Here is a 72,089-nt window from a genome sequence, read left to right on the forward strand (position 1 = left end):
TGGTCTTCCCAAGATGATGTTATATGGCGAAGGTGTGTCAATCACCATGAATTCTGTCCTGATCTTCTTAGTGCCAGCTTGTACCTCCAAGTTTGTTGCACCCAGTGGCCACGTCGGTATTCCATTGAAGCCGACCATCGGGCCATTTGACTATTCCAAGTCATTAGGATGAAGGCCCAGCTCTTTGTAACATCTAACGTACATGATGTCGCAAGAGTTGCCTTGATCAATCAGGATGCGTTTTACTTGGCACTCCCCAACCTGGAGGGATACTACCAAGGCATCATTATGGGGATGCTGGACCATCTATAAGTCGGCTTCAGTGAAGGCTATCGTCGGTCCCTGGCATTCTTCAGGCCGAGGTCGTTTATGTCCAACCTGGTTCACGTGCTGCAGGTGTTTTACCTTTTGGGTCTCCCTTCGTATGTCGTTTTCGTTCACCTTTGAGTGAATTATGTTAACCACCCGTGGTCCTCCAGCGGGTGGTTGCTGTGCTGGGGGAGGCAGAGCTGCTGGTGCTTGAGGCAATCTTGCCTGTTCTTCTCTGGTCCTAGCTTCATCAACAAGGTCCCTCAGATGTCCTTGCCTTACCAAGTCTTCTAAGTGTGCTTTTAGGGCTCTGCAGCCCTGAGTTGGGTGCCCTTCTTCATTGTGGTAAGCACAATGCCTACCGACGTTTCTTCCCATGAATTTCCCTGGTGTTCTTGTCGGTCCTCTAAAATATGGTTGGTTTCGTATTTGATCCAAGACTTTGTGGATCGGTACTCGGAATATGGTCGTTCCTGCCTGTTTTGCCTTCAAGTCCGTTTCTTGTTTGGTTGGTCCGTTGTTACCTCGGCTTCGTTTTGGCGAGCCGTTTCCTTTCTCCTGCTTTATTTCTTTATTTCCCGACGTATCCTCTTCGGCTCTGGCATACTTCTTGATTCTTGTCATGAGTTCTTCCATGCTTTTTAGCAATGTCTTTGCCAAAGATTTCCGTACTGGGCAGCTATCTTTCAGGCCGCTCTTGAAGGACACGACTGCCACCTCTTGGTTGCAATCAGGTATTCGATTGAACACCTCGTAGTACCTTTTTGCATAGGCCCTAAGGCCTTCATCCTTGGCGATCTTTAAAGCCATCAATGCATCGACCCTTAAGGGCTGAAGTTTATTTGTCACAAATCTGGCCACAAACATCTCGGCCAGGCCTTCCCAAGACTTTACACTTCCCTTCGGTAGTTTATGGAACCAATATGATGCAATTTTCCCGAAGAATGAGGGGAATACTTTGCAAAGCAACAGCTCGTTCCCACTATATAATGCCATTGAGTTCAGGTATAGTCCAACATGAAAGTTGGGATCTGACTTACCATCATATATTTGGAACCTCGGCATATTGAATCTCTTTGGTGCTTGAAATTTGTCCAGTTCCACTGAGAATGGTGTTTTTGGTTTAACCGGGGAAGTTACCTCGGCTTCAGCATTCTGTTGTTTCCTTTTGAGGCAATCTCTCTAGTTTTCTTTACTCCTCCCTGGAGCTCGGCTATCACTGGACTTCAATCTTTTTGGCACATTACTTTCAGCCTCGTGGTGGGCACATTTTGATCTCTCTTCATGTGTTGTGTCGAAGTAGAGTGCCTGCCCTTGAATATGCCGATGTTCTTTGGGCTCTGGATCCTTCGTCTGATACGTCCTTCGGGACTCCTCTTGTCTTGGCACCTCTTCTCCGACTTCCCTGGAAGGTCGGTGAGAGTGCCTTCTGCTCCTGGTGTGCTGAGGGACTTCGGGGATTGCTCTTCTTCCCCTCTTCTGGGTATTAGTTTTTGGCATCGGCATATCCTGCAGCGGGTATGGTGGCTGCATGATATTGTTTTGCATCATGAAGTTGACGACCGACTGTAGGTCTACCAACTTGTTCGCCAATTCTTTTACTTCCTCATCCCTCTGTAGGTACCTATCCCTCCATACCTGAAGGTTGTCTTCTTGATAGTACTTGCCTTGGTCTGTCCTCTTCGAAGTATCGCCCTCCTGGCCGATGTCTTTTTCACCGTGGCCTTGGTCATGAGTTTCTGCATTGTGGTTGTCTCCTTCAACATCTAGGTCAATTGGTCTGCCACTCCCAGCAGGAGTGTTGCCCCCAATGTTTTCCTTCTGTCCGTTACTGGCCATCTATTCTTCTAAGGTTCCCACAGACGGTGCCAAATTGTGTGGGTGATTTTCTGACCACACTGCCCGCCTAGTAATCAGCTGGAGAGCACCGGCAGAATAGATGGCACCTGGCTGACTTGTAATAGAAAGAGAAGTCTCCGGCGGTGGTTCAACCACCCGGGGGCACTCCGACGATCAAGTTAGTATATCTCTCAAAGATAATCAAGTGCTAAACTCACTATTCAAAGCATAAAACTGCGTACCTTAGACCCACGGGGGTGCCTCTCTTTTATAGCCAACTCAATCCTGATCCCACTAGAAGCCTGACTTCTATGGACTCCCATTCAGTACTTACTTTGAACTCTTCAAGAGATAAAAATAAACTCCCTTAGAGTTTTATCCTTATCTTGGCTAAGTCTCTTCTTTACTCTAGGACTCTTGTCCCTTATCTTTTATCCATTTATCTCGGATTTCGATATCTTCGGAGATAACCTCGGCCTTGCCGAGATAACCTCGGCGTAACAACCAGAACGCGTGGCACCTCGGCTGACACGTCGGCGTCACCTTGCCACGTGTTGGTATTCAGAAAATACATTCCCATACAAGATATAATTAATTTATGTAATTTTCGCACAGATATTAAGGTCTCGTTTGGAAACAGGCTAATTTAGTAACTTTTTAGCTATTTGGTTAAAATATGAGCTAAAAAAAATTAGTATGTTTGGGATAATTTTTTGACTTTTTACGAAAAGATGTGCAAAAAGTAGAGAGAAAAGAGAATTTTTGACTTTTTGGTATGGGTTGTTAGCTTTTTGACTAATTTAGTAATTTTTTGACTTTTTTGCTAAAAATGAGGGTTCCCAAACGAGGCCTAAGACTGGGTTCTCTCTAGTTGCCTGTTGGGCCTTTGTGGGCCTACCATAGAGGCTATGATAAAGTGAATATTGATATCTGATCAACGAAATTTTTTTTATAGGAATGAAATATTCAACGAACTCTATACATTGGTTCAAATCATCAATATGACCTCCATGATGGGTCCACGAAGGCCTAATAGCCCTCTCCTATACAATATAGACAAAAGAGAAGCCTTTTTCCAAAATATTAAACTAAGAGGATTTTGGCTAAGGGCCTTGCTACATCCCCTAAAAATTACCCTCCTAATCCCCCTAATTTCCATATCAAGTAAAAAAAAAAAAAAAAAAAGTTGCCCAAATTGGAAATTAGGGGGATTAGGGGGAGTATTTTTAGGGCTCCAAATCATTTTCTTTTGGCTAAATAGTATTGTTATTCAAGTCAAAAAATTAGATTTATTTTTTAGATTTTAATATTGTGTCACTCTATTAAAATATTAAAATATTTTTTTCTCATTTTTTTTTAATTATCAATCAATTATCTTATCACTAAATTATCAAATCTAAAAAATAAATTTATATATCATTTTTCTTGGTGAGGACTCCAAAATTTAATATTCGACAAACAAACAGGACCATGATTAGTGTGAATTGCTTGACAATACTTCTGTTTTGAACAGGTACTATTAGTCCGTGTGAATGTCCGCGAATTGCGGGTCCTTCGTCGGTTTCTTTGGTTGTTTCCGACAAATGCCCAGGAAAAATAAAAAGGTAAAATTACACATCAGGCTACTTTAAAAAAAAAATTCAAATCAATGAAAATTATATATGTATATTAATAACTAAATTTTTTAATTAATTTGTAAGAACTTCTCTCATATGTAATTTCTCAAATAAAAATAGGATAAATTATATAATAAACTCCTTAAACTATAATTCATTTATATTTTATTCTTTTAAATTTTAAAACTCAACAATTAACCCTCTCAAGTTAATTCATTTTGTTAAGATTATATTAAGAATTTATAGAAAATCAGATCATGTATAAAACACACGACACATTATTAAAATATTAAGATAATAATTTTCGTTATTGATTGTTTTAAGATAATAATAATCTTATCGGTGACTTTATTTATATTTTGAGGCCAGTTGGGAAGCCAAAAAAAAAAATCTTAACTTTTAACTCATTTTGGATCACGTCACTTTTCATATTTTTTACACACAAAAAGATAAAAAAAATCAAAAAAACTAAAAAATCAATTTTTAACCAACTTTCTAAATCACCTTTTTATCTTTCTTATCATAGCAAAGTGTAAACGAGATTATCAAATAAAGATATTTAGGGTTGGTTTGGCAAGGGCTTATTGGGCTTTTTTGGCTCAATGAGCCATAAAAGACAGAATAGGCTCATGAGCCACAACAGACAAAATATCTCATCCAACCCCATAATCATTACACTCTTCTCTCACAAAAAAAGTCAAAAAAGCCAAAAAGCCAAAAGTCTTTCCCAAACTAAACTTTTGAGCCCAGGCTCATATAGTCAAAAAGGCAAAAAAACCAACCCACTTCCCAAACGGAGGCTAAGTGTGTTTGGTTTGAGTTTTTTGAATTAAAAGTTTTTTGAAAATTTAGGGTTCGTTTGGTTTGTATTTCTGAAAAAATTTTGGGAAATTTTCTCTACAAATAATTTTTAAAAGTAATCAAACCAAACAAATTTTCCCAAAAAAATTTCTCAAAACTTGTAAACCAAACAAGTTTTCCAAACAAATCTCTCTCTCACACACATCAAATCAATCACTTTTTCCAAAACTCTCTCTCAAAATAATTTTCCAAAACATCTTTTGAAAAAAAACCAAACCAAACAACTTTTCGTACTTTTTATCTCTCAAACACAAACCAAACATACCCTTAGTTTTTTGGTTTTCGTATTTTTTGTTTTTAGTGAATAATTTTAAAATTTTAAACATTTTGTTACTTTTTTAGATGCACCTTACTTAGATGTATCTAAAAAGTAAAAAATTTATGAAAAAATATTTTAAAATTTTAATAAATACATAAAAATACAAAAAAATGTATTGAATTCTCTTTTTTTTTTTTTTTGTATTTTTGGTATTTAATGAATTTTTAAAAGATTTTTTCACAAATTTTTTACTTTTTATGTATATTTATGTTTGGTATGTCTAAAAAGTAAAAAAAAAATTGTTTAAAATATTAAAAAAATCAGTAAAAATAAAAAAAAAGAAAAACAAGAAAGTAAAATTTTTTAAAAAGTATTTTTGAAAAAACACAACCAAGCAAGCTTATTATCGTCATAAAAATTTGATAAATGTGTTATATATTCTACCCTTGATGTAATTTTTTGTAAAATTTCTAACAAACTTCTAATAAAAATATTAATTATAATAAGTAATATTTTTAAAAAATTAATTACTAAATTTTAAAAAATAAAAAATAATATATAAATAATTTAAAATTTAAAATTTACTATAATTTATCTAATCCGCCAAAAACTGATCATCCCACAAACAAGGACGCAAATGTAGGATCCACCGTGACCCCCACACGAAGAAGCAAAAATAAAGACGAGTCAGCACACTTAAAAGTTCAGCAGCGCGAGGAGATGACCAGCCATCCGTCTCACAAATATTCATAAATAATATTAAAAAAAATTATAAAAATTATAAAAACAAGCTACAATTTTATTTATCTATTAAAATTATTTTAAAGAATTTCAACGTTTAATTTTTGTAACAAAATTAATTTTTAATTTTATCAATTTAAATCTTAAATTTTGGTTTTAAATCTAAACCATAAACCTACTTTTGTTAAATAAAATAAATAAAAAATAATAAGTATTTTATTTATTAAACTCAATATAATAAGTATATATAAAATGTCTAAAATTGTTTAGAAAATAAATAATTCTAGTTTATTTTTCGAATTTTTATAAAAATAATATGTAAAAAAATAGAGAGAATTACGTGATAACTTAGAGTTGCTTTGGAGAAATGGTTAAAAGTTGAATTTTTAATTTTTTAAAAGCTGAAAGATGACTTTTAACCATCTTTCCTTAATTTGATTTTTTTTTTGCTATTTTAGTAAAAAAAATGACTCCCCAAACAATAAATAAAAATTTTAATTTAAGATTTTTATACAATTTTTTAAAATAATTTTTTCTTTTATACTGTTTTAATTTGGAAAACGTGTAGTAATTGGCATTTGGACCGATCTCCTGCAAAAAAACAGGGGGTCGACAACAAACTTTGTATGATTGTACCAAAATGCCCTTCCCCCCTTTCATATGGTGTTATGTTATGGGTTGCTGTTTGGTTTAATTCAAAGACCTGTTACTTGATAAAGGGATGTTTTTGAAAGTTGGTAAAAAGTTGATTTTTTGATTTATTTGGTAAAAAATTATTTTTTGATTTATTTGGCAAAAAATTAAGTTATTTTGGGTTAAAAAACTGGATTTTTTGGCTAAATAAATTAAAAAACTAAAAAGTTGGCTTTTTACTATTGTTGCCAAAATGCTCCAAAGTTGATAGGTTTGGTTTTGAATATTTTTAAAATAATTTTTCAATTTTGAATTTATATATTTTTTATTCTTAGTAAATTATTTTAATATTTTAATTATTTTTTAACTCTTTATATTTACTTAATTCAGATACATTTAAAAAGTACATAATTTGTGAAAAATATTACAAAATTCACTAAAATACAAAAAAAATATAGTTTTATATTTAATACTTACTTCTTATTCTTCCAATAATCATGGCAATGCTCAAACTAAAATTGGGTTTGAATTATCTGTCATGCTGTTTTTTGCAATTATCTTGCGTACTTTTTATGATAAGAACAAGTGACATAATCTAATAATTTAAGTTTAAAATTAACAAATAATATTAATACAATACCAATTACACATTTTAAAACTATGGTTTTCATTTCAACTTCACAATAAGATGGTTGGATTCTTATTAAAAGATCATTACACAAAGATTCATAATAGAAGATCCTAATCCACTAAAATCACCTTCTGATCTCACATATTTGCTTTTTTCAAAAAAGGAAGGGGTAATTACACCCTAGTGGGTGTTAGGGAAAAAAACATATATTCAAAAAAATTTACAATTTTAATTATTAAGACATATTGAGTTTTTCAAGTTTTTTTTTTTAAATATTCTAAAAAAAAATAATTTAGAAGATTGACTCACTTTTCAAACTATTCGAAAAACTAACATGCTTTTTAAAATTACATTTTGAAAATACAATTTTAAATTGAAATTACATTTTCAATATGCAATTTTATTTTAAAATCGCATGTTAAAAATGTAATTTATGATGACATGAACTTCACTTTTTGAAGTTGTATTTTCAACATTCAATTTCAAGATGAAATTGCATGTTGAAAATATAATTTCAATTTTAAAATCATATTTTCAAAATGCGATTTCAAAAAACAGGTTAGTTTTTCAAATAGTTTGAAAAGTGGGTCAATTTTCTAAATTATTTTTTGTTTTAGAATATTAAAAAAAAAATTCTGAGTTTTTCACTAGTTTGTAATATTAATTTTTTTAAGAAAAATGCTTGGGACCTCTAATTAGAGGTACCACTGCCACATCAGTGCTGTGTCTTGAATTTTTTTTTTTTTTCTTTTCCACCTCATTAAAGGTGTGTTAGAGCCTCTAAATTAGAGGTCTCTAGCATTGCCCATATTTTATTTATTAAATACATCTAAATTAAATGTATCTAAAAAATAAATAAATAATTCATTAAAAACAAAAACATACGAATTGATTGAGAATTCAAAATTTGATTTTTTGAAAATTTCAAAACCCAACAGAGTGTTTGGAATTATGTGTGAATTATACTTTTGTAATTTAAAACTATTTAATGGGTATTTTTACTTAAGGTGGAATTCTATAATTTTACAAGAATTGTGTAATGAATGACTCTCATATCAAACTAGATTTTTTGTTTTCCGTTTTTCTTTTTCGAGAAAATATCACAGCAGTGTAGTTTTAAAAAGGGCAAATTACAAACACATCCCTCGAGGTTTTGTAAAAATACAGATTCCCCCCTGACGTTTGAGAAATTACATCCCACCCCCTGAGGTTTATATTTTCATAACAAATTGCCCCCTGAGGTTTTTATTTTCATACAGATTCCTCCCTAATTTTTTCTAATTTGTTATGAAAATTTGACTCTCAGGGGGCAATTTGTAATTTCTCAAACCTCAGGGGGGAATTTGTATTTTCACCAAACCTCGAGGGGGTGTTTGTAATTTGCCCTTTTAAAAAAGAAAAATGCTTGGAGCACTAATTAGTGCTCCCACTAATTAGGTGGCAGTGGGTCCCGTCATTAATGATGTGATGTTTTGGTATTGGAGTTGTATTTTTTTTTTTTTTTACTTTTTTAATGCATTAGTGCTATTAGTGGTGATGTTTTTAATGGGATGAATCATTGTTGATAAAATATTTGTGAATTTACAAATAAATAAATAAATAAATAAGAGTGAATAAGTTTTTATAATTTAAAAAAAAAAGTTGAATTTTCATATTCAATGATAAACTAAACTATCAGATGAGATCCTAACACTGTATTTAATTGAGAGATTTAAGAAAGAAATTAAAAAAATATATATATGTAAAATTAATTAAATAAATTATAAATATATTTTATTCACTTTTTATTTATCATTACTATTTTAAATACTTCTTAAATCTTTCAACTATTAAAAAATCCATTACTTACTATTTTAAATACTTCTTAAATCTTTCAACTATTAAAAAATCCAATCACATCTCAAAAACTACAAAAGCCCAAAAAAGAGAAAGGATAGTTTAGTAAATTCAATGACACACCAGTAACCAAAACAATAAAATAAAAAAAAACACGAAATTATTGGTGGTGGGAAAACGAAAAGAAAGCTGCCATGCCAGACAGAGAGAGAGAGAGAGAGAGAGAGAGAATGAGGAGAGAGAAAACAGCAATGAAGAAGATTTCTTCCCCAAAACCCATTCTTCCTCTTCCTCCAAATCCACCTCCAACTCCAAACCCAACAAGTGGAATCATCAAAAACTTTCTCATCAACAACAACTACTATTCCTACTACCATTGTTGTGCCCAAGATCTCATTTTTCCTTCTCATCATCGCCACACTCTAAACAACCCATCTTCAATCGCTCCGATTCTCTCTCAGCATTTTGAGGTACCCATTCCGATCTCTCCTCGCCTTTTATTTGATTCTGTGATGCTCGTATATGCAGAGTATATTTGTTTATATTCCTAGTATTGATTCTTATTATTAGGATATTATTGAGAGTGTTCATCATTATATATATTTCTCTAGCACCCCCTGCGTGAACATGTGGTGGTGTGGCGATCTTGGACGTGGTTTGTATCTCTGGTTTCTGTCTTTTTTGGGCGAAAATGTTTCTGCGCTTTGAAGATGAATTTGGCTTAGGGAATATTTATCTGGGTTCTTTCTATATTCTGTATAATTGTTTTTTTGTTTCTTCTTATTTGGTGTATTTTCTCATTGATTTTGAATATATCCGTAGTATTGATTGTTCATAATATGTTTTTCTAGCTCTGTGTGAGCATGTGGTGATCCTGGAAGAGATATGTTTGGTTTGGTTTTGAAAGATAAAAGGTTGTGTTTGGTAGCGCTTTCTAAATATGATTTGAGAGTCAGAGTTGTATTTTGAGTTTGTGAGTTTTGGAATTATGATTTGAGTATGGAAAATTTGTTTGGTAAAAGAGTTTTGAATTGAGCGGGAAATTTTTGATGTGACATATGATATTTGATACAAAAACTTATAATTCATAACCAAATTTACAATTCAAAATTCTATTAAAGCACATCAAAAATTTTAAAAAATTTGAAAAATATTTTTTTCGAATATATAAAAATTAACTTATGTCAATTGACCAAAAAAAAAAAATTTTGCACTGTTGCGGTCAACCGACTGGACGACCGGTAAGACGACCGGTTAGGCCAAATTTCAAAAAAAAAAAATTTGAAAAATGCGCCCCACACAGAGTTTTCTGTAGAGTTGTTGAAATGTAATTTGAGAATTCGTTCCAAACATCATATTGGAATATGGGTGTAGAATCATTGTTTGAAAATACAACCAAGCACAGCAAGTTTTTGAAAAGAGTTTTCACAATTTGAAAATTTGTTTGGTTCTATACTTTGAAAATAGTTTTGTACTTTGAGATGATTTGTAGTTTTTTTTTTTTTTAGTTGAATAGATGGGTGAAAAAGTGAAGTGATTGGTTGATGTATAGGATGTGAGAGAATGAGAGGGGAGAGAGAAAAAAAATAGCTGATTGATGTGTAGAATGTGAGAGAAGGGAGAAATAGAAAAAGTGATTGAAAATAGTTTTGAGAAAATTGTAAAGCAAACAAATTTTGGGTTTTGAGCTCTCAAAAACCCATTTGAAAACTTAACCAAACACAACTAGTTTTCTAATTTTTTTTTTGGGCGAAAATATTTCTGGGTTTTGAAGATGAATTTGGTTATTTATGGTTTGGTTTAGGGAATTTCTATCTGGCTTTTTTATTTCTTTCCATATAATAATAATTATTTTATTTTTCTTTTTTTTTTATTTGGTATATTTCTCTATAGTTTTTTTGTATATATACATATCCATAGTACTGATGCTTATTAGGAGATTGTTCATAATCTGTTTCTCTAGGCCTGTGTGTGAACATGTGGTGGTGTGGTGATCTTGGAATTGATATTGATACTTTCCGGGAGAAAATATTTCTGAGTTTTGAAGATGAATTTGGTTATGGTTTGGTTTAAAGAAAAACTATCTGGCTTCCTTATGTAATTTCTGTATAATTGTTATTTTTATTTTTATTTGTTTGTATATTTCCATATTGATTTTGTTGGAATAAGAATATGTGGTTTGCAACCCTTGCCTTCACTCAATTCCGACGAAGTTATGGTCTCAGCTCTGTCCTTAGGAATACCCCATGAATATAGCTCCAAGCGTGCTGCCTTTCCTGGTCTTGGTTTAATGTTAGTAATATACTATTATTAGGAATTTTGTGATATTCTCCTTTCTTTATATGGTCATTGACATTGAGTCCATATCCTCTATTGTGATCATCATCACAAAATTTGTTGAATTAACCATAGAAGGTTGTTGTTTGTCTTGGATTCCTATACTTATCCATTATATATGTACTTTTTGTGTTATTTTCTTTGCTTGTTTTAGTTCATCATAGGAATATATAATTGATGTTTTATAGATTTAGTTTGGTAGCATATATACCTAAAGGTTTATCCTTGTAGCATTGAGGTTGATCATATATCTATATTTTTAATTTATTTATTTTTTATTATAATCATGAAATTAGGTGTTTTTAAGTAAGAAATTGCTTGGTTGATCTTATGCCTCTTGTAATGATTAATTTGTTAAATATTATGCTATCAGGAATATGTTTGGTGGGAGTGATAACAGCAATCCTGTGCTTCCTGTTTTCATGGAGGAAAACCGCTCCCAATATGATGCTACTGCATTGCCTCAGCTGCAGTTATTTGGAGATTGTGAGTGTTCCAAATGACTTGTTCATCTTTTGTACGTTCAGTACTGTTCTCTTTGTGTTTAAATTTGAATTACCAGAGTTTGTGTACCCCTCACTAGGAAGTCACTAGTTTGATTACCTCCTCCTCTCTAATGTACCCTAAAAAAAGAAGGAAAAAACTTTGTTCCATGGGTGATCTTGTTTATTTTTTTATTTCTATTTGTGACCTTCGTGGGTGATCGTGTTTATCCATCCTGTTTACGGTCTATTGAGAGGTCACCCATGAAGAATGCTACCCCATTTAGGTAATTGTCAGGATCAAATGAACACATGACACATACAGTACTCTTCTCTTTTTTTCTCCCCTTCCAAATTCCAATTTTGTTCAATCTGCATTCATTGTATGCTTTTAGTATTACACTTCTTTCCCTTTTCTCCCCTTGTTAACTTATTCAATTAATAATTTATCCATTTTTTTTTAATCCAGATGAATTTTATTGGTTGGTCTCCTATTCTTTATCTAATAAAAATTATTTCTTTTTTGCAATTATGTTGCAGTTCCAGTTGGTTGTAGTGTGGATCCCTTAAACTACATGGCAACAGCAACAAACCGACCTATCAAAAGAGCTCGGAAACCAGAACCTAATTCTAGGCAGCAAAAGCTTCAGATATCTTTAAACAATAATTTCTGTCAAGATGAAGCTGGCCATGCCAGTAGAATTTTGAATCAAAATCCTGTATCAACTGGTCTGAAACTTTCATACGAGGAAGACGAACACAATTCTTCTATTACTTCTGCTAGTGAAGGCATGAAAGCTGCCCTACCTGGTAGCCTTTCCCTCAGCAACAGTCTTAAAATTGAGATTGATAGGCAGGAAAAAGAATTTGATCATTATATCAGACTTCAGGTAAACTGGTTTTATAAATATACCGACAATCTTATTTAATGATCTATCATTCTATTCTAACTCGGAGACTCTTATCTTGAAATAAATTGTAGTATGTCACGCGTGCATATCTTTTCAACAGTGCAAATATACATTTTGAATTGGTTAGAAGTTGATTGATGACAATTGCTATCAAGTGGCTACTAGTTAGACTCATTTGTCATTTCCAACCTAGGTTATCATTTATTGTGTCACGGTTAAACTAGGGTTCTGGTTTACTTTACAACCAAGGAACTGGAAGAAATTTTGAGTCTGTAAATGAATATTGAAAAAAGACAGATGTGATTGGTTTGTGGCAGTTTATGATAGAAAAAAGATGGAGCACAATTATTATTAAAATTGCTTAGATTAATTTGGTGATTGTGCCAGCATTTGGGATCTTTTTTCCTGGTGCTACATGGTTTACACATTAACATTCCGTTTGTTTGGGCAAAAAACAAGTTTTTCCATATTTTTTGGCATTTGGTACAACGGAAAATGGAAGTCAATCGAAAACAGGCCTATTTGGAAGGAAAATGTTTTTCACTTTTAAAAGATGGAAAACATTTTCAAGTTACACGATCTTGAGTAGAATTCAACACCAAAAAACTAGTCAAGAGCACACCCTCTCTCATGTGTAGCGTGCTTACTCGGCAACACATGCCGCTTGCAAGCTAAGGACACACTCCCTACCCAGCTCTGATACCATGTTGTACGATCTTAGGTAAAACTCAACTCCAAAAGGTAGCTGTTGAGGCGAGGGTGCTGTCACACTTATAAACCTCACAGTATTTTATTACTTAGGCAATATGAGACTTCGCTTCACATTCTGTACTAGTCTTGCTAATGCCACCTAACTACCGCCGCCACCATCACCTCCACTACTAGACCTACGAAAGCCACCATAGCCACCACCCTACTACCACTAATGCAACCATTTGTACATAAATTTCAAAGGTGCAAACATAGAAAAACTTTTTTTCCCGGGAAAAAAAAATTGGAATTTTTTTCTGTAAAAAATATTTTTGGCCGAAATAAACAAAACTTAAATCTGGGTCACATGCTCTCTTCACTTATTTCAGAAAGTTTGGTAAAGAATGAGCATCTGTATCGGTGAAATTTTCCATCCAACAAGGAAGTTTTTGGTTTCTGAAAGTTGTATTACTTTATTTATAAAAAAAACTTAGTCCTATTACTTCGTGTCATCAATGTGAACGCTTGTGATATTCAAAGTAACTTGTTAGATTTTTTCAACTTCTCACTGTCTTTGTTGAACAGGAAGCAAGCATAATGAAGGGTATAAGAGAGCTGAAGCAGAGACAGACAGCTCGTTTCCTAAACGCCATAGAGAAAAGAGTTTTCAAAAAGTTACAAGATAAAGAACTCGAAATAGAGAACATGAACCGCAAGAGCAAGGAACTAGCAGAGAGAATAAAGCAGGTTGCCACAGAAGCCCAGGCGTGGCACTGCAGAGCAAAATACAACGAGTCCGTTGTCAATGCTCTCAAGACCAATCTCCAACAGGCCATTGCACATGGTGCTGTCCAAGCCAGGGAAGGCTGCGGGGACAGCGAGGTTGACGACGCTGCCTCTTACACTAACCAGTTTCGTCATGACAATCTTGTTTTTGCAAATCAGCAATTGAATTGCAGAGCTTGCAAGGGTAAACAGGTTTCTGTTTTGTTAATGCCGTGCAGGCATTTGTGTCTTTGCAAGGATTGTGAAGGGTTCATCAATGTTTGCCCAGTGTGCCAGGTGATGAAGACTGCAAGCGTAGAAGTACTCATGTCGTGAGGGGTATATATATGTGTATGTATATGAATGCTTGTGATTTTCATTACCCGTGTGTAGGAGGATCGTATAAGTTAAAATGTCTCGTAGCGGGCAATGAAATTGTTGTCTGTGCTGTAAGAAATTATGAGTTTAATGGAATGGAGTGAGTTTTTTCCCTTTTGTTTTGGGGGACTTGTTATATAATCTCTGGCTTTGTAAACCGAAATCGATAAGTGGTAGAAAAATTCTCTATCTTTGAAGTTTCCCGTGGTATGATGTGAATTGTTAGAAACATGCCGAAGTATATGACTAAGTATTTCAAAAAAGAAACATGTTGGAATATTCAATAAATGTATTTTTTGACTTTTTATAAAAAATGGGTTGGGTTTGAAGTGATGTGGTAGAGAGATGATGCGATTTAAATAAGATAATCTGACTTAAATAGGATAGTGACTTTTTTACTTTTTCAGGACACCCCAAATTAGGCCTAAGTATTTCTTTGGCACACCAAATTATAAGCTATAGCTTATTTTCAGTTTATTTTTTTCTTTTTTAGTGACTTATTATTTTTTTTGATTATGGAAAAATTTACTGTTGATGTTTGTCTAGATGACTTTGAAATTTTAAAAAAATTAAAATTAATTCACTAAAAAAATAAAATTAAACAAAATTTTATCCATTAAGCCTATAATGGTTGATTTGTTTTTCTGTTTTCACTTAGTTTTTTAATTTTTAAAATTCTAATCTAAATGGACTTCAAAAATAAATTATTTTGAATAAATTTTTTTAAAAAATCAACAAAACTAAGTTTAAAATAACTCTATTTATAAGCAATAGCAAAAGGGAAAAAAATAAAAAAATAAAAAAGTTTCCGATTACCATGTGAAATATGAATTGTTACAAGGTGGGTCAAATGAAGAGAAAGGGGCTAGTTAGACTTGTCGAGGAGCCGCACCATTATATTTAAATATAAATTTTTGAGGTAATTATCACTAGCTCTTAATAGTTGGACTTAATTCCCATCAAGTTTTATTAAAAATAAATTTTCGTAAAATTATCGCTAAAAATAATTTTTTGTCACTAAAAATTGACAATTAGTGCCTTTTTTTGTCATGATTTTTATAAATTGTCGCTAATACTTACAATTAGTGATGCTTTTTATGACAAATTTTTTTCATAGGACCTATTAGATAATAAGTTCACTTATTAGGACCTACACGTAAGTACCCCTAAATTTTTTATTTTTAACACAGAAATTTATGTGATATTAAAATGTATTCATTCTAGTAGTGTTTCAAAAACAAATGAATAATATTATATGTACTAATTAATATACACACTAGTGTATTAACAGATGATGTAACATGATTTTGGATATTTATAACTTGTATAATAAATGTGATCAATAATAATATCATAACACTAGTTAGTACATTAATATTTACACTAATTAGTACATGTAGCACGACCGAAAACAAATACCCAATAAAAACAGAATAATATGCAAATATGATATTTAAACAACTGGCTCCATTAAATCAAAATCTTGATACTCACCTACATTCAAATTTTATTTATTTTGAAATAGAGAATTACATTCAATTTCGAGGAATAATAATTAATTAAAACGTTCAAAAAACAATTCACACGAAATTTGGCTACCTACCTTGTCGTTGGGTAAGTGGACTGTGACTAAAAAAATATTAAAAAAATATAATAAGTTAATTAGATAAATTATTATATTCAAATCATAATCATTTTATTTTTTTTTATAAAAAAATAAAAAACTAAAAAATTTCTTTGTAAACTAAACTAATTTAGTCAGCCTAAATTAATAAAAAAATAAAAAATTTAAAAATTAAAATTAAACAATCATATTAAAAACGTTCTTCCCAAACCATTTTTTTCTGTTTGGTCAGATCTCACTCATCTTTGCTGGTTGGTAGAGGAAACGATTTGTCTTTCCTAAAAGCTGAGACAGACCATCGAGTACCAACTCCCAAACTTATTTCAAATTTTATTCAAACATGCTCTTAAAAATAATTTTTATTCAAAATTAGATTTAAAATATCATGTCAACTATCATATGATATAAAAAAGTCTATTATATTAAAATTTAATTATATATTATAAAATATTTATATATCACCTGATTTTGTCAATATATTATTTTTTGTTTAATTTTAAATTTTGAGATAAATATTTTAAAAAAAACATAAAAATATTAACACTATGTTCGGATTGAGTGATTTGGAGAGAAAATAAATAAATTGAAAAATATGTATTTCTCTTACTTATTTAGATAATTTAAGTGGAGAGAAATGGGGAGAAATAGAGAGAAACAGTGGGCAACTCATTTTTCTTCTAATCCTCATTTTTAATCTTCTCAAAAGTGAAGAGATTGAGAGAGAAAAAAAATCAACAGATTCTTATATTTTCATAATACCAATTTTATCCCTGTAAAAATAAAAGAAATAAAATGATTGACAAAATATAAAGGGCAAACTTCACTTTACCCCCTATGGTTTTGGCCATTTGCAAATTACCCTCCTGACGTTCCAATATCACCACATAACCTTCATGTGGTTAATGGAGTAATGTACATAGTTAACACTGTTAATAGCAAACGTAAAAAGACCAATTTGCCCTTGTATATATATATCTAACCTTGCTTACCATTTTCACTTCCAACAGTCGTGCATCTGAGAAGAGGAGAGTGGAGTTGAACAAATTAGGGTTTCAAGCTGAGTTTGCACTCTGCTAATCCAAAATTATTCAATTACACTGAGTTTCAAGCTAATACAATGGCCCAACAAATTTGTGCTTCCAGGAATATATATACAGATTATATATGGGTTAGAAGGAATAACAAAGAAAATATATGTGTGTATATATATGTATATATATGTATGTATGTATATCAGCGTTCCAGGTGCTATGGGTTGTTTCCAGGAGTGCTCGTTTGTTCTGGGTTATGACATTGGCGGTCGGGGTGTCGCCGGTGGTACGACCTGTTCTTGAAATTCTCAGGTAATGGCGTAGTGACTAGTTTATCATTGGCGGTGTTGGTCTCTGGTTTGTGGTCTGTTCATAAGTATCCCGACGATGCTGGGTTTATCTCCAGCGTCGCTGTTACAGTGAGTGTGGGTGTTGTAGTTAGTTCGATGATCTCGTGAGCTACGGGTGGCGACATGTAGATAACGTGTGGGTTTTCTGTTCTACAGTTGTCGTTCATGGCTTCTAACGTGTATTGTCAATGGATTCTTACTGAATAGCGAGTTTCGGCGATAGCCATTTGATCGTGTTCTACGGTGAAGGTGTTGGTTGCCTCACCGGAGTTTGTTTGCCTCTCTCTCTCTAGTCTAGAGAGAGAATGATGTTGTTAACGGGTGTGAGATCTGGGGGCATTTTGGTCTTTTAATTGTGAAAGAACATCATCAATTCATGTCCAATTGCACCACACTTGCATGTACTGCACAACCGGTTAGAATAGATAGAAAAGCTAACTGTACACATTACTCCATCAACTACAGAGGGTTATGTGGTAATATTCGAAGGCATGAAATAATCCGCACATGACTTAAATCATAGAGGGTAAAGTGAAATTTACCCAAATATAAAAAAATTATTTTAATAATATAACATAAAATAATTTCTTTTCTTTTTTCTTATAAAATTTAGGGGAATTGATCAGTAAATCCCATTTTCCCATCTTGTAGATCATATGGTCCTAATTGTTTTTTTGTAAACCGTTTAGTCCTGTTGGGTGTTTGTTTACCAATTTGCCATTGAGTCATTAATTGAGGGTTGGGTTTTGCGCGCGCGTGTGTGTGGGAATAGGGTGTGTTTGTGTTTCACGTCCCAATGAAAAAGGTAGCAGTACTTTCTTAGATGGTGTGTTTTGCAGTCAGCTTGGTGTGGCTCGTGAGGTGTGTATGTTGCGTGTGATGTGAGGGAGTCGTCCAGTCACGTGATATATCACGCCCACCCGTTCTAGTTGGTTGGTGGATCTTGTTTAACCCGACCCATTGAAAAGTTCCTAAATTTTTTTGGTTGATGTATTTGTGGGGAATACAATTCGTTCTATGTGGTGACGTGAATTCCAGAATTTGTTATGGCTATCCCCTTTTGTGATTTGAATTTTGAAATTCGGTGATTGCGGAACCCACGACACAGATTTAGGAAATATTTGACGAATTTATTTTGAGCGTAAGACAAGCTGTAGGGTTGAAAATCGTTAATTCGTGGTGACCAAGAGCCCTAATATATTCCGTGGGAAGAGGTTGTCGCTCTGTGAAGATTCCAGATTAGAGTGAAGTTTCATTGGCGATGGATACAAAAATATTATTCAGATGTCTGATACAGGTAAGTTGGTAAGGGATTAGGTTATTATTTGACTTTTATCACACTATTATTATGTGGTTAGGGTTTTGTTATTTGCGGATCGTGGTATTTGTTATTCCACACAATGAAATATGATATGGATGTATGCATGTCAATGTAATTTGTTACTTCAGGGCTTGTTTCTGAATGTTTTGTGTATTGCGTTGTTTACAAAAAGTTTTGTTTGGTTTTGGAACGTAGGTAATCATGTACGTGTAGGTCCATTCTGGTGTGGGATGTCGGGTGTTTGTGATTGGAGTATGAATTCCTGAATCTGGGCTTGGTGGGTTCGTACACGTTCGTGTTGTGGGTCATGTGGGTGAAGAAGATTGTGAAAAGGATTAATTCGGATGTGGGGTGTTTTAATGTTGACGGAATAGGGCATTGGGTGGGGGGACCGCATGCACCTGTTTGTGGGGATAGCAAACGATTTTGGTTGAGAGAAGGGGTGGGGACGTGGCATATGTATGCTAGTGTAAAATGTAATTCGGTATGTGGCTTTGTTTGGTCCACGTTTTTTTTTAAAGTGTGTGGTGTACGTGGGTGTTATGTGAAAGTGGTTTGAACATTCTCATTTTGGTTTTTTAATTAATGTTGTACAATTACGCGATGATTTTTCAGATTGTTTTGTTGTGAAGTTGTCGTTGTCGTTGAATTATTTATTTTTTGTAATTGGACTGTTGTTGGTTGTGTTAGTATTGTGAGTGGGTTGGGTAATATTTGTTGCTTTGAAAATAAGAAATTTGGCAGGTTGTAGTGAATTTGTATGTGTTGATTATTTTAGTTGTGGAACTGCAGGGGTTAATTCGGGGGGAAGTCGATGGACACGGTCATGTGAGCGTAAAAGGCAAGAGACATTGGGCTTGTCATCGAAAAGAAAAGTTAGAGTGAACATGCCTGGTCGAGTCCTGTTCAAGCAACCTAATATTGTGAGCCGGTCTGGTGTTGCTAGGAAGTCTGTGAAACCACGACTCAATTTCTGGTCTAATGTTGCGGGGATCATTAAAATGGTGTACGTGGTAAACTTGAGGGAAGTGCACCTGGCACACTTGAGGAAGACACCATTTTGGATTATGATTGAAGCTATATCAATCAATCAGCTTGATCACACGAGGTTCTGAAAGGGCGACGATTTGATTATGCGTATCATAAAGTCATACAGCGTACGGGAAGGCAAGTTTGTTCTTGGTGGGCGTGGAGTTGACTTCACGGATGAGGATGTGAAGCTGTTGTTTGGGTTGCAAGGTGGTAATGCATTCCTTGATTTGACGCCACGACCGAAACCTGCGTATGATTTTGTCCAGCGTAGGTGCCCCGGAACAAGCAGGATTACAGCAAAACTTGTGAGGGATTTGCTGACAGAAGCATCGCTGGGGGACACGCCGCGTGATCACGAGGACACGGCAAAGTTCCTTTGTTTGTATGTGTGTGGGAGGCTTTTTTTTGCAACGTCCGGAGAGACCATTAGTTGGACGTTGATACTGTATGTGGACAACTTTGACGCCATGAAATTATATGATTGAAGTGCAACTGTACGTAACATGCTTATGTGTTCGGTGAAGGACTTCCATCGAACACCGAAGAAAGTTACCGAATGCGTAATTGCTTTAACGGTAAATGTAATATTTTTTTTTTGTTTGTAGTTGGGTTTTTTGGTAACCTGAATTTATGTTTTTTGGTAAGACTCTGGGTGGCTGTTATATGAATTTTTTGTTTTCTGGTTATTTGTGGAGCAGGTTTGGTTGTGTGAACACACGAATATTGTGAAAGCCAAATATGGTCACAGGTTTCCCAGATTCCTGAGATGGGACGTTGGTGAGGTGATATCTACTTCGCAAGGTTTGAAACTGTCTGATCCAAATAAGTTTGAGGTAATATTTTGTGATATATTGTGGTTTTTTTTAGGTCGTCCATTGTTGTGTTTATGATGTTATTGTTATGTGTGGTTGTGCTAATGTTGGGTTGTAAATGATGTTGTTTTGGCTAGGTGATCACGGACAAGTTGGTCGTGCAGGCGCACGAAGTTTCAATGTTAGAAGGAAATGGTGTGTTAGGGGATGGTAATGTGGGTTTGGTTGAAGACGAGGCTGTTAAAATGACAGGAGTTGCTGTGAGTGGGTTTGCAAGAGTTAAAGTGAAGGACAAGAACTATGGGAAGTAGTGTGATGGGAGCATATAAAATGAACCGTGGACTGCAGCGTATGTTATGCAAAGTCAGGAACATGGCGATGTATTCGGTGAGGAGTTGGATAGGGGAGATGGTAAGTTTTTACCACCGTATAATAGTCCGATCGGGCAGAATAGGTGCGAACATGTTGGTCCTGGTAGTCCTGATTTTAGAACTTGAGACGGAGGGGACAGCAAAATTATAATGGAGTTGAAGGAAGAAGTTGATAGATTGAAAAAGAAGAATGAAATTCAATCAGTTAATCTTGTGGAAGGTTTCGAGAGCATTTTTAGGGTGAAAGATGAAGAATGCAAGAAACTTGTAGCTGAGAATGCCGAGTTACGGCGGAGTCTTGCAGCCCTTGAGGAGGAAGTTACTGAGCAAGCAGTGCATAGGGTGACGCAACGTTTCTCTAGTGTGAATGTCACGAACACTCATGCTGACGAATTTGTGGTTGGGAATGTGGTTGGTGTTGAAGATGGACAGGACCACTGCCCGACTGTTGAAGGTGGTGTCATGGTGGACGCCTCTCCTGTCGCATCTGCCCCCATGTTGACAACATCGAAATGGACGATGCCATCCAAGCAGATGATAGTGACGTTGTTGTTGTGAGTCCTTTATTGGCGGAAGGTGGCAGTGCTGTGGATGGTATGAACTCTTTCAATCATAAGATCAAAGGTAAAGTGAGGAAAAATCTGAAGTTATCAGGGTTTGAGTACCCAGGGTTGAGGCATAGGGGACGGATAGTGAACAATGAAGTAAGCGTTTCCAAGTCCGGGGGGGGTTGGATGTAGTGTCGATATGTTGCAACGCGAAGGTGCGATTGAATGTTGGTGATGCGAAGAAAATATTTACAGGTTTTGGAATCACGAACCGTAACACAGTATGGAAGATGATGACTGAGAGGGAGAAAAATGTGATAAGCACTGCGTATGATGATACGGTGATAGGTGAGTACCGTGTGTGTTTGTGGGTATCATGTTGACTGTGTGGAATACTCATTACAGTGGTAGTTTTTGGTACTGTAGTATACATTATTCCTGTGGTAATCGTAATTGTAATGTTATCTGTTACCACATGTGTAGGGCCGTAATGTGGATTGGTCGAGTTGATGGTAATGCAGTGTACTTCTCGGATGTTAGATCACTGGTGAGGCAATCAGGTGTGAGGGGGAATGTAAGTGTTACCAATAGTATTATGGGTCCAATTTGTTTACCGAAATATTTGTGTTGTAAATTTGTGTGAATGTGTTAATATTGGTCTTATTTGGTTTATGGCACTGTTTGTGGCAGGTTATTGACGCATTTGCAGAGGTGCTGTCGGATGAGCAAGAAAGGTTAAATATGGAGAAAGATTTTCCGGAGAACTCTTATTTTTTCAGCAGCATATGCTGGGTATGGTTTTATTGGGTGTCGATTGTGTGGCGTTATACATGTAATGGTTTGGATTAATTTTGTAATTTGTTTTGTGTGGGTTTGATGTGTGCAGGACATGATGAAAGGGGACAATGTGGAGACAAGATTCAATTATGTGACGAGCAATGTACATGCTGGTAAGGGTGCACGTTACATGCATTTTCCCCTTTGCCACCTTGGTCATTGGACATTAGTGGTTTATGATACCGAGGACGGAAGCTGGAAACACTACAATTCGATGCAGAGTAGGTCCGGTACCGGTGGTGTGCACTACGGGGAGGCCGCAAAACTAGTGAGTTGATTTCAATCATGTTGAAGTTATTCATTTTGTAATTGTAATGGAATTACATGTTATTTATTCTCATTGGATTCGACGTGATTGCCTAGAAAAACATTGTAACAGACATTCAACGGCAAGCGATGGTGGTAAATGGCTTGGATCAGCTGGTCGGTACGCAGGATTTTGATATAATGGTGGAATTAGTTTCTGAATGCCCACAGCAACGGGCGGAAACGTAAGTGCATCGTATTTTTTGTTTCTCGATCAACTTTTTTGGTGCACAAGATTTTGAGGTGTGTGTTAATGATAGCCCGTTTTTAATGTGTGTTATTACAGCATGGACTGTGCAATTATTGTTTGTGCAATAATAAGACAGTACGTGAATCACGTTGACGTGGGGCGTTCTTTGGAAGGAGGCAACTATAGTGTGTTACGTGCGAACATGGTCAAAAAATTCATAGAAGATCCTGTACGTGGGGTGATGAGCAACATGGGCCGACTGGTGGGGTGATGAAAGTTCAGTTAATATTACGTTACTTTGTACGACAAGTACTTCGAATAGTAGTGCCTAGTTAGCACGTTGCAAATAGTTTTTTTTGTTGGCAATTACAGTACCAACTGTTTATAGTTTATGTCTTGCTTATATGTTTTTGCGTTGGCATTTGGTGATTGGTGTTGGTTGTCTTGGATATTTTGGGATATGCGTAATCGGGAAAATATTGATTATGCTTTTATTAGATTATGCTTCTATTATAATCAAAGAAGAACTATTACGTTACTTCGTTTGACACCAGTTTGAGTTATAGTGCTCAAGTAGCACGTTTGATATAGTTATTTTTTGTTGACAGTTTTAGTACCAAGTGTTAATCGTTTATGTCCTGGTTATATTTTGTTTGCGTTTGCATTTGGTAATTGGTGCGGGTGTGCGAGGTTTGGCTTATGTGGATGTGGTTGGGTTTTCTGGACGCATATGGTGATATGAATGTGTTGTTCAAATGGGATTTGCACTTTAATCACAAGTTGTTGTTAATTTGTTTTTGCTTGAGTTGTACCAAGTTTAATATGTGTAGTGGGGTGCAAATGTTGGTCGGAAGGGGGTTTGTGTGCATTAAGGTGTTGTTTCTTTCTGATGGGGACGTCGTAATGTGAATGTGTAGTTATACCAGTATTGAAATCTCATTTACAAGTTGATGTTCTGTTCGTATTGCTGGCATTCTAGGAAGTGTATTGTTTTGGAGTATGGTGCGAATATGTTAATGATTTGAAAAGGATGTAGTGTTATATCCACACAACAACGTTTGCATGCTGGGGATGGTTTACCATGCCTGTTTTGATACTAACCACGTATGTTGAATGTGTGTAAGGCCGTATGAATTCACAACATAATTAAATGGTTCTTTTGTAGTTGTAAATATTGTACTGCAGAATTCACATGACAACATTGAAATGGTGGGGATGGTATAACCTGCCCATATCGGTACCAACCACCACGGATGTGAAAATGTGTGATGGAATTACCAAGTTAGTGTTGGTAAAAAAAAAAAATTCGAATTAAATGAAGGAAAGCTGTTATTAATAACTGAGTGTGCCAATGATAGTAAATTGGCTATGACATAGTCATGTGGTGTCGCACACAATTATTGTGAAAGAAACAATTGAAACAAAATTCTTTCAGCAATGAAACGACTTGAAAAGTAATAATAAAGTAGTGTATCGCACAGGGCGAGCAACAAAGTTGCTATTATTTTAGTCCTGTAATGGGTGGGTTGAGTGACATGGTTAAATGAGTTCGTTGCATGTCTTCCTGTTATGATTCCCCATGCGCCCACATCTGCCGCATCTGATTTGCTGAACATGTTCCCCCTTTGACAGTATCCTCTTCTTTTTTGGTCAACCAGGTGAACATTTCACGACGGGGGGCTTGATGATGAAATCATTTGGGTTGAAAGATGGTTGCTCAACGGTGGAAATTGGGAAAATGCTTGCTACATAAGTGGAACGATATTCGGAGACGTAGAAGAATGGTTCGACCAATGTGTTCAAAACCCGACCACTTTTATGGACAACAACCATTGCATGTGGGCAAGGAAACCCATTGAGTTGCCACTTGAAACATGAGCAAGTGCAGTGTCCAATGTCAACAGTGACCGATGGGAAAGAGTGCACTTCGTATACATCAGCGTTTGATTGGCTCACTTTCAATGATCTACGTTCATTGAATGCTTTTTCAAGACGGGACTCCATTTTGGGACATATGGTGCCGGTCCACGTTTGGGAAACATCTCTACGTTTCGCCATTTGTCGCATCAATTTAGTCCGGATGCTGTCAACCATTCTTATGATTGGGAGGTTGCGCGCTTCCCGAACCCATGAGTTAAATGATTCTGCAGCATTTGAGCACATCTCATCGTAACGCCACCCCCTGTGGAATAAGTACGACATGTCCGCTAATTAATATGAACATTATGACAATACGTGTTATACATATGCATTTTTGGAGAAACATGTGAAACGTACCTGAAAAATGCATTTGTCCAATATTGTGGATGTGCATTTACTAGGAATTCGGATGCCACAGATCTGCCTGATTTATGGAATTGTTCAACTTTTTGGTTAAAAACGGTAACAGTTGGTGCGTACGCACAATGTCGTAATTTGCTAACCAAACCTGCCGGATGCACACTGTTTGTGTAATGCAACCTGTCCCTCAAGTTCCTCTGCAAATGTTGTAGATAGAATGCATGTTCTGCATTCGGGAATACGGTTGGCATCGCTTCAAGCAATCCGAGGTTTCGATTCGATACAAAAGTTAGAGGTCTGTCCCCATGCACCACCTGCAAGAGATGCTGAAGAAACCAAGACCAATTTGCGGTGTTTTCGGAGTCCACCACCGCATAGGATAAGGGGAACAAACCTGAGAATTTGCAAAATGTTGTAGAACTACTTATGTACTGCATTCAAGGGTTGCGACATAAACATAGGCAGGTTGGGTTATTGCCGTAAAAAAATTTTATGAACGTGGTATGTTTGGTTGTGATGTCAATGGTGTAATGTAATTCTATAAGTTGAACGAACTGACCTTGGTTTTTGTCTTTCGCAGTGGCGGCAAGTAAAAAACCTTTGAAGTGCCCTTTGAGGAACGTGGCGTCCAGGAAAAACAGGGGACGACAATGGTTGAACCAGTCGATACATGTTTTGAATGAAATGAAGTAGCGTGTGAACCGTTGGGTGTGGTCATCGTATTCGATGTTGATGTAGGTCCCGGGGTTGTGTTCCAAAACTGCATTGCTATACCAACGTAACTGGTCGAACGAAATGGAGTGTGCACCGAACAGTTCTCCCATCGCTTTTTCGACACCAAGCCACGCCACACGATAAGTGATATCGAGGGCGTAATCTTGTTTCCAGTCTAATATCACTTCGGTAGGACGGGTGAGTGGCCTGTCCCGTACACGTTCAGATACAATGTCCGCCACAAGATCAAAACCAACAAGTGGGTGTGTGGATATACGCACAGCGACGCCACAAATGTGTTCACTGTTTCATTTTCGTAAGTAGAAAAATCCGTTTGCCTCCAATTTACGTCCGTGCACAGCCCACGTACAAGACTTTGATTCGTTCATAGCACATATAGCCATTACCCGAACGGAGTCGTTCTTAAGAAATTTGATATGGAACCCACATTCGACAGCATATTTCCATAAGACATGGCGAAATTCGGAAGCCCCACCTTCGAAGTGTTGTCCGATGTGATTAAAGCCATTTGCCCATTGAGCGGAAAGGAAGACTTTCTCCTTGTGCGGACAAAATGATTGCAGCAGGTCGCCTTCATCGTCCATTCCCAAATCATTTAGTAATGTACCCCCTGTTCTGGCTTGGGCGTGGCTTGCCATTGGGTCAATGGCAGGAGTGTTGTTATCCCCGCGAGGATGTTGTTCGATGACCACGTCAACTAACTGCAAGTGGAATGAACGTGCAAGGCAAATCATATTCTGCATGTCCACATCATTCTGCAAAGAGAAATTGTTATAGCCGGGGATCTTGTAGAACAGCAGAATATTTCTCGGCAAGAGGTCGGGGAACTTCGAACAAACATAATCGACAAACTCAGCAAGTGTTGTCACGCCCTCAAAATAAACCCATTATATATACATCATTGACATGCATTATTTTAAGTAAACAATTTATTAAATCATTCATCAGAGTATTATTAATTAGAAGCATCACATGTAACATCGAATAAAATGCCCTACAGGCTTACATCCTTCCAAGCCAACACTTGGATACAAAATATGAGTTCTAACTCAATACAAGAAAAGCCCTAGGCTTGAATATTTACATGTACTAATAAATAAAGACAATGAACTAAAGATAGTCTTCGAAATCCAAGTCCCTTCCAAGCTAAGTCCTTGGAGGTAGCTTATCACCTGAACCTGAAAATGATGTTCCCATAAAGGGTGAGCCACAGCCCAGTAGAAATATACTAAACCACATATAAGCAATGGATAAAGCAATAGCATTCAGCAGATGGTTAACCAAAATAATCAATTACTTCATTTTACAGTCTCATGACACTATTGTCAAAGATACGTTTTACTTTCCAATTTTATCAACATGGCTCAGAACCTGGCCAAGCTTACAATAGTGAATCACATATATCATATTCACATCCTTCCAATATCAACAAACAAATGAGACTCAAGCTCAAATCAAACACTTCATACTTCCAGATTGATACACATTTTAGTGCTGTATCAATAAAACACTTCTATATAAATAAGCACACATAAAAGTGATGCTAATGGAGTCCATCCCCTATCTCCTCCCAAACAAAATCTGGTTTAGAGGTCTATCCCCTATCTTCCCCTAAACCGTGGAGTACATCCCCTATCTCCTCCCACACAAAACAATGTATGCATATGCAATGCTCAATCAATACACGTATATTCTGTATCAATGCAATAGTCAAAATTAAGGACTTAACCAATGTGATTAGTTTCAGTTATTCCTAATCCACATGCAATGTCTACAACAATCATGACTATCCTCCACCGATAGCCCAAAACAGTTATTTCTAAACTGAAAATAACCATGTCAGCAATTCAAAAGATAAATAATTCAAATGATCCAACTACGCCACTATAACAATACAATTTAATTTATTAATAAAACTAAGGTTTTTCCCAAAATTTACCAAAGTAACCCCAACATGTTAAAATACCAAAACTTAGAACAAAACCTATAAAATGGAGTAGGAAATCCCTACCTCGAAGAAAACAACACAGATGGTGAAGACAAAGATGAGTGCCCAAATACCAAAGTGCTCCAAATAGCCAAATGTTCAGATTAAATGAAAGCCCTCGACTCCCTCTATATATTTGATAAAGCAACTAGGGTAGAAACACACCCTAAGTGGATCAAATCTAAGAAAGAAGGTGAGTAGGGAGAGAGAGAAGTCGGACCTAGGGTTTGGAATCAAAAGAAAATGAAAAAGACTGATCAAATCCCGCTGCTGTGTATATAAACTGGACAGGCTCGCTCGAGCGAAGACTTGGTCGCTCGAGCGACCAGACACAAGAAACTACGCTCGAGCCAAGGAAGCCTTGCTCGAGCCAGCAACCCAAAAGCTCGCTCGAGCGAAAGAAAACTCGATCGAGCGAAGAACTCAAACCCTCAGGTCTGAACCCCGACACACGCTCGAGCGAAAGAACTATAGCTCGAGCGAAGGATGAACTAACTCGCTCGAGCGAAGAAAAGCTCGCTCGAGCCAAGAATACACAGCTACAGGTCCAAATCAGACACAACCTCTCGCTCGAGCGAACAACTCCTCGCTCAAGCGAATAACCAAAAACCTGGACAGCAACACTTGGTTTCTAAACCCAACCAACCTGAAACAAACCTGCCCAACACATCCTATAATTCCAAAAGAGAAAATAAAGGACAACAACAACAAAATCTACGGAACCTAAGTCCGGATACAATAATCAAATGGGAAAAGACCGAGGTCGCTATAACCTCCCCCCCTTCAAAGAATTTCGTCCCCGAAATTAAGCTTAAGTTTTTGAAAACAGATTTTTCTCAATTCCCAATGATATTATAAAACAATAATAAACAGCTTGACCCAATACTGGTCACTTCATTTCTTTATCAAGAGGCATCTCACAACATATATATAAAACACATATATTTCAATCTGCATCAATAAAATGCATTATTCCTTCCAATGTTAGCAATCCCCATATCATATTCAATTGCATGATATATATAACACACTCAGCAATGTAATCAACATATGCAATGCTATACTAGACTTCCATAATGAAGCAAGTTTCAAGATACAACCACTTACCAAAAACATACTCAACGTTTTACAACTTAAGACATATATAAACCTCTTAAGTTCAACAATATTACAAAATCTAAATACAAGATTACAAATTAATAAACATGTCCAGGTATTTTTCGCGGACTTCCAATTCACGCTCCCAAGTGGCTTCCTCCACTCCATGATGTTTCCACAAAACTTTTACCAAAGGGATGGTCTTGCCTCGCAAAACTTGATCCCGCCTATCTAATACCCGAACCGGTCTCTCCTCATATGAAACTTCCTCATCAACCACTAAATCGGTCCAATCCAACACATGTGATGGATCCGGCTCATACTTCCGAAGCATACTCACATGAAACACATCATGTACTCCGGACAACTGCGGCGGCAAAGCTAAACGATAAGCAGCCTCGCCAATCCTCTCAAGGATCTCAAACGGACCAATGAACCGAGGGGACAACTTCCCACTCTTCCCAAACCTCATCAAACCCCGTCTAGGTGATATCTTCAGAAAGACATGATCACCCACCGCAAACACCAAGGGTCTCCTCCTACGGTCGACATAAGATTTCTGACGACTCTGTGCTGTAACAAGCCTCTTACGGATAAGCTCAACTTTCTCCGTCGTTTCCCTCACCAACTCCGGACCCAACAGAGGTGCATCACCCACCTCAGCCCAACAAACAGGAGATCTACACGATCGGCCATACAAGGCCTCAAATGGTGCCATACCGATACTAGACTGGAAACTGTTGTTGTAGGCAAACTCTACCAACGGCAAGTGCCTCTCCCACGACCCACTAAAGTCTAGAACACAACCCCGAAGCATATCCTCAAGTATCTGAATAGTACGCTCGGACTGTCCGTCAGTCTGAGGATGATAAGCCGTGCTAAAGGTCAACTTAGTGCCTAAGGCACTCTGCAAACTCTGCCACAACCTGGCAGTAAAACGAGGATCTCTATCTGAGACGATCGTTACTGGGACCCCATGCAATCTCACTATGTCCCGAATATACAAGTCGGCAAGATGATCTACCGAATCCCTCATGCGCATAGGAATAAAGTGCGCCGACTTGGTCAACCGATCTACAACCACCCAAATAGCATCACTACCCCGCTAAGTCCTTGGAAGACCTACAACGAAGTCCATAGTGACATGCTCCCACTTCCACTCGGCAATAGGCAAGGGTTGCAACAAACCCGCTGGCCTCTGATGTTCGGCCTTCACTTGCTGGCAAGTAAGGCACTTAGCTACGAAAGCTGCCACATCTCTCTTCATACCCCGCCACCAAAACTGGCGACCCAAATCCCGATACATCTTAGTGCCTCCCGGATGCACCGCAAGGCGTGAATGATGGAACTCTCGGAGTACCTCCTCTCGGCAAGGCTCCGGCACAAACAGACGGTCTCGGTATCTCACACTCTGGTCGGAATACACCGTCAAACCCTTCTCTACCTTCCCACCGGAAATCTTCTCACGGAGAGATTCTATCTCAAGGTCACCTCTCTGAGCCTCTAACACTCGAGTCACAAGTGTAGGCTGTGCAACAACAGAAAATAAGGCCGCAGCCTCAACGGATTCGCCCAGAAGTAAGTCAAACTCCCCAAGTGCACCCAACATTTCCCATTCTCGGATGGCTATACTAGCTATGACACCAACAGGTTTTCTGCTAAGAGCATCAGCCACCACATTGGCCTTTCCCGGATGATAATGCAACTCAAAGTCATAATCCTCTATGAACTCCATCCACCTCCTCTGCCTCAAGTTCAAGTCTTTCTGTGTAAACAAATATTTCAGACTCTTATGATCCGAGAATACCTCGAATTTCTCACCATAAAGGTAATGCCTCCAAATCTTCAAGGCAAATATCATAGCTGCTAACTCTAGATCATGCGTAGGGTAATTCTGCTCGTGAATTTTCAACTGACGTGAGCCATAGGCAACTACTTTCCCTTCTTGCATCAACACACAACCCAAACCCTCTCGTGAGGCATCACAATAAACCGCATAACCCAACCCTCTCTCCGGAATAATCAACACCGGAGCGGTGGTCAATCTAACTTTCAGCTCTTGGAACGACTTTTCACAAATCTCACTCCACACAAACTTGACTCCCTTCCGAGTCAGCCTAGTCAACGGTGACGCTAATCTGGAGAAATCTTTCACAAACCGACGGTAATACCCAGCTAATCCCAGAAAACTGCGAATCTCAAATACACTCTTAAGCTGTGCCCAATCCTGCACTGCCTCTACCTTGGATGTATCAACAGACACTCCTTCCCCAGATATCACGTGGCCTAAGAATTTGACTTCCCTCAGCCAGAACTCACACTTCCCAAACTTGGCATACAGCATATGGGCTCTAAGTAACTCAAGCACCACTCTCAAGTGTGCCTCGTGCTCCTCCTCAGAAGGCGAATAGATAAGGATGTCGTCCACAAAAACAACTACAAACCGATCCAAGAATTCCCGGAAGATCCGGTTCATCAAGTCCATAAAGACTGCCGGTGCATTGGTGAGCCCGAATGGCATTACCAGAAACTCATAATGGCCATACCGCGTACGGAATGCCGTCTTCGGAATATCCGCTTCCCTGACCCTCAACTGGTGGTAACCCGATCTCAAGTCTATCTTAGAGAAACAACGGGAACCCTTCAACTGGTCAAACAGGTCATCTATACGGGGCATAGGGTACTTATTCTTGACCGTGGCCCGATTCAACTTCCGGTAATCTATACAGAGTCTCAAAGCACCACCTTTCTTTTTAACAAAGAGGGCCGGTGCTCCCCACGGCGAAACACTAGGACGTATAAAGCCCTTATCTAGCAACTCCTGGAGCTGAATCTTCAACTCAACTAACTCGGCTGGGGCAAAACGATAAGGTGACATAGAAATCGGCGCCGTGCCGGGCACTAGGTCAATAGAGAATTCAATCTCCCGGTGCGGTGGCAAACCAACAAGATCCTCAGGAAAGACGTCCGAGTACTCACAAACCACCCTTGGCAACACAATCTGAGTCTCAACATCCTCACTAATCGAAAGGTTAGCAAGTAGACCACTAAGCTCACTCCGTCCTCGCGGAACATACCCCGGTGGCAACACATCACCAACCCGGTCCCCCAGAAAATGAAAATACTCTCCGCTCACGGTACAACAAGTGACCCTCTGGCGGTAGCAATCAATAACTGCCCGGTATGACGATAACCAGTCCATACCCAAAATAACATCGAAACCTCTCATAGGCATAACTACAAAGGAAAATGGGATTCTATGATAATCAACCTCTATATCACAACCCCTAACACCTTGTTTCAAGATCACTTCACCCCCAAGAGGTGACATTACACAAATAGGAGATGCTAGCTGTGCTAACTCCAACTCCAAAACAGATGCAAATGCAGCAGACACAAAGGAATGAGATGCACCCGTATCAATCAAAACATTAGCAACCGAGTTGCAAAACAAAAAGGTACCTCTCACAACTGATGGTGCCGGCACAAGATCCTGCGCGGTAACAGCATACACGCGCCCAGACGACCTCTGATCAATCTGCTCACCCCTTGGAGCATAAGATTGCTGCACTGACTGGGACGATGAAGCCCCCTGATTGGCCCTCGGGGCCTGACCTGACTGAGCTGGCTGCTGACCCTGAATCGGCCTCAAACCCGATGCACCAGGTGTGCCACCCAACTGCGGGCAATACCTCTTCATATGCCCTGGCTGACCACACTGATAACACGAGAGTGGCTGGCCTCTACCCTGACTCTGGCTCTGAGATCGAGCTAAAGATGATGCTGCTCTCTGCACTCCTCCCCTCTGAGGACAAACTGGAGACTTGTGGCCCAGCTGGCCACACTTGAAACAGGTAATGTCTCCCTGACTGCCTTTCCCCGAACTAGCACTCGGCACCGGAAAAGTCGATCTAGAAAAGCTACCCTGAGACTGTTGAGGATTAAAACCCTTTTGTCTCCTACCATCACTCTGACCATCCTGACTCCTCTTGGAGCCCTTCTGTCCTTCCTCCTCCTCCTGCATCATAATTTCCATGTGGGCTGCAGCATCAACCATACGCCCATAATCCCGAATCATAGTTCCCCCAACTCTCAGCTTGAGGCCACGCCTCAACTTCTTCTCAAACTCAATACAACGGCGTTCCTCAGACGCCACCAACTCAGGTGCAAACCTGGACAAACTAGTAAATGCAGCCTCAAACTCGGCCACTGAAGAACTCGACTGCTTAAGCTGACAAAACTGGTCTCGCAGCTTCTCCCTGACAGCTGGAGATAAGAACTTCTCCTGGAAAGCATTTACAAAAGCCTCCCACGTACCTCCTATACGCCCCTTAGTAAACTTCCACCACTGACCCGCATTCCCCTTCAACTGGAAAGATGCCAAGGTCACTTTCAACCCCTCGTCTTCGATGCCAAGCATCTCAAACGTCTTCGTTGTCTGTTCGAGCCATTCATCTGCCTTAAGCGGCTCTTTTGGATCACCCACAAATTCATCCGGATTAGACCGGAAGAACTCCCTCTTCAGAAAGGAAGGTCCTGCATCCGCAATAACAGCTTGAGCTTGATTCTCAGCTCTGAGAATGCCTACTGACTCCCTGAATGCCCCTGCTATCTCTCGGGCTAGAGCGCCCATAGCCTGCTGGCCTACTGGCTCGGCCACATTGGCCTGGCCAATTCCCTCTTGAACTGCCGGAATCTCTTCTGGCACAGGCACCTCCTGCCTACCCGGCCTACCACGCCTACCGCGTCCTCGTCCTGACATCCTAATAAAGGAAACAAAGACATTAGCACATTAATAAATGTGCCGAAACTAAACACTCGCGTCCTAATGCAATGGACAACAATAATTCATTCCACGTAAGCACATAATCACATAAGCACCTACGAATTTCATTCCCGGATAATGATAGTCCCAATGCGTTACTATAGTTCCGGTTGGAAGCAACAGTGATCAAGTGCCTTTCCAACGAGACTACAAGAAACTCAAGGGTCCAATCAACATCCTAGAAACTACATTCCATACCCACATAATCACATAAACATGTTATCACATAAGCATATAACATTGCACTAAGTCTCTATCAAACGAGACGAACCCAATGTGATACTAATCACTCCCCACGTACCCAAAGTATTCAAACCCGGTACGCTCTGATACCAAGTTGTCACGCCCTCAAAATAAACCCATTATATATACATCATTGACATGCATTATTTTAAGTAAACAATTTATTAAATCATTCATCAGAGTATTATTAATTAGAAGCATCACATGTAACATCGAATAAAATGCCCTACAGGCTTACATCCTTCCAAGCCAACACTTGGATACAAAATATGAGTTCTAACTCAATACAAGAAAAGCCCTAGGCTTGAATATTTACATGTACTAATAAATAAAGACAATGAACTAAAGATAGTCTTCGAAATCCAAGTCCCTTCCAAGCTAAGTCCTTGGAGGTAGCTTATCACCTGAACCTGAAAATGATGTTCCCATAAAGGGTGAGCCACAGCCCAGTAGAAATATACTAAACCACATATAAGCAATGGATAAAGCAATAGCATTCAGCAGATGGTTAACCAAAATAATCAATTACTTCATTTTACAGTCTCATGACACTATTGTCAAAGATACGTTTTACTTTCCAATTTTATCAACATGGCTCAGAACCTGGCCAAGCTTACAATAGTGAATCACATATATCATATTCACATCCTTCCAATATCAACAAACAAATGAGACTCAAGCTCAAATCAAACACTTCATACTTCCAGATTGATACACATTTTAGTGCTGTATCAATAAAACACTTCTATATAAATAAGCACACATAAAAGTGATGCTAATGGAGTCCATCCCCTATCTCCTCCCAAACAAAATCCGGTTTAGAGGTCCATCCCCTATCTTCCCCTAAACCGTGGAGTACATCCCCTATCTCCTCCCACACAAAACAATGTATGCATATGCAATGCTCAATCAATACACGTATATTCTGTATCAATGCAATAGTCAAAATTAAGGACTTAACCAATGTGATTAGTTTCAGTTATTCCTAATCCACATGCAATGTCTACAACAATCATGACTATCCTCCACCGATAGCCCAAAACAGTTATTTCTAAACTGAAAATAACCATGTCAGCAATTCAAAAGATAAATAATTCAAATGATCCAACTACGCCACTATAACAATACAATTTAATTTATTAATAAAACTAAGGTTTTTCCCAAAATTTACCAAAGTAACCCCAACATGTTAAAATACCAAAACTTAGAACAAAACCTATAAAATGGAGTAGGAAATCCCTACCTCGAAGAAAACAACACAGATGGTGAAGACAAAGATGAGTGCCCAAATACCAAAGTGCTCCAAATAGCCAAATGTTCAGATTAAATGAAAGCCCTCGACTCCCTCTATATATTTGATAAAGCAACTAGGGTAGAAACACACCCTAAGTGGATCAAATCTAAGAAAGAAGGTGAGTAGGGAGAGAGAGAAGTCGGACCTAGGGTTTGGAATCAAAAGAAAATGAAAAAGACTGATCAAATCCCGCTGCTGTGTATATAAACTGGACAGGCTCGCTCGAGCGAAGACTTGGTCGCTCGAGCGACCAGACACAAGAAACTACGCTCGAGCCAAGGAAGCCTTGCTCGAGCCAGCAACCCAAAAGCTCGCTCGAGCGAAAGAAAACTCGATCGAGCGAAGAACTCAAACCCTCAGGTCTGAACCCCGACACACGCTCGAGCGAAGGAACTATAGCTCGAGCGAAGGATGAACTAACTCGCTCGAGCGAAGAAAAGCTCGCTCGAGCCAAGAATACACAGCTACAGGTCCAAATCAGACACAACCTCTCGCTCGAGCGAACAACTCCTCGCTCGAGCGAATAACCAAAAACCTGGACAGCAACACTTGGTTTCTAAACCCAACCAACCTGAAACAAACCTGCCCAACACATCCTATAATTCCAAAAGAGAAAATAAAGGACAACAACAACAAAATCTACGGAACCTAAGTCCGGATACAATAATCAAATGGGAAAAGACCGGGGTCGCTATAAGTGTGTTCTACGATTGCAGACTATATGCGACATTCGTGGACCCGTAAGAACAAAGAAGCATCATAAAAGCGTCCATCTGCAAAACGGCACAAGTATTGGTACAGAAATAAACACGATTGAGTATGTTAAAAAGACCCATCAAACCAAAATACAGTAATTACGATTGGAAAAAAAATGCAATGGGCATTGTGCATCGTTGTGAATGTGTGGTTGAGGGCTTATCAGTCAGGTAGACATGCAATTGGGTGTCGTGTTTGTGGCAACCATATCGGTGTGTTCACAAAATCAAGAAAAATGTGCAAAGGTGAGGAAGGAATTGTTCATGTGTGGGAATGGTGAGAGGGTAATTTTTAATACAAAATACAGAGAGAACCTGTGTGCAACGATGGTGTAAACGTTGGTGCAGCACTTCCTCTGCCCACAGATCAACATGAACCCATAATGTAAACCCTAATTGTAATACCTCTTAAAGGAATCTTCACCCACTGTCAGCACCCACAATTGTTGGGATTGCACATACCAAAATGGAAAAACGAAACATCCCATATAATAAGCGAGGGCATATCCGTCCAGCCCACACCAAAAACATTCAAAAAAGGACTTTCCAATAAGCAATCCCACCTAAAATGGAGTTGCCAATCAAACAAAAAATCAACAAGATCAAACAGAACACAATTCACCAATAAAGGACTTTCTGATAAATTTTCGTAAAATTTAAGCAAATAAAAAAAAAAAAAAATCACAATTTCTTCTTTTCTCTTATAACATAACTAGTTATCGCTTTTCATTTCTTTTCTGCCCTAAGTTCCAAACATAGTCGAAAGGCCAAACGGTCAAAGTGTAATTTACTCCAAATTTACCAACATTTCAAATCCACACCTGACTTCTGAGAATTCAAATCCTCCTGGAAGTGGAAACCCCCTCCAATTCCCATTCCCCCAGAAACAATCCCTAGAATTTCGTTCATTTCCTCTCTCTCTCCTCTTTTTCCCCAACTTTCTCTCTCTACTCTGATCCTGATCTCGAAGATGCAGAGCACTGCATTCACGTTCTCTCCATCAATTTCAATTCCGAAGCTTCGAACCTCTTCGAACCCTAGCTCCCTATATAGATTCAATCCTATATCTACCCGTCCGCCTTCGAGATCGCTCGATTTCGTCTCCGCCTCTTCGCTTCGTCGATTGCCGCCAATTTTCTGTTCTTCAAGTTCATCGTCGTCGTCGAGATTGAATGGCTGGATTTCGACTCCGGCTGTAGTGGTCGAGCGCGAATCGGATGGTTTCGAGGTTAGGGCAGCGTCGGAGAGTGCTAAGTCGAGTAGCTTGACGAGCACGCTTCAGCTTGGGTCTCTGTTTGGACTTTGGTATCTCTTCAACATATACTTCAATATCTATAACAAGCAGGTAGGCGTATTGCTCTCCTGCTTTTGTTTTTGTTCGTCTTCTGAATGTGTTACAATGTATCTCCTTTGGATTTTATTGTACGGTATTTTAGTTTTGTTGATTAGTTTACTTGTGTGCATGTCATGAGATGAACAAGGCATATTAGGCATATTATCTAGGAAGTGAAGCTAAATTTGATAACTTGAATTGGATTTTTTAGTGGTATATTGAAGATTTGAAGTTTCTAGTATTAATGTTGTATGTCTACGCACACACAAAGTACCGGACACAAAATGCACAAATGTGATGCCAACATCTTGAGTCACATTTGTGTTCCATTCCATTTCCATGCTTTGAAATTCTTTCTAAGCGCGTATGGAGCACAACTGATGATCTTTTGATCAAGCAAGTGACAAGCCCTATTGTTGTGTTATTTCTTGATTTGATGTTTGGGAACACCTAAAAAAGCCACCTCTTTTCTGTTTTTTATTTTATTATTATTTTTTTTTTGGCGTCTTTAGTGACTTTTTTTTCAAAATTATGTCAATATTTTTTACTTTTCCAGTTGGAGACGAATCTAAAAAGTATATATTTTTTGAAAAATTCCAATTTTTTTTTTTTGTGGAAAAATCTAAGATAACCCAAAAAAGTTGACTTTTTTTTTTTTAGGTGCTTATTTTTGTCTTCTGGACTGTTTTTGGAATTTTTTTTTTTAAATTTAATTTTTTGATTCATATCATCAAGATGAATCTAAAAATGTAAAATTTTTTCTTAAAATAAAAAAAATAAATAAAAAAAAAGAGTTCGCTAAAGACGAAAATAAGCCAAAAAAAAGCCAACAAATAAGCAAACCCAAACACCTTCTGCATGTCTTTTCATAATATGTAAAAAAGCCAACTTATAAATAAGTCATATACAAAACAACTTTGATTTTTTTTTGTGGCTTCTTTTTTTTTTAATTTTAAATTAAATTTATTTATTATTTGTTAAGGTGAAAAAAAGTTAGTGTGTTTGGAATAGTTTTTAAGTTGAATAGATAGTTGTGAGTGAAAAAGTAATTGAATTGATTGATATATGATATTATTGGTTTTTTTTTGTAGTTTTTTGGCTATTTTAGCCAAATAGTCAGTAGCCAAACAAGCCCTTGATATGCTTTCCCTGCTTTTACCGCATATTAATGTTCAGTCTTTGTAAAGTGTTTAGATTGTTGACAAATGAAGCAAAACTAGCTGACATGATTAAGAATTGATTTCAATTTCGGTGTTTGATGAAATGTGCATTAACAATCGCGTATGATGAAATCTTATTGATCTATATGATATAGCAATCAAACATTTTTAATCAGTGAGTATGCAATTAATGATGTAGTCGATACTTCTTGTTCACAGGTTTTGAAAGTGTTCCCTTTTCCATTAACTGTGACCACAGTTCAGTTTGCCATTGGGACTGTACTCGTTATTTTAATGTGGACGACTAATCTCTACAGAAGGCCAAAAATCAGCGGTGCACAGGTATTCTGATATGTGCTTAAATGAATATATCATGTATTTAGTTTTCCATTACTATGCTGAATTTGATTAACAAGTCTTTTTCTGTAACAGCTTGCAGCAATCCTCCCACTGGCTGTGGTGCACACCCTAGGCAACCTTTTCACAAATACGAGTCTTGGAAAAGTTGCTGTTTCATTCACTCACACGATTAAAGCCATGGAGCCCTTTTTCTCAGTTGTCCTCTCTGCTATGTTTCTAGGGGAGGTGCACATTTCATTATTATTCTTTTTCCACCTTTCGTTTTTGTTTTTTTCTTTTTCTCCCAAATATTTAGTAGTTTCTTTCTCCTGGCTGGGTATCCTGGATGGAGGAGGATACCGAACCAAGCTAAGCCTTGTGTGCTAATCAAGTTGGGTCGGCTACATGAATCATTTTTTGCTATTTAGCTTTATCAAGGACTAGAAATGCTCAGTTAAATTAAATAAATTCATATATTTTTCATTACCGTATCCCATGTCAATGGATGGAGAATAGTTCTCTTTTTCCTGAGATGACACCAAAGTTAGTAGTAGCACACCCTTTGCTGTTCTTTTGAAAATATTTACTCGTAATTTCTGATTTAGTTGTAGGCTTGACTGTTGGTGGTGCACACAACACGGCACGTCGTAGGAAAATAGTTTTATGATTTGTACCTTTGATACTGGCAAATGTTGATAATTGTACGAGTTGTTTTAACCTTCTCTTTTTTCCCCTGCTCAAATAGATGCCCACTCTCTGGGTGGTTTCTTCTCTGTTACCAATTGTCGGTGGAGTGGCACTGGCATCAATGACCGAGGCATCTTTTAATTGGTGAGGAAAATACACATGCATTTGCTCTGAATTGTTACCTTTTTGTTGCCCAAAACCTGAAAAAGGAGAAATATGTATAGAAAGAAAATGCATCCTTCTCTGCCTATATTTTCCTTTTTACATGTGTTTTTTTGAATTTTTCTAGAATAGCATATGACAAATAGGTAGTTGAAGTGGTTATCCCTCATTCTCATATACAATCTCATTTTTTCTGAATATGAAACAGGGCTGGGTTTTGGAGTGCAATGGCTTCTAATTTGACCAACCAATCTCGTAATGTCCTTAGCAAAAAGTTTATGGTTAAGAAAGAGGTATTTGCTAATGACTTTTTTTTCAGAATCAGTTAGATCAGAGTGCTAGTAAGTGGAAGAGCTTGTTGTTTTCTTAATTGATGTTTAGTACTTCTAGGAAATTGGCAGATCAGAGTGCTATAAGGTGGAATAGTTCTTCTCTTCATCGATGTTCAAGCACTTGTAGAAAGTTAGTGGTAACAAATAATTTGTCTTGATATAGTTTACCTTTTTATATTTTGTTTAAGACTATTCTTTTTGGTTGGCGAAAAAGAAGTTTATTCTCTCTCTCTCTCTCTCTCTCTCTCTCTCTCTGCCCTGTGATTATTTATTTTCTCAAGTACTAAAAGTTTGTTCTACAGGATTCTTTGGACAACATTACTCTCTTCTCAATTATAACAATTATGTCCTTCATCTTGCTGGCTCCAGTTACTTTTTTTGTGGAAGGAGTCAAGATCACCCCTTCATACCTTCAATCTGCTGTGCGTAAATCTAGAATGCTACAAGTCCAGTTATTTATTTGCTCACATATTTGATTTCCTGATTCTTTTCATTATCTGCATGTCAGGGATTGAATGTCAGACAGGTTTACACTAGGTCTTTCCTTGCTGCACTCTGCTTCCATGCATATCAGCAGGTAAAAATTTCAACTTAAGTGTTTCTTTCATTTGCCCTTTTAATTTTGTATATTAAAAAAAAAATGTTTAGTACAGTTAAGATGGTCCGAATTTTTTGATAAGTTCAATTAACAATGACTGTTCTATTGTTGCTACTATGGTAATTTTTGTAATCACTTCCCCTATCATATTGTTATTAGCGTGCAATTTGTTTCATTCAGGATCTTGAATACTGAACTGAGGGTTCAATGCACTTTTGTCTTAATAATTACATAAGAGTACTACTCTCATTACATATTGTTTGAAATAATTTTGTTATTATCTATTTTGTTGGATTTTTAATATCTCCGATTTTATTTCAATCCTATAGAGAATTGAATCCCTGGGACTCCACTTTGAGACATGCCTTAACTAGTTATCACTGAGATTTTACAGTTTATGCATCAAAATCTCAATTTATAGAATCCCATAGACAGCTACCCGCAGATTGTTATCCACTCCAGTGCTAGAAAGTGTTCAATTGCTGATAAAATAAGAGAGTTAGGCCCTTCTAAGTCAAAGGCTATTTCACAATGTTTAGATTCTTGAAAAATCTATATTAAATACATGTTTAAAACTTGCTGCATCCTTCTCTTCTGAAATCATCTGTTGTAAAGGCTGTCCTCCTTATAAAGAAGCTGATTGAGACGTGCTTGTGCAGGTTTCTTATATGATATTGCAGAGGGTATCCCCAGTTACCCACTCTGTGGGCAATTGTGTGAAGCGGGTGGTTGTAATTGTGACCTCTGTTCTCTTCTTCCGCACACCTGTTTCACCTATCAACTCTCTGGGTATGATTTTTTACACTCGATCTCCCACAAGCTACACTGAAAATATAACAATGGTTTTTTTCTTTTTTATCGGAATAAGAATGATCTTCTCATCATTTTATTCTATTTTAAAATTATGGGATTATTTTTTTCCTTACTTTCGCTGCAGGCACTGGAGTGGCCCTAGCCGGAGTGTTCCTGTATTCAAGGGTGAAGCGCATGAAGCCAAAGCTAAAGACAGCTTGAAGTTCTTACGTCGAGAAATTTTGTGGGTAAATTGGTTGTTTATACGAGGAACAGATGTTACTACATTTGAGGACTTTGGTTTGTATAATCCGAGAAATAGATGGTTTAATTCTTTTACTAGGTCTTCTTCATAGTTTTACTGGCTGCAAATATGATCGTCCGGGGAAACCATTTTTTGCTGAGTTTTGTGCTTTTAATTAGCACTTGTTAAGTAAGTAATAGCTATTTCAAATGTAGAATATATTAATCTACCCATATCTGGAAGGTAGTATGAGATCCACTCTGTTATCAGAAAATGGAGCTTTAAGCATGGTTACTCCCAAATGCCGCCCCCATGTTCTATTTGGTTAATTAAAATGAGATGGAATGAAATAAAATAACTTTTTTCCTTGACATCTCTTATACACTAAATATATGAATGGATATTCCAATGGACTGATCATATTTTGACATTTTTTTTAATTTAAATTTGCATTGGGAAATAATAATAAACGTTTGTCAGGGTAGATATGGGTAAAGTCTGATGAAATGAAGAAACTTGTTATTAAGTTGCCTATTCGGTTAATGACAGAAGGGCAGTTTTGTCAATTTCAAAAAAATTGCTCCAACAAAAGGCCACCGACAACTAAAATTTATTTGGTTGAATTTGTAGGTTTTTTTTTTTTTGTTTCGAAAATTAGAAATTAGTTTAAAATTTATTTTTACCTCAAAAAGAAAAAAAAATGAAAATAATGAATTGTTGTACTTTTTTCTCCAAAATATTTGAGATTTTTTTTTCAGAAAATAGATTTTTTTTTTTTAAAAAAAAAAAAACCATAATCAGCCTCTTTATGAAAATGTCATTTGGTGCTCTTGCTTTCAATCTCAGTAGAAAATGAAATCCAAAAAAATATTATATATTCCTCCAACAAAAAAAATAATAGTAATAATAAAGGGATGTAATATAGATTGGTCAGACTGCATAATAAATACCATCTGCTGCCACACAAACAAAGAATAAATACAGAGCTCAAAAACCCTAACAAGGAGTTTTAGCGAAAATGTATATGAAGTTTAAGGTGATTTATCAGATATGTATGAAGTTATTATAGCTATTAGCCAAAAGTTTCATAGAAATATTTCTAAAACATGTTGAAGCATTTCAACGATGATAATATCATTTTCTTTATTTTTTTAAATTACTTTACCCTTCTCAATATAAAATTTACTTTCAAGACACCCAAAGACCTAAGATATATATTTGCATATATATATATATATATATATATTGGCTTTTAAGTAATTAGAGATTGACTTGATTGATCATCTCCATCAAATCCATCTCTTTCTTCACTTCACACTCCACAAATGAAGAAGCCATACATAGTGGGACCTCCTCCAAGTCGAAGCTTTTCCCATCATCCTCCACAAGAGGAGGACAAGGCATCTGATCAATAAGAGAATCAATGCTACTACTCTCTTCAAACAATTTCTCATCGAAATCCAACTCCGGGACCTCAACATCAAAATCATAACTTGGAACTATGTGATCACTCGGGCAACAAAAGTACTCCACTGTCTCTGGCTGAATTAGAGGTGCTTTGATTGTAGTAGGATGATTAACATTCAGGACACCATTGAACGAATTAGCAATATTTGTCGAGTTGTTTTCTAATTTGCCGTCCAAGTTCAAGCTCTTGATGTAGTCTTGAAGAAGAGAACTCTGTCTCGGGTATTTGGGGAGGCGACGGCATCGTCGCTTCGAGTACTGCTTTCTTTTGGTTGCATTCCAGTGGTTCTTGATGGAGTTTTCGGTTCTTCCAGGCAACCTCTTTGCAATTTCTGCCCATCTGTTTCTTACTTCGAGATGGGCCTGGATTAGTATCCTATCTTCCTCCTCAGTCCATATGTCTTTCTGCAATGAAGAAAATGAACCAACTAATCTTATTCTTACAACTAATCTCAACAAAGAAACCGGTTTGTGGGGTTATTTGTTCAACATGTACCCAATTCAACCTAACCTGTTTAAAGGGTTTGGGTTGAGTTTTTTAATGCAAAACCCATAAGTTAAATTTGTTTCAAAATGATTTTCGAGGACAAAGCACTCTCTAAGCACTTTGTTCATTCTTAGCAACTACTAAATTTTAATGCCACTAGGGCAGGTGATGTTTTTATGCCACGAGGCGGCTGAAGTCTAGTACTCTTGAAAGTTCAAAACCAACTGCAAGCATTCATATTTTGTATGTGTGAGCAGGGTGGTGATTTATTTTCCATGTCCTGAATTTGTGAGCATGTGGAATGTTTGAACACTAAATCACGAGTACCGTATAAATTATGAAAGTGAATAAGACCACCTGGTTTTGGATAAACTCAACTTTACACTAACACACTGTTGGGAGAAAAGAAAAGGAAAACACTTAAAACATCCAAAACCCATGACCATTTTTTCCCTTTGATAATCAACAGAAGTAATTTAACCCTAAATTTCTTTACTTCAACGCAAGAAATATGAAATTGCATCATATTAATGTGCCAAGTTCTAATCTGGTGTTGGTTCGCATAAACACAATCCAAATTTAAACTTCACAAATCAAAAATTTAAATTCTCAAGACACATATATACACACATAGATCAAAGGCAAAGAGAGAGAGAGAGAGAGAGAAAGAGAGACAAAGTAGAGAAATTTGTTGGGAAATAGCAATCGGTGGTTAAATTTATGGGGGAAATATAAAAGCAGTGGTGGTGAGACAAACTGAAAACAGATTTAAAAAATATAGTTAGAATATTTTTCAAAAATTTCAATGGGGCAATTTTGAAAACTTTTTTTTTTTCTTTTTTTAAACTATAGGTAGAATAATAAATTCTTGAAAGTCAGCAGGGAAAAATTGCCCCCACTCACATGTGCATATGCACTCTCATGTACCATAGATGTTCATATTTACCTATGAATATGAATTCATAACCTTTTTCATATGAATGTCAGCTAAGTCAATTATACATGAGTAATTTTAATTATTTCACAAAAAGCTCTTGTAGTTAAATGGTTTCTTTTGAATTTTAAGTTTTTCTAATCTACCAAAAAAGGGAAAAAGAAAAACTTTCCCTAAATTACAAGTTGTAAGTGTGTATAAGGATACGATATGTTCTCTCTGTATGTATGTATACAAAATGTTAATATGTTTGTAGGGTGTGTTTAATCAGTGAGAATGTGAGATCATACCATCAAAAAGAAGAAGAAGAAGAAGAAGAAATCAATGAGATCATAAACAGAGTCTACAATGAACACAAAATAAAGAAGAAAACATGAATACCTTGATGTCAGGCCTTAGATGGTTGTGCCACCTCTCTCTACACTGCTTGCCTATCCTTCCCTTCAGCGTCTGAGCAATATGAGACCATTTTCTCACTCCATACTTCTCTACCATCTGAATTAAGAGTCTACATATCCAAACATCCATATGGGTTATCATATATGTGATCACAAACTACAAAAAAATTAAAAAATAATGGAATATTAAAACAATTATCTTATATTCCAACCTATCTTCTTCAGCGGTCCATTGCCCCTTGACTGAACTGGGCTTGTTACGACGTTTGCATGGCTTTCTTGTCTTTGGTGCCGATGAGGCACTGCTATTCTTTTTCTTGCCAACTTCTTTATAATACCCATTTTCAGCCACTATGCATGAGCCTTCATCCGGTATCACAAAGTTCACTGGTCTGATATCCTGAGAGTTGAAGGGGCCGCAGCTTTGCTCAGATGCGGTCACATTGATCGGAGTTTGCTTAGGGTAATTCAAGTTCCCACCACCATCACATTCACCCTGAAAATTCTGCATCACTGCAACATTAGTACCATTTGCTCCATTTTCTGCAAATGGCTTTGACTCATAAAAATCATCGAGATTTGGAGAATAACCATTTGTGAAGGGGTCAAAAGGATCGAAACACCCAGTTTGAACCCCTAATTCAAGGATTACCGATGACCCATTAGGACAAAATTGATCATGAAGGTGGTGAAGCTCTTGAAAGAATAAGCCTTTTGATGAACAAGATTCAAAGCAAAAGCCATCTTCAATTTCGGGTTTCAAGTAATTGTTGGACAAAATTGGTTGGTAGGTGAGATCTTCTCTGTACTTCGTGTCAAACTCCATGAGTGAGAAAGCATGAGAAAATGAGGAAGAAAATGGCTGAATGTAATGAAGCTCTCTTTCACTCTAACTTAATGTTTCTTAATTGGGTGGGATGGGAAGACATTTATTATGGTTTGGACTGATTTTGACCATTGATTCATGCACTGATCCTACGGTTGGAATTACATAGGACTAAGAAGTCTTGAAGGCTTTCACTTGAGACAAATACTTACCGAATTGAACCGGGTTAGTAATGATTGGTTTAAGGTTTTAGGTAATTTCCATATTTAGAACTTTTGGTCAAAGGATATACAACTTTGACTCACTTGAGAATGAAATCTAGTCCTAACCACATTGATGGGATGTTCCAATTTGATTATTTAGTGATTTTGAATATAAAAATATAACTTTGATAAGGAAGACTAATGTTATATCAATAATATTTGTACAATTTTTTTACAAAGAATGAGGTGAATATTCATTAGATTGTGTATGAAATCCAATCCTATATTTTATTTTTGTATCTTTCTATAAAAATAGTTTTCTTTTCTTTTCTTTTTTTTCAAACTAAATGGAATGCTTTAACATTGTGTTTGACTTCCTTTAACAACTCCATTAAAACATATTCATTTAATAGCTTTGAATTTTTTATTTTATTTATTTTAAGATCCCTCAACGAACAAATTCATCTAAGCAACTAATTCACATTCAATATAGCAAAAACCAAATCCACTTATTTCTCAAATTTTTCTTGTTATTGAGTGTTTGTCTCTTCATTTTGTACAATTTTTGTTGGATGATGTAAATATATTTTAGGGGAAGAAGTAGTAGAGAACCTGAAGTCTGCCATATGAAAAAGGAAAGAAAATAAATTAACAAATACTAGGAGAGAAGCCTAACCCTGACAAATACTATAAAAGTTTTAAACATAGTTTATTTGTTCGGGTTAGGGTAGGAAATATAGGAAGGCGTGTAGGAAAAAAAATTCCAAAATGGCCAAAAAAGATTATTTTTTTAATTTAATTTTATTATTATTATTATTTGATAAATAATAATTTAATTTTATTAAATTTTTTTTTTCTTTTTTGATTAAAGGCTTTCGTAATAAATGAGCAATTAAGTGGGTTATGTAACTGAAATTGAATTCACATTCATGCATTGATTTCCAATTTACTTTGCCATTAAAAGTGAAGTAAATGGTAAAATTAGTCTTTCATAAGGAAGCACACTTAAATCATGTTAATTTGACTATTTATTAATTATCACTAGTAGACATAAAGGTTTGGGAGTTACGTTTACTATTTTATCACCTATTGATTATCACTTCAACATAAAATGAAGAAAATTTTAAATCTTTCAGCCTTTTTCCTTCCCTCTAACGCTGAAAGATTTAAAATTTTCTTCATTTTATGTTGAATTGATAATCAATAGGTGATAAAATAGTAAACGTAACTCCCAAACCTTTATGTCTACTAGTGATAATTAATAAATAGTCAAATAACATGATTTAAATGTGCTTCTTTATCTAATTTTACTATTTACACTTTTAATGACAAATAAATTGGAAATCAATGCAGCAATGAATGTGAATTCAGTTTCAGTTACATAACCCAATTACTCATTTATTACGAAAGTTTTTAATCAAAAAAGAAATAATAATAATAATAATAATAATAATAATAATAATAATAATAAAATTAAAAATTAAAAATAAAATTAAAAAAATAATCCTTTTAGGCTATTTTGGAATTTTTTTTCTTACATGCCTTCCTATATTTCCTACCCTAATCCGGACAAATAAACTATCCTTAAACTTTCATAGCATTTGTCAAGGTTAGGCTTCTCTCCTAGTATTTGTTAATTTATTTTCTTTTCTTTCCTTTTTCATAAGACTGACTTCAGTTTCTCTACTACTTCTTCCCCTAAAATATATTTACATCATCCAACAAAAATTATACAAAATGAAGAGACAAACACTCAATAACAAGAAAAACTTGAGAATTAAGAGGAATTGGTTTTTGCTATATTGAGTGTGAATAAGTTGTTTAGATGAATTTGTTCATTGAGGGATTTAAAAGAAATAAAATAATAAAATAAAATAAAAAATTCAAAGCTATTAAATGAATAATTGGTATGTTTTAATGTAGTTGTTAAAGGAAGTCAAACACAGTCTTAAAGCATTCCATTTAGTTTGAAAAAAAAAGGAAAGAAAAGAAAACTATTTTTATAGAAAGATACAAAAATAAAATATAAGATTGGGTTTCATACATAATCTAATGAATATTCACCTCATTCTTTGTAAAAAAATTGTACAAATATTATTGGTATAACATTACTCTTCCTCATCAAAGTTATATTTTTATATTCAGAATCACTAAATAATCAAATTGGAACATCCCATCAATGTGGTTAGGACTGGATTTCATTCTCAAGTGAGTCAAAGTTGTATATCCTTTGACCAAAAATTCTAAATATGGAAACCTTAAAACAATCATTACTAACCCGGTTCAATTCGGTACGTATTTGTCTCAAGTGAAAGCGTTCGAGGTTTCTTAGTCCTATGTAATTCCAACAGTAGGATCAGCACATGAATCAATGGTCAAAATTAGTCCAAACCATAATAAATGTTTACCCATCCCACCCAATTAAGAAACTCTAAGTTAGAGTGAAAGAGAGCTTCATTACATTCAGCCATATTCCTCCTCATTTTCTCTTGCTTTCTCACTCATGGAGTTTGACACGAAGCACAGAAAAAATCTCACCTACCAACCAATTCCAAAATTGAAGGTGGCTTTTGCTTTGAAATCCGAAATTGAAGATGGCTTTTGCTTTGAATCTTGTTCATCAAAAGGCTCATTCTTTCAAGAGCTTCACCACCTTCATGATCAACTTTGTCCTAATGGGTCATCGGTAATTCGATCCGATCCAGTCCAAGGAATCTGTGAAATCCGATCTGATCCAGTCCAATCCGGTAGGTTTGAATTGGTTTTTTGAATTCGTGATTCGGTTCCAGATTGAAAAATTAAAAACCCGTAGTCCATGGATCAGTTCCAGATTGAACCCCATGGTTCTGGATTAGAATCGATCTAGACCGTATACAAATAGCCTATATTTATATTAAATCCCTCCCGCATAGTATTTTTTTTTATTTTATATAAAACCTAAATCTGCTTAGTATCTTTTTTCATTACTTTTTTTTATTAGTTTTTTAGTTTTAATTTGTAATGGTCTAAATACTTATGGTGGAATCAGTTTTCTTATGATTGTTTAAATTCTAGAACAGTATGTCGCTATTATGGAAAAACATGTTGCTATTGTGAAACTAATATGATGCTATGTTTATGTTTTGAGTTATGCTAGGAATCCCAAATATTCTACCAAACCTCTCACATGGGTGTAGGACTCACACACATGTGGATTTGTTTAAGTCCCACCCCATGTGAGAGGTTTGGTAAAATATTTGGTAGAATATTTAGGATACATAGCGTTTCTCTTATATTTTTATGAAATTAAAATATTCTATATTTTTTTTGTGTTATTTAATTATGTGAATCTGTGGTCCTAAACTGATCCAATCTGTGTTTAAATGGATTGGTTCCACGATTTAAACAGATTAGATTGGTTCCAATTTTTCAAGAACCGTAGATAACGGATTGGTCCTGGTTTTACTCCAATCCGAACCATGCTCACCCCTGGATTTTAAACCATCTAACTTATATATTTTTCATTACCACCTAAATTATAATATGCTTGCTAATTTTCTTTTTTTTTTTAAATGTGTGTTGGGAGGGTGGATAAAGAAACAAATACATTTTTTTGTTTAAAGCAGCAATTGAAATAAAACATAAGAACAAGTCCAATTGAAATCAAACCTAAAGGCAGGCTTTGGCATAATAATAAGGTTGATTGGAAGTTGAGAACCACATACACACCTGCGTCGGGCATGACACACTAAGAACAATCCTAACAACATGTTTGACATTTCTTCAACGTGTCTTCATTAAAAATTTAAATTAATAATTGGTGACTTTATAGTCATTTTCGTTATATACTCCTTGAACCCTCCAAGCATGACTTACGTGATGAATTTCTTCATAATAACAATGTTTTGCATTCTTTATAATGTAACTTGTGCATTTTAAATATATTTTGAAACATGTATAAGATGAATATATCATAATAAGATGAATATATTTTGCATTCAATATTCTACAATTATTTTGCATTTTTTAAAATACAATTGTTACGTGCAATGAAGCACGGACACGGACACGGACACGGACACGTGACACGACACGGACACGACACAGACACGCAGACACGCAAATTTTCAAAAAATGGAGGACACGACACGCTAGGACACATTCAATATATATATAATTAATTTTATTTATTATACGTCATAAAATTATAAAAAAATCATTAAAAGGTAATAAAATATACAAAATAACACTATTAAAATTGGTTCCTATAATAAAATTAATAAACATACATTATTAAAATTAATAAAACTAATCCAAAAAAAAATATTATATACTCAAATAATAGAGGCACAATTGAGAGAAAAAAGAAAATAGAAAAAAAAAAAAAGACAGAGAGAGGGATCAGTATATATAAAAGAAAAAATAACTCATTAACTCATTATATAAAATAAAAAAAATAAAAAAAAAAGAAATCAGACAGAGTGAGTGAGAAAGGGTGCGAGAGAGAGAGAGAGAGAGAGACAGCAACTGAGAAGATCAGAGAACAGGAAGAACGAAGAAGAAGATCGACGAAGATGACGAGACACGAGTGACGACCGACGAGGAGCGACGATCGACGAGGAGCAGAGACAACCGACGAGCAACCAGGTCCTCCCTTTCTCTCCCTTTCTCTTCTGTTCTCCCTTAGATTCTGTGCTAATCGAATTAGGGCAGATATTTCTGTTTTACTTATTTACAAATTGCCCCAAAAAAGTTTTGTAAATTGTGAAATTACCCTCCGAACGTGTCTTGAAAGTGTCTATAACGTGTCTGAATGTAAAAAAAATTAAAAAAAAAAAAAGGGGACACTCTCTGCTGCGTGTCGGACACGTGTCCACCGCGTGTCCGTGTCCGACACTGGTACGGAGTCCTCGGAGAGGTGTCCGTGCTTCATAGGTTACGTGGCTGATATCTTAATGTTTAAGTAATGAACTTTTAATTTTAATTAGAGCTATGTTTCTCTCTCTCCTTTTTTTTTTTTTTAAAAAAAATAAAATAATAAACTACTCACATATTGACATATAATAATTTTTATAAAAATATAAAATTTTAATATGTCCCAAGTATCGTGTCCTCCATTTTTTCTAAAAATCATTATGTCGGAGCGTCCGTGTCGTGCTACTTAAATTGGAAGTTTCAAGTTATAAGTTTCCTAAAATTGAAAGCCTAAAGGAGGAGAGATTAACAGGTGGAAATCCATATTATTTTGATTTTAATCATAGGGCCTCAACTTATTTTCTTTGAACTTGTGCCAAGATGCATGTGTTTCATTCTGACTTGGGTGTCATAGATTTGAAATATGGAAACAATCTCTTTGCATGCGTGGTAAGGCTGCGTACAATTGAGACCTTGCAAAGCTTGGTGAACAAAACGTCCTAACATCTATTTCAAAAAGCTATATCCCAAAAGAAATTGGAAGTTTTAGGATATACGGTTACTAGAATTGAAGCTTAACACATTATTTTGATTTTAGTCATTGGCCTCAAATTATTTTCTTGAAATTTGTGCTAAGACTCCTGTGTTTCATTTCTGACTAACTAATGGGGCTAAGGCTGTGTTTAGTTGAAAGATTTGATGAGGGAAAGGGAAATAGAAAGAAAAGGAGAAAGAATTGATAAGATTCGAATTCCAAGTTATGTTTGATTGAGTTGGGAAATGGAGAAAGAAAAGAGCCTAAGGCTATATTTGGTTGGATAATTTGAGAAGGGAAATGGAAATGGAAAGGGAAATAGAAAGAAAAGGAGGAAAAGTTGATAGGATTCGAATTCCAAGGTATGTTTGGTAGAGTTGGGAAATGGAGAAAAAAAAAAAGAGGCTAAGTGAACCTAAAAGACAAAAAGTGGGATTGCATTTCCCTCCCACTCTTTTTTCCCTTGCATTTTGCATTATAACCAAACAAAAAGTGAGGTTGTATTTCTTTTTCCTTTTCCATCTCTCTCATCAAACACTCCAACTAAACACAACCTAAGTGAACCCAAAAGACAAAACATGGGATTATTGTCACTTTCTTTTCCCATGTGTTTTCCATTATAACCAAACAAAAAGTTGAATTGCATTTCCTTTTCCCTTTATATTTCTCTCATCAAATCCTCCAACCAAACACAGTCTCAGCGTGTCTCCCCTGAGTGGCCAAAGAGTATTCGGTTCTAAAAGGACTAATAAATTAATGACATCTTTAAACACATGTCTAACACAATCACAACACCTTCTTAGAGGTGTCCGAGCTTCTTAGGCTTTACTGGATTTTCCCCACCATTTATTTGCCTTAACATATGGGTGCACCTGTAATTCATCTTATGCTTGTGTGTATCTCATCCATAATTGCAGAACAACACAAACAAAGCAACTATCAACTCAATCAAAAGAATGAAGCAGCAACAACAAAGATGCTATTGCATCTTGGAGTGGGGACCAACTTTGAAGTGAGCTTAGCTCTCACAGTATGAGCACTATATGTGCAACGGCACTTGTGCAGCACAGTGATGCTACCCAGAAACAGAAAGTTATAAAAGAGCCTCTAAATTTTCACCAACCTGAGGAAATTTTCATGCCAACTCTATGTTTCCTGCATCTTGGACCATAGATTGATGGAGGGGAGACTAGTTCCTTGGCTGCATTGCATAAACCCTTGTCAGTTCATTTGTCCTTTCAGCCCTTTGAATCTGTTCCATTGCTTTCTCACCATATAAAAGATCTGCTCAGCGCATTTAGAAGCTTATTACCAAAACAATAGTGATACCAATTTTAATAAATAAACAACATCACAAACCAACCTAAACATGATGCAAAACCTAGGCTACAAGATTGTATCCAATGCACTATTGACCATTGTGCATTGATGAAAATGTAATTCTTAAATGACCAAAAGTAAGAAGTAGAGAACCCATTTCATGTAAAATAAATTTCTTGAACTCAAGTTGTGCAATAATTTGTTCAAAATCTTACATGGGATGCAGTTGTAAAAAATATATGAATTTATTTAATTTAAATGAGCATATAACTCTTGACATAATACAATGGTGCAAAAAAAAAAAAAGAAAAAGAAAAAAAAAGGTACTTTACCAAAATAATTACAAATTCACAAATGTCAAATGTGTGATCAATGTCCAATACTTACTAGAATCCACACTACCCAACAAAAATGTAAAGAGCATTACCAAAAATTAGACCCAATTTTTAGAAAAATGCTATAGACCCCAAATAAATTATCAAATTTTTTATCAAACCTCTCACATGGGTGTGGGACCCACACAAATCATGTGTGTGTGGATCCCACACCTATATGAGAGGTTTGGTAAAAAAATTGGTAATTTATTTGGGATCCCTAGCATAATTCCAATTTTTAAGCTATGACGATCAATTAGGATATTAAATGCAACAGTCTCTATCATATCTTCTCCTATTATCAACCAATCATATTAGTTACACATCATTGAGTTTAGAAAATAATCAACCAATCATATTAGTTACACATCATTGAGTTTAGAAAATGAGTCCACAAAAGAGGTTTGTATAACATTTTCCAATTGTAAATACTATCAATTCCCATTATCATAAAATTTGATAAGAACAAGTGACCCTACAAATGAATTGAAGAATGGTCATGCATAACCAACCACTTCTAAAACCTTCTATTCTATACAAGAAAGAGATACACATAAACTCACAGAATCAAGAATTGAAGTAAAACGAGAGATAGCAGAGGAAAGATGTGATGTAAAACAAGAACAGAGCAAAATCGAGTGTTGTATCCACCATAACTACAGAAATAAATGTTTGGATGAGCTTCCATGAAAGCATATATATATATATAGCGAGAGAGAGAGAGAGGTACTGGGAATTCTAGTGGCGAGTGTTGGATAAATTACAGCTTACTCTCTGTATCCTTTATTTTTTCACTTTGAACCTCAAATTTTTTGGGGGATAAATTACATTTTAACCTCTTGTGGTTTACCCAAAAAACACAGAGCCCCTTATAATTTCATTTGTAACACTTAAACTCTTGAATTTAATACCAAAGTGCAATTTCGGACGGACGTAACAGAAGTTGTAAAAAGTCTAAATTACCCTTATTTCATTCTCTAATTTTCTTCTTAATGCCATTACAAACTAAAACATTATCTCTCATATTTCTTTAATTTTTTTGTATTCCTTTCCTCCTCTTCTTCTTTCACATCTCATGGCAAACCACACACCTCTTATACCATCATCAAACACATATCTCTCTCTAGAATTTAGACCCAAACAAACACTCATCTCTCTCTTTTTAGAATTTAAACCCAAACAAACATCTATCTCTCCTTTTAAAATTTAAACCCAAACAAACAGTTTATAGCTGCAAACGGCTACCAAGCTCATACCAGCTCATCTACTCAACCAACACCCACTACTACCCACTTTCTTCTTGCCATTACTCACTATCTCCTCTCTCTTATTTTTTTTTTCTTTCTTTTTTGCCACGGCTGTTGAACATATATATATATGTATTTATATATTCGTGGGTTGTGTGGGGTCTTTTTCTTGCCCAATTTGGCTGGGACAGCCATAGTAGTTTCTATGCAAAAAAAAAAAAAAAAAACAAGGATAGAATAGAAACTGTTGCTAATGTAGCCAAAGAAAGAATTGATGGATAGTTTCAATTATACATATATGATATATATACATATTTGTGTGTGTGTGTGTGCGCGCATAAATTTAATTTGAAGAAACATTTTGATTATGATCTACAAAATAGAGGCAGTGGGTATGTGCATTGAAATTGAAAAATCCTTTTTGGTTTATTCTTTTTTAGCTGAAAGAAGAGGTACTGGTTGTGAGCTAGTGGAAGAGAAAGGAGAAAAGAAGGAAAAGAAAAAGTGATCTTGTGATTAACTTTAATTTTGGGTTGAGCTTGCTAGCTTTATTTTAATTTCTGGATTAACTTTATTTGAGTTAAGAGAATGATAGACATAGATTTTAGAAGAATAATGAAACAAAAATGAAAGGGAAAGATGGAGAAATACCGGAGATAAGCTAGAGAGATGGAAGTATTTTAGAGAGAACAAACTTTTCTTGTTTTCAAAAAAATTAGGAAGAAGAAGACACTAAGGAATTATCCAGTGTGGTTGAAGAGGAAAAATTTTGGTTTTATGGTCGTGCAAACACATGCTCTATTGAAACAAACGGTTCCGTCCGAAATTGCACTTTGGTATGAAGTTCAGGGAGTTTTAAGTGTTACAACTGAAACTATAGGAGAACTTCGTGTTTTATGAGTAAACCACAGGGGTTAAAGTGTAATTTATCCTAATTTCTGCTTTACTTTTTTCACTTTCACCTTTAAATTAGAGTAAATTACAAATACACCCCATAAGGTTTGCTTAAAGTACAGATTGCTCCTTGCGGTTTGAAAAATTATAAATACCCCCTTATTAGAATTTTTTATTTAACAAAATTAATTAAAAAAATGAAATTCATAATTGTTCTCCTATATAATAATAAAATTACCTAAATTATTAATTGAAACATATTTCTAGCATCATTAAAAACTGTTAATTGACTTGATGATTTATTAATAAAAGGGGCAATTTGTTGTGAAATTAAAACCCTCAGGGAGTGGCATGAAATTCCCAAAATCACAGGAGGGCAATTCGTATTTTAATCAAACCTCAGGGGGTGTATTTATAATTTACCGTTTAAATTATTATTATTTTCACTTTAGCCATTCACATCTCAAGTTTTTTTTTTTTTTTTCATTTTAGTTATAAAGTTAACTTTGTTCAAAATAAAATAGAAAATGTCATATTGATAGCCACTTGGTATGAAATTTTTATTATATTTAATCTGCATCTCTAACATAGCAAACATGATATTTTTTGTCTAATTTTGAACATATATTAATTTTAAAAGTAAAATAGGAAAAAATTTAAACGCGATGAGCCAAAAAATTTAAGGACCAAAATGGAAGAATAGTAAAATATAAGAGGGCAAAGTCTAATTTATCCATTTTTGTTTTGGGCAAATTACAATAACAAGGTAGTGTTTGGTTCTAATGAAGGTGAAAGATTTATTAAGGAGATTTGTAATTTTTTTTCCTCTACAAAATAACAGTTAGTATGTAAGTAGATAAATTATAATGCAAACTAACGTCCCTTCATAAATTTGAACTTAAAAATTTCATTCACCTTGACACCTATAGACAGAGCAATAGTATCAATAGTAATGTCAAGTGACACCACTTAATCTTGAATTTCTTTTGAAGCAAATATACAAATTTATCCAAAATGATTGAGATTTTGCAAATTGAACCCAGTGAAATTATAAAACATTAAATTCCTGACTACTATTTCATTTAATTTGATTTTAAATTTAAAAAAAAAAAGTTTAATTTGATATTGAATCATTCTAAATTTTTTATTAAATCTTTATCAAAATATTTTTAAAAATTTTCCAATTATCCCAAATTTCTATTTTCATCAATTTGAATGGGAAAAAAAAAAAAATCATCTTCAGTTCTTTATTTTTTAAAATTTTCTTCAAATTCAAATTTGATAAAGGATTTGATAAATTCTCAATTTGATGAAAAAAAATGTTTCTTCCTTTAATTTGCTAAATATTGGATGAAATTATTTATTTATTTATTTATTTATTGAATAGAAATTTGATGAAAAAATGTTTCTCCCTTTAATTTGATAAATATTTGATGAAATGATTTATTATTTATCTTTTGAATAGACATTTGATTAAATGATTGAAAATAGTTTTTGAGCATTTTATGATAAAAAATAAAGATTAGAGATGCTCTTAAAGAAACAATAGAGAATTGTTATTTCTATTCTATCAATGACATCTACATTTGTGAAAAATCTTTCATTGCAATACAATTTATGAAGAATTAAAAGAGTAATTTCCCTCTTTAAATTTAGAATGATGGCTGATCGAATGATTATTTGGATAAAGTTTTTGATAGCTTAAGTAATAAGGTTATCATATAGTGATTTTAAAAATGAAAACTCACCGTGAACAATTATATAAAATTAGATTGTTGCTTGGTTTTTGTTGAAGTAATATTATTAAAGCCCCAATTTTTGTTTTTCTATAATTACATTTGCCAATGTGATTGAAAATATATAAAATTACAATATATTACGCAAAAGTTGATCTTGAATAGGTTATGTAAAACCTAAATTTGGCACAATAATATTGATGATACTTATTAAATGACCCAACTAAAGTTATGTATTGACTACACTGTTGTTGACACCCAAGTGATCTCTTCGTAATTACTTGGACAACTATCCAAGGTATAGCAATATTTAGGGGTGCTCACGGATCGGGTTGGGTTGGGTAGCCTCCCATTCGTCATCCGTTCAAACTTAGATGGATTGGCGACTGGATACAGATCTTTGAGCTTTAATATTTTATGTTTTTGTAAAAAACCATTTTAGAGTATTTTTATTATTATTATTTTGGGTGTTATTGTGCCTAAAATTTTTTATTCTTCATTTTTTATAATTAAAATAAAAGCCAATTTTTCATATTTCATAGTTGATTTGATATTATTATAAAATAAATTTTTTTTTTTTACATACAAAGCATAAAAATGTAATATTATTTTTTTAAGGAGAGTTGGCGGATTGGGTTAGGTTAGGTGGCCTCTTATCTGCCATTCGTCTAAATATAAGTGAATTTGAAAAATCTCTATCCGCATCCGTCCACACATTTTATCGAAACAGCTTAAAAAAAGATGAATTGAATCAAATTGATCGATTTTGACAGATCGATCAGGTCTATGAATATCCTTTTGTGGATCATAAAACGTAGTTGAATAAAATCAATTTTGATTGAACAAAGATATTTTGGTTTATAGATTTCGTACACAAAGTCTCCAGAGTAGAAGATTTGAATTTTTTTGGTGGGTCATATTTTGTTACCAAATAAGACTATAATTATTTTTAAATGGTAAAAAAATTAAACTAGAATGATAGTTCAAGTGATTATGAGAATACACTTAAATGCCAATAACGGTTAAGTTTCAGAACTATTTAAAATAGTCAAAAAAAAAAATCATTATTAAAAAAAAGTTAACTATTTGTTTATTTTTCACCTGTCAAATAACTAAATATCATGTCCTGTTTCAAGCTTCCTGATGAATTATGTCATGAGATTGATTCTATGATAGGCCAATTCTGGAGGGGCCAGCCCCTGGCTTCGGTGGAGAAAATTGTGCTTGCCAAAACACAAAGGAGGCTTGGGGTTCAAAAGTTTGGTGGCTTTTAATAAGGCAATGTTGGCAAAACAAGCCTTGGAGGTTGCAGAAAATTCCCAATTGACATTGTTTATTTGGGTGGGATTTTGAAAAAAGTTGAATTTGTTCTAATAAAAAAATAAAAGAAAAAAAAGTCTTAAAGCTGAATTTGTTTATTTAAGGAAAGACATTTTTTTGGCACAATTTTCACCTTAAAACTCTGGGGTGGTCGCAGATTGGATTTGTGCGGCTTGTGATTCAGTTTTGACCCGCCCGCATCTATGCAGTTTGGGGAAAAGTCAAACTCCAACTGTCCGCAGTGCGGTTTGCGGTTTGTACGGATAGGGTTCAAGAATGTGCTGGCAGTTTGTGGATCAAACTTTTTTCTTTAAAAATTTGTTTTTGAGCCTTTTTTTTTCCCCTTTAAAAATCTAATTTTTAGTTAAATAAGTCAAATCTTGCAACTTCAATTACAAACAGCACAGAAAGTTAGATACATGGAAAGCAGATGCTAAGAAGCAAGAAAAACAAACTGATTATCATTAAAATTCCAAGAATTAATACACAATTTTTTCATGAATCAACCTAAGAAATTGTTGATAAAACATCTATGACAATGAAACAAATCAAGAAATAATTGACAAGACAGAAAATCAAAATATTGCTCAAACTATTTTGCAACAGAAAGTCACTTTTTATAACATTTGTCATGAACAACAGGTAATTACAAGAATATTATTTATTACTTTATTAGTAATACAAATTCCCAAAAATTTTGTGACTTATCCTCCTTAGCACAAGCATATGTATCATACAGATAACCACAAACCAAAGTTCTTCACTTCTATAAAATAAGATCTGACATAAAAAAGAAAATTCAGAGATCGGGAAGAAAGAGACAGAGACAGAGACAGACAGAAGCTTACCTGAGACTTGCCGGAGAGAGAGAGTCGATCTTGCGAAGGTCGTCGATCGGTGGAAATCAGTGGTCGCCATCGCCACAGAGAGAGAGAGAGCTGCGTTGTTTGATGACATTAGGTTCAGGTTTGGTTTGTTTGGGAAACAAAAATATAACGGTCCAGATTTTTTAGAAGAACAAAAAAAAAAAAAATTCTGTGCGGGCGGGTTGTGACGGTTTAAACCCGTAATCCGACCGTAATTCAAAATTTTGTAATATTTTGGACCACTTTCAACCTTATTGGGTAAGGTGAATTGTGCAGGTCAGATAATCTTAGGGTGATTCTACCTATACTACTTTTTTATCTCGTTACACTTTTCATATGAAATTATTTTTTCTTTCAAATTTATCTATGTATGAAATTATTTAAAAAGATAAAATACTAAAATTAAATATATTTGATTATCTCCTTACATCTATTGATCTTCATTTTCTCTTACACATCTCTTTTGAAAAAGTGATAATCATAGTGTTTTGATTATCAAAAAAAGCAATGGATGAAGAAACGGTGGTGAAAAACTATAAAAAAAAAGTGAAATGGTGAGTTTTTTTATTAGTTTGGTAGGTTTTTGTTTCGATTTTTTGGGTTGGTCGGCGACTTTTGTTCGGTATTTCGAAATCAAACAAAATAACATAATCCGGCATCACAGTGCCAAACCAAAAAATAAGTCTGGTATCAAATTGCCGAATAAAAGATACATTTTCGGTAAATTACCGAACAAAAAATATAAGTCTGGTATCAAATTACCGAACAAGCCCAAATTATCATTTGGAACAAAGTGGCTCTATAAATGTATAACAACAGAATGCTAGACAAATCTATTTTTTCCAGCAACATAACATTGGAGTAATTAAAATTCACTAGCATTTTATTATCGAACAGGCCCAGCACAAATTATTACTACATTATTTGGAATGAAGTGGCTTTGTAAATGTATAGCAACAAAAAGCTGGAACAAGCAATTTATTCCAGCGTTATAGCACCGATTTTTTGTAAATTGTTTCGCATTATGTGACCAAACAGGCACTTCAATGTGGACTCTACTGGTTTTGTTGGGAAGCGAATTGAAATTATCCAATTGAATGGTAACATAATACTAGGAAACAAAATTTTATTCGGTAACATGGAACTAGAGTAATTTAAATTGTTTAGTATTATATTATCGAACAGGCTCAGCACAAAGTATGGGTGTAAATAGATGGATTTTGAAGAGTTTTTTATCATAGGGTTTGTTTTGGTAATATATTAGGTGTAGTAAGAATTTAATTTTTTTTTTAAGTGGTGTAATAAGATGGAGAGTGTAAGGAGGTAAACGAGTGGTGTAAGAGCATCTCCAACGGTGCATTTCTTTTTTCATCAAATCTGAGTAAAAAATGACCCATTTTACCAAATCTAATATCACTCGCTACAACGGTGAACTTTCATCAAATTTGCGCCAAGACAACCGGTTGGTCGACCGGTTAGGTGAAATTTTTTTTTTTTTTTTTTTTAACTTTTTGAACCTTTTAGTGGTCGACCGGTTAGTCAACCGGCTGGTCGACCGATAAGGCAATTTTTTTTTTTTTTTACTGTTTGAACCTTTTCTTGGAACTGTTTGAACCTTTTAGTGATCGATCGGTTGGTCAACCGGCGAGGCAACCGGCTGGTTGACCGATTGGTCTCCCCCAACGGTCACAAACAGTGTTTTGATGAAATCAGTATTCTGTCCTCAGTTTGATGAATTGTTTGGTGAATCTCATTTTGATATCGATTTGGTGCAACCGTTGGAGCACCAAACAGTAACTTTTTCACCAAATTTTAAATTTGATGTCAATTTTGATGAACCGTTAGATATGGTCTACGTAGAATCACCCATAATCTTATGACCATTTTACTGTCCAGTCCCTTGTATTTCATGGGCTTGGAAAACAAAAGGACCCAATATTACTAGCTTCTGTTTAGAAATTTCACGCCCATAAGACAAAAACCATAATCCACAAATTGCAATACAGGCTTTCATGGAAGCCCAAATATCTTCAATCAGCTTCAATAAAGATCTTGGCAAGAAACTTTCCACAATTGAATTTTCAGTCAAATTTCACTTTCATGACTTACTCTTTTACATAAAATGGTATACAAATTCATTTTATAAGAATAAAATTATGCATACTAATTGGTATATATATTAGTATACTAACAAATAATATGACATAATTTTACAAATTTTGGGTCTTTATTTAATCTATATAATAGGTGTGATCCATAGTTTTAAAGTGACAACGTCATAGCATATATTGATATACTAATTAGTGTATCAATTGGTGTATGTAGTACCATTTTGTAAACCAGCTCTCTAGACTTAATGATGTGTAAATAAGAAGATTGGTAAATGATTAGATAATATATGAGAGAGAGATTTGTCTTAGATATTCTAATACATTGCCATATCATTAAGTTTAAAAAGCAGCCCTACAATAATTACATCTTTAGATTCAACCCGTGTTTCAATATGGTTCTCTCATCACCGTTAATTTTTTTAACAAAAAATGCTCGCGTGAAGATCAAATGAACATGTACGGGGAAGAAATAATTCTCCTCGTATAATCCTGTTGACTAAGTCCACGCTCCTCCGTACGATGTCGCTTTGTCACCTGAAAACACAAGCGTGAGCTAGCCGGCGGGTGTGTGCCGGAAACCTCTCCGATGCCTAAGTCAGAAAACTTGACAAATAGACAAAGCTCAATGTAATCAGGAAGCAAAATTGTATGTGGTGTTCTGTTACCTCCTTCCAAGGTGATGCTTGTGAGCTTTTATAGGTTTCGAGTGGCCCAATCCTAGTAGGACTTTTATTTCTCCATGCAGAGTCCTCCTAGGATTCATACTCCTAAAGGATAATGCTTATCCTTTTACACACCCCCCCCACTGCTTAAACCAAGTGGGATGGTTTTTACTATGGCCGAACTACCACATGACCGAAATAATACTGGCTATACCGAGCCACGGAGTAGGCCGTACTAACAGTAGTTCGGTTCTTCTTCTTGCTGCATCATATTTCGGTTCTCTCATGCACGAACCATGATGTGGTTGGACCGATCTACTGAGTAGCAACATTCCGACCGACCTACCCAAAATACATCATGGCCGGACTATCTCCGAGACCGGCCTTACTAGAAAAGTTGTACGGACCGAAGTAACTCAACATCTCTTCTGGGCCGAAGTAACTTTACCATTCTTGAATCGAAGTAACTTTCTTACTCTTGGACCGGAATAACTTTTACATTTCCATTGGGCCTTTTTATCCAGTCCTTCGTACTTTGGGTCGTAAAGCCCATCTCACAGCTCGGCCCAATTTTTACCAAAAATTACCCTCTCAATTGCCCCTTAATTCCATCTGCCCAGCATGATTGGGATTACCAGTCCACCAGCCGAGCTGAAGTTTTTGTAAGTATTTCCAGCCGAACTAAAATTTCCTTTAGCCTCTCGGCCAAACTTATCTTACTCCGGGCTCTGCTTGTCTGACCGAAACGTCTCTTCAATCACAGTGACTGTAACGCTTCCCATTCTATTCACACGTGGCATGCTCTGATTAACTGAGGACGGCTGTCACGCCGTCTTTCGTACTTCGCGAATTTTGAACAGTCCCGCCCAAATTTTGGGCTTTCTAACAAAAACAATCCCTGAGGCTAGGTCCCTTCACTTTTGCCATTCACTTCCTTCCTTCTCTTCGAGTTCTTCATTTTTTCTTGCAACTGTGAAGTATACCTCGTGTGTGCCTCCTTTACTGTTGCTGCTTCCATCTAGATCTTCTTCATCTGGTAAGCAAGCCTATCCTTCTTGCTCCGTTTTGCTTTAGCATCTGTATATTTTTGTTTTGTATGCTTTTTGCAAACATTTGTCCATTTCTGGTTCGCTTCTGTACTTTTATGAAAAAACATTAGCAGAACCCATGCGTGTATGAACTTCTGTAGAAAACTAGTCTTAGATCCAAAATTATGTAGCAACCGAACTAGGATACTGTTTGTCTTATATAGGTAGATCACTTTAGTCAATAACCGAACTAGAACTTTTCTCTTGATTATGTACTTTTTCTTTTTCTGTTGCTTTTTATCTTTGTAACCGAACTATGCCCCTTCTTTGTAATGGCTTTTCAATGAATGAATGAAAAATTTTGCTCGACTCTTATTCCGGTTTTGATTCGTGTGCTTGCACTTGTAATGTCTTCTATTACTCCAACTATTTTTTCGGTTTTAGCTGGTTAAACTATGCTTACAAGCCAACCACTCCTTAGCCGATATATTTACTTCGGCTGAGGAGTACACAGGGTTTGTTTAATTCAGCCAATCCAATTTCAGCCATACCCTTACTTCGGCTAATGAGAAACAAGAGTTGGTTTATTCCGGCCAACAACTCTTCAGCCATACCCTTACTTCGGTTGAAGGGTAACAGGAGTTGGTTTATTCCAGCCAACAACCCTTCAGCCATACCCTTACTTCGGTTGAAGAGTAACAGGAGTTGGTTTATTCCAGCCAACCATTCTTCAGCCATACCCTTACTTCGGCTGAAGAGTAACAAGAGTTGGTTTATTCCAGCCAACCTCTCTTCAGCCATACCCTTACTTCGGCTGAAGAGTAACAAGAGTTGGTTTATTCCAGCCAACCTCTAAGTTAGTTTTTCTTAGCTAACATGGAATAATGTTTGGATATTCCGACCAAACGTCCTGCAGCTTGGATCCTTATCCTAGGCTTAGGAAGGTGTTGGTTTAATCCAGCCAACCTCTAAGTTAGTTTTTCCAGCTAACTTAGAATAATGTTTGGTTATTCCGACCAAACGTCCTGCAGCCTGGATCCTTATCCTGGGCTTAGGAAGGTGTTGGTTTAATCCAGCCAACCTCTAAGTTAGTTTTTCCAGCTAACTTAGAATAATGTTTGGTTATTCCGACCAAACGCCTGCAGCCTGGATCCTTATCCTAGGCTTAGGAAGGTGTTGGTTTAATTCAGCCAATCCCTAAGTTAGTTTTTCCAGCTAACTTAGAATAATGTTTGGTTATTCCGACCAAACGTCCTGCAGCCTGAATCCTTATCCTGGGCTTAAGAAGGTGTTGGTTTAATTCAGCCAACCTCTAAGTTAGTTTTTCCAGCTAACTTAGAATAATGTTTGGTTATTCCGACTAAACGTCCTGCAGCCTGGATCCTTATCCTAAGCTTAGGAAGGTGTTGGTTTAATCCAGCCAACCTCTAAGTTAGTTTTTTTCAGTTAACTTAGAATAAAATGCTTACACTGTACCTAATCGTCACTGAAGTTAACTTTTACAAAGAACAACTTGTGCTGAAAAGAATTGCTTGTTTTATTGAAGAAAGAAAAAATTACATGTTTGAAAAAGAAAAGCTAAAAGTAAAATAACTTGAGATTAGCCGTGTTCCATGGCCTAGGGATTGCTTTGTCGTCCTTGTCTTCTAGGTGGTATGCCCCTTTGCCTGCTAACCCAACCACCTTGTAAGGACCTTCCCAGTTTGGCCCTAACTTTCCATCTCCTGGTATCAAGGTGTTCCCCATTACTTTGCGCAGTACCCAATCTCCAATCTTGAATTGTCTTGGATGCACCTTTTTGTTGTATTTTCTGATTAACTCTCGTTGGTATGCGGCGATGTGAACCAGTGCTCTTTCTCTTCTTTCTTCTGCAAGGTCGAGTTCCAATGTTATGGATTCTCCATTCAAGTCTGGATCAAAATTTTCGCTTCGAATTGTGGGGAGGCCAACTTCCAGTGGGATTACTGCTTCCATTCCGTAGGCTAAGGAAAATGGTGTTTCTCCTGTTGATCGCCGAGGTGTGGTGCGGTAAGCCCATAAACATGAGGAAGTTCATCCGCCCACTTGCCTTTTGCTTTCTTAAGCCTTTTCTTTAGTCCATCCAAGATGACTTTATTTGATGCTTCTGCTTGCCCATTTGCTTGAGGATATGCCGGTGTAGAATTGTAGAACTCTATCTTGTATTCTTCACAAAAGCTTCTGAAGATTTTACCGTCGAACTGAGTACCATTGTCTGAGATTAGGGCTTTTGGTATGCCAAACCGAGTGATGACATTCTGCCAAACGAACTTCTTCACATCTTTTTCTTTGATTGATGCCAATGCTTCTGCTTCCACCCACTTTGTGAAGTAGTCTGTTGCTGCGAGAAAGAACTTTCTGTTGCCGGGTGCTGTTGGAAGTGGTCCTACTATGTCCAAGCCCCACATTGCGAAAGGCCATGGGCTAGTTAATGGTAGGAGTTCTCTTGCTGGTTGATGTATTTGGTGTGCAAATTTTTGGCATTTCTCACACTTCTTCACATATTTCTCTGAGTCTGCTTGCATATATGGCCACCAATATCCTTGCGAAATGGCCCTGTAAGCTAGCGATCTTCCCCCTTGATGACTTCCGCACACCCCTTCGTGTATCTCGAACAAGAATGCTTCCACTTTGCTGGGATGAACGCATTTTAGGTAAGGCCCTGAGAATGATTTCTTGTATAATGCCAAAGATGGAGATAGCCAAAATCGTTGCGACTTCGCTCTTATTCTGTTGGCTTCTTTTTTCTCTTCTGGTAGGATGCCGTCTTTTAAGAACAGGATGATGGGATCCATTCAAGAGGGGCCTAATTCTGCGCAACATACCTCTTCTGCTTCGGGATCTTCTATGCTTGGTCTTGGTAAGTAGTCGATGAGCAATGGATGAGGGATGGATGCGTCTGCCATTGAGGCAAAGCCTGCTAGTTCGTCTGCTCTGCTGTTTTCCTCCCTGCCAATTTGTTCTATCCTTACTACTTCAAATTTCTTGATCTCTGTTCTGACCAACTCTTGGTACTTGGTCATCCTATCATCCTTCGTTTCATAGTCACCAGAAATTTGATTTACCACCAGCTGTGAGTCGCTATAAACCATTAGTTCGGTGGCCTTCATGTAGCATGCTGATTTGAGTCCTGCGAGAAGCGCTTCATACTCCGCTTCGTTGTTTGATGCTGGGAAGCCAAGGTTGATTGCTTGCTCTACAACCAGGCCGTCTGGGGAGATGAGGACTATGCCAAGCCCTGCACCATGCTGGTTGGATTCTCCATCCACAAAGAGCTTCCACATCTCTCCAACGAACAACTTCCAGCACGTGGCGGGGTCAGATGATGTCGTGGGGTCAAGAATGGTGTTTTCTTCAAGGTCCATGCTTGCTGTCTGCCCTTCGTCATCTGATTGTACTGTTGGTGAGCCTTTGTTTGTTTCTTCCTTGTTGTCTTTGGTCTGGTCTGCTTTGGAGTTTGACTGAGTACCTTCTACTAGGGGTTGCGCTATTCCGGCGTCAACTTCCGTCCCTAGTTCGGTTGTGTCAGTTAGGTCGACCGGGTAGATATGATGACTTCCAGGAGTAAACTCTGTGACGAAGTCTGCCAAAGATTGGGCTTTTATTGCGGTCTTGGGTTGGAACTTGATGTCGAATTGTCCCAACTCTACTGCCCACTTCAAAATTCGCCCAGAAAAGTTCGCCTTTTCAAATAAAGCTTTTAGTGGAAAGGCTGTGAGGACGACTATGGTGTGGGCATGAAAGTAGTGTGCCAATTTCCTGGAAGCCATCATTAAGGCCAATGCTAATTTTTCCAAGGGCAAGTACCTTGTTTCGACTCCCAACAATGTCTTGCTGACATAAAAAATGGGCAAGTGTTGTATTCTTTCTGAACGAACCAACACTGCGCTAACTGCGTGCTGAGAGACTGCAAGGTACAAGAAGAGTTCTTCACCAGGTACTGGGGTAACAAGCAATGGTGGGGAAGACATATATTCCTTCAAGCTTTCCAGAGCTCGGTCGCATTCTTCATCCCACTCAAACTTGGTTTTTAAAGCTTGGAAGAATGGTCGTAGTCTGTCCGACGACCTGCTTATGAACCGATTGAGCGCAGCCGCCATGCCAGTAAGATGCTGCACTTCTTTGACTGAGTTTGGTCTCTCCAACTCCTGGATTGCTTTGATCTGGGAGGGGTCTGCTTCTATACCCCGGTTGGTCACAAGGAAGCCCAAGAATTTGCCAGATCCTACTCCGAATGCGCACTTGGATGCATTGAGGCGTAACTTGTGCTTCTTCAAGACTTCAAACATCTCTCCTAAGTCCTTAAGATGGTCATTCTCATCCTTACTTTTGACCACCATGTCGTCGATGTAAGCCTCCATTGTTCTGCCTAACAATGGTTCAAACATCTTGGTGACCATCCGTTGGAATGTCGCCCCTGCGTTCTTCAGGCCAAAGGGCATGACCTTGTAACAGTATAGTCCTCTTGGAGCTGTAAAAGATGTGACCTCCTGGTCTAGTTCATGCATGGCGATTTGATGATAGCCTCTGTATACATCCAAAAAGCTAAGTCGGTTGTGCCCTGCCGTCAGGTCCACTAGTTGATCTATCCGGGGTAGAGGAAAGCTGTCTTTTGGGCACGCCTTGTTGACTGTTTTGTAGCCGACGCAGACTCGCCATTTGCCATTTTTCTTTGGTACTACGACTGTGTTGGAGATCCATCTTGGGTAGTGCACTTCTCTAATTGCTCCTGCCTCCAGCAGGTTGCCTACTTCTTCTGCCACTATTTTGGCGTGGTGGAGTGCCGATCTGCGTGTGCGTTGAATGACTGGTCTGGCGGATGGGTGGACATTGAGTTGGTGACTGATGAAGTTTGGATCAACGCCTGGCATGTCGTAGGGTGTCCAGGCAAACACTTCGATGTTAGAGGTCAAGAATTCCAAGACCTCTAATCTCTCAGCGCTGGACAACGATGAGCCAAGCAAGAAGAACTTATTTGGGTTCTTCTCATCTATTTTTACCTCTACCAAGTCCTCCACCGCTTTTTGATCAGCCTCTTTACCGACGTCCGTGAATAGTTCATTACTTTCAAGTTCCTCCACCGAATGAACGTATCCTTTGGCAGCGCGGCTGCCATTTGCCGTAGCGAAACATTGTTTTGACATGATCTGATCTCCATAGACTTCTTCAATTATACCGGTGTCGTTGGGGAACCGCATTACCTGATGGTATGATGACGCCACCGAACGTATGGCGTGCAGCCATGTTTTGCCCAAGATGATGTTGTAAGTGGAGGGGACCTTCAATACCCATAACTCCACTTGTTTTGTTACGCTTCCTGCTCTGACCGGAAGAATTATTTTGCCGACGGGCCATTCTGGCATGGAGTTGAATCCAATTAGGGGAGAGACTGCAGGCGCCAAGTCTTTGTCTTGTAGCTTCAGTTGTTTAAATGTGTCGTAGTACATGATTTCGCATGAACTACCCTGGTCAATCAGAATCCGCTTGACGTCAAAATCCTTGACTCGGAGAGTGACGACTAGGGCATCATTGTGAGGACAGTATATTCGATCCAAGTCTTTATCCGAAAAAGACATAACATTTGTTGCCTCTGTCTTCCCCTTCTTGATGGCAGGTTGTGCACTTAACATTTCTCTAAAGTGCTCAGCCTTTTTGATTGATCCCCCGAGCTCGCATACACGCTCAGGTTCAAAGACTCCATGTATTACATTGATAATGCCTTGAGATGGGGCGTCGATTGGCATTCCGTTGGGGTTATTGTGATCTTAGGGGGCTGGTTGCGTCCCTCCTTCAATATATTTATCCAAGTGGCCTGCTGCCACCAACTCTTCCAAGTGTTGTCTCAATGGCGTGCAATTCTCAGTGCGGTGCCCTTTTTCTTTGTGGAAGGTGCACCGTGATCTTTCGTCATAATCCTTCTGGGCTTCTCCTAGCTTGGCTGGCCACTTGACGAAAGGCTCATCTCTTATTTCGCTAAGAATCCGATATATCGGTTTCTTGAACACCGTGGTTATGGCAGTACGGATTCTCAACCATCTTTTATCAGGGTCTTCTCCGTTATCTCGTCTGTCACGTCCGTTTTTGTTCTGCCGATCTACTATATTGACCTTTGCTGAGGTTTTCTTTTCTGGCACTGCAGTCGTATTAGATTTTGCTTTGGCACGTGCACCATCCTCTTCTACCCTGATGTGCTGATGCACTCTTTCCATCAGAGCTTCCATGGTGAGGGGTGGCGTCATGGTGATCGAGTCCCTTAGTCTGTTCCCGACTGGAATGCCTCTTTTGTACTGTGCAATAGCGAGATTGGTGGGGCAATCCCCAATCTGATTGAATGTCTCCCAGTAACGACTATTGTAGGATCTAAGGGTCTCTTTATCACCCATGTCGATGGAGAGTAGCTGATCGATCTCCACCGGGGTTTTAGTATTTGTTCGGAACCTTGTCACAAAGGCTTCTGCTAATTGTGCCCAAGAGGCTATGCTGCCTTCTGGGAGTTTCTCAAACCAAGTCAAGCCTAGGTCGCCAAGACTTGATGGGAAGAGTATGCACATTAAGGCCTCGTTTCGCCTGTACACAGCCATGACCTGACGAAAGTGGCTCAAGTGTGAGTAGGGGTCCGTCTTCCCTTCATATGTGGTGAATTTGGGCTGAAGGAAGCTTGATGGTAGGGGCGCGTTTTCAATCGCCGGAACAAATGGTGAAGTCTGCAGCCTTGCTAATGCCTTGTCCGTCGGTTCATAGGCAGGGCGCGGTATTGGCATTCCAACCTCGACGCTTCCATGCGTCCGAGGAGCCAACCGCTGCAAGGCTGAGACTCTATGTGGATCCCTTGCCCTGGCATCCTCCTTGCATCGTGCTTTCTCTTCGAGCACGGTTCGTAAGTCGGATGATCTAGGTAATTCTGTCTGTCTAGATCTAGTTTGGTGCGAATGTGAAGGCCAATATGTGCTTCCTTCAGTGTATGACCTTTCAGATCTCGTCCTCTCAGACCTGGAGTGACGAGTTCTGGAAGACCGGGATTGAGTGTCGCCTGTCCTGAGGCTTCTGCTCTCTCCTTGCGAGGGTGTAGTATTCCTACTACGATTTTCTGAGTGGCGAGGGGGCGTCTTGTTTTTGCGCCTCTCTCCTGTCGCCACTTCTTTTTTCTTCATCTGGCGTTTCAAGGCCTCCATGTCCGCCGCCATCTTTCTTATCAATTCATCTTGCTCTTTCACGCGATCTTCCAGAGCTTGAGGGTTAATCCTCCGTCTTTGCCTGTCGGGACTTTGAGAATGGGATTGACGGGGGCTGTGAGTCCGTCTCCCCCTAGCATCCCTCATGGAGGTATGTCTCTGGGGCTCCAAGTCCGCCTTGGGAGGGACAGAAGGTAATCCTTCACGCCTTGCGCCCCCTTCTGGAGTTAGTCCGTCGACGGCAGACTGCGGCAGTTCCTCAATGTGTGCCATTGTTTGAAAAAGGGAGAAGCTTAGTCAAGAGGTTTTGTTCTGTCTGTTCTTCCCACAGACGGCGCCAATTGTACGGGGAAGAAATAATTCTCCTCGTATAATCCTGTTGACTAAGTCCACGCTCCTCCGTACGACGTCGCTTTGTCACCTGAAAACACAAACGTGAGCTAGCCGGCGGGTGTGTGCCGGAAACCTCTCCGATACCTAAGTCAGAAAACTTGACAAATAGACAAAGCTCAATGTAATCAGGAAGCAAAATTGTATGTGGTGTTCTGTTACCTCCTTCCAAGGTGATGCTTGTGAGCTTTTATAGATTTCGAGTGGCCCAATCCTAGTAGGACTTTTATTTCTCCATGCAGAGTCCTCCTAGGATTCATACTCCTAAAGGATAATGCTTATCCTTTTACACACCCCCCACTGCTTAAACCAAGTGGGATGGTTTTTACTATGGCCGAACTACCACGTGACCGAAATAATACTGGCTATACCGAGCCACGGAGTAGGCCGTACTAACAGTAGTTCGGTTCTTCTTCTTGCTACATCATATTTCGGTTCTCTCATGCACGAACCATGATGTGGTTGGACCGATCTACTGAGTAGTAACATTCCGACCGACCTACCCAGAATACATCATGGCCGGACTATCTCCGAGACCGGCCTTACTAGAAAAGTTGTAGGACCGAAATAACTCAACATCTCTTCTGGGCCGAAGTAACTTTACCATTCTTGAACCGGAGTAACTTTCTTACTCTTGGACCGGAATAACTTTTACATTTCCATTGGGCCTTTTTATCCAGTCCTTCGTACTTTGGGTCGTAAAGCCCATCTCACAGCTCGGCCCAATTTTTACCAAAAATTACCCTCTCAAAACACATTTTCAAACTATTAAAACAAAATTTTTATAGGATTAATTATATTTTCATCCTCTAACTTTTATTTAAATTTCACTTTAATCTAGTCTTACACGTTTAGTAATTCAATTAGGATAGAATCAAAGAGGAAAAAAGAAAAGGAAATTTAGTCAAAACCCCCTATTAGACCCTTATTTGGTAAAAATGACAGTCTAATTTATTTTTCTTCACAAACCCCCTAAGGAGAAAACACATAATTGAGTAAGGACAAAGTAAAATATATATATATATATATATATATATTTTTTTTTTCTTTCTTTCTTTCTTGGACAATATTGCCAAAGTAATATGTTACTGTCAAATAACGTAACATGTTACTGTCAAATAGAGTAATTGTCAAATAGAGTAACATGTTACTATCAAATAGAATAACAAATTACTGTTATTGTTTACATCAATTTTAACGGTAATAATTTTTTTAATTAAAAAAATTTCATAGTCAATATAAATTTTATTTGATAGACCTTGATGAAAGAATTTATAAAATATTAATTTTATTAAAAATCTACATCTACATCAAAAGTTATATTATTTTAAAGTTTAATATTTTGATAATAGTGATATTTGTTAGACTTTTCAAATAAAACTTTTTATGCTTATCTTTAATGCATTAAAATTTTATTACGAGAGATTTTAACCAAATCTTCCAAAAAGATAAAGAAAAAAAAGAAAAAAAGAAAAGAAAACAGAGAGGCACCAACATAGTAAAACTCAATTTAAATATCTTATAATATCTTTATTAGAAGCTTGAGAACATTTTTCGTCGACAACAATTCCTACGAGCAAAAGTTGAAGGAAAAGTATCATACAAAGTAACAAATAAAATTTAACTATTTCATG

At 36.7% G+C, this 72,089-nt stretch overlaps 4 protein-coding genes and 1 long non-coding RNA gene across 5 annotated transcripts; 2 read left to right on the plus strand and 3 right to left on the minus strand.

Moving 5' to 3' along the window:
- The first annotated feature begins 8,879 nt into the window (after positions 1-8,879).
- On the plus strand, positions 8,880-14,477 carry LOC114263421 (BOI-related E3 ubiquitin-protein ligase 1). The gene is made up of 4 exons (XM_028203960.2): positions 8,880-9,195; positions 11,436-11,548; positions 12,085-12,434; positions 13,731-14,477. The coding sequence occupies exons 2-4, from the start codon at positions 11,440-11,442 to the stop codon at positions 14,244-14,246; spliced, it is 975 nt and encodes a 324-aa protein (XP_028059761.2). The 5' UTR covers positions 8,880-9,195; positions 11,436-11,439; the 3' UTR covers positions 14,247-14,477.
- A 9,883-nt stretch (positions 14,478-24,360) lies between these two features.
- Positions 24,361-26,468, minus strand: LOC114263375 (uncharacterized). Its single transcript, XM_082923702.1, has 3 exons — positions 26,075-26,468; positions 24,988-25,384; positions 24,361-24,892 (listed from the first exon to the last, which is right to left on the minus strand). The coding sequence occupies exons 1-3, from the start codon at positions 26,466-26,468 to the stop codon at positions 24,361-24,363; spliced, it is 1,323 nt and encodes a 440-aa protein (XP_082779828.1).
- A 10,169-nt stretch (positions 26,469-36,637) lies between these two features.
- On the plus strand, positions 36,638-41,876 carry LOC114263423 (phosphoenolpyruvate/phosphate translocator 1, chloroplastic). The gene is made up of 9 exons (XM_028203963.2): positions 36,638-37,272; positions 38,640-38,762; positions 38,853-39,005; positions 39,505-39,590; positions 39,817-39,901; positions 40,243-40,362; positions 40,449-40,517; positions 41,198-41,327; positions 41,476-41,876. The coding sequence occupies exons 1-9, from the start codon at positions 36,898-36,900 to the stop codon at positions 41,550-41,552; spliced, it is 1,218 nt and encodes a 405-aa protein (XP_028059764.2). The 5' UTR covers positions 36,638-36,897; the 3' UTR covers positions 41,553-41,876.
- Positions 41,877-42,472: 596 nt separating this feature from the next.
- LOC114263422 (transcription factor MYB98) lies at positions 42,473-47,035 on the minus strand. The gene is made up of 3 exons (XM_028203962.2): positions 45,073-47,035; positions 44,844-44,970; positions 42,473-43,446 (listed from the first exon to the last, which is right to left on the minus strand). Exons 1-3 carry the CDS (start codon positions 45,684-45,686, stop codon positions 42,835-42,837), a joined length of 1,353 nt encoding a protein of 450 aa, XP_028059763.2. The 5' UTR covers positions 45,687-47,035; the 3' UTR covers positions 42,473-42,834.
- A 2,387-nt stretch (positions 47,036-49,422) lies between these two features.
- LOC114263424 (uncharacterized) lies at positions 49,423-52,579 on the minus strand. Its single transcript, XR_014327635.1, has 2 exons — positions 52,441-52,579; positions 49,423-49,597 (listed from the first exon to the last, which is right to left on the minus strand). It is a non-coding gene; the product is annotated as an uncharacterized LOC114263424 (long non-coding RNA).
- Positions 52,580-72,089: the final 19,510 nt, after the last annotated feature.

The sequence above is a fragment of the Camellia sinensis genome, chromosome 4 (genome assembly GCF_055761805.1).
Source record: "Camellia sinensis isolate YWXY chromosome 4, ASM5576180v1, whole genome shotgun sequence".
Lineage (NCBI taxonomy): Eukaryota > Viridiplantae > Streptophyta > Magnoliopsida > Ericales > Theaceae > Camellia > Camellia sinensis.

Excerpts from the sequence above, each read along its gene's own strand:
- LOC114263375 (XM_082923702.1), bottom strand. The coding sequence starts at position 26,468 with ATGCAGAATATGATTTGCCTTGCACGTTCATTCCACTTGCAGTTAGTT. Across the intron at positions 25,385-26,074 it reads TATGAACGAATCAAAGTCTT|GTTTGTTCCCCTTATCCTAT; the intron begins GTACGTGGGCTG and ends GCAAATTCTCAG. Across the intron at positions 24,893-24,987 it reads TGGACAAATGCATTTTTCAG|GGGGTGGCGTTACGATGAGA; the intron begins GTACGTTTCACA and ends CTTATTCCACAG.
- LOC114263423 (XM_028203963.2), top strand. The coding sequence starts at position 36,898 with ATGCAGAGCACTGCATTCACGTTCTCTCCATCAATTTCAATTCCGAAG. Across the intron at positions 37,273-38,639 it reads TCAATATCTATAACAAGCAG|GTTTTGAAAGTGTTCCCTTT; the intron begins GTAGGCGTATTG and ends TCTTGTTCACAG. Across the intron at positions 40,518-41,197 it reads GCTTCCATGCATATCAGCAG|GTTTCTTATATGATATTGCA; the intron begins GTAAAAATTTCA and ends GTGCTTGTGCAG.
- LOC114263421 (XM_028203960.2), top strand. The coding sequence starts at position 11,440 with ATGTTTGGTGGGAGTGATAACAGCAATCCTGTGCTTCCTGTTTTCATG. Across the intron at positions 11,549-12,084 it reads GCTGCAGTTATTTGGAGATT|TTCCAGTTGGTTGTAGTGTG; the intron begins GTGAGTGTTCCA and ends ATTATGTTGCAG. Across the intron at positions 12,435-13,730 it reads ATCATTATATCAGACTTCAG|GAAGCAAGCATAATGAAGGG; the intron begins GTAAACTGGTTT and ends TTTGTTGAACAG.
- LOC114263422 (XM_028203962.2), bottom strand. The coding sequence starts at position 45,686 with ATGGAGTTTGACACGAAGTACAGAGAAGATCTCACCTACCAACCAATT. Across the intron at positions 44,971-45,072 it reads TGGACCGCTGAAGAAGATAG|ACTCTTAATTCAGATGGTAG; the intron begins GTTGGAATATAA and ends TTGGATATGTAG. Across the intron at positions 43,447-44,843 it reads ATCTAAGGCCTGACATCAAG|AAAGACATATGGACTGAGGA; the intron begins GTATTCATGTTT and ends TCTTCATTGCAG.